Source organism: Fundulus heteroclitus, chromosome 9 (genome assembly GCF_011125445.2).
Source record: "Fundulus heteroclitus isolate FHET01 chromosome 9, MU-UCD_Fhet_4.1, whole genome shotgun sequence".
Lineage (NCBI taxonomy): Eukaryota > Metazoa > Chordata > Actinopteri > Cyprinodontiformes > Fundulidae > Fundulus > Fundulus heteroclitus.
In genome coordinates this window covers 39,349,784-39,421,872 of record NC_046369.1, presented here as the reverse complement: position 1 = coordinate 39,421,872, position 72,089 = coordinate 39,349,784, and positions in this window count along the sequence as shown.

Sequence of the window (72,089 nt, the reverse complement as noted above, 5' to 3'; positions counted from 1 at the left end):
TGAACAGCACCTCTGATGTCCAGAAATCATGCCGCTGTGTTGTTTGTGTACGAGAGTCAAGTACTGAAGCTGTGAACGTCCCTCTGCCTTTTAGATTAAATACGGTAACATATAGTTACGGTTTGAAAAGTCATTTATTACTACAGAAGTCTAAAATAGAAAGACCACATTATTAGACAGAAGAACCTGGGGTGACCGCAAATAGGTCAGCTATTCAACACAGCTTTTACCGACAGAAACATGGACGTGCCATGGGCTCCCCATTGTGGCCAATTTGTACATGGAGGAGGTGGAGAGCAGGACACTCACTGCTCACAAGGGAACACCAACAACTCACTGATTTAGGTACGTGGATGACACTTAGGTCAATAGCCAAACCAAAGAAGTTAAATCACGTTTACCAGAGAGGATGCCAAGAACAACATGTTGCCTTTTCTGGACTGTGTAGTACACATTGAGGAAGATGGGAGTCTCAAAACTGAGGTTTGCCAGTAGCCCCCATGCACAGACCTATATCTGTATTTCGATTCACATCCCCCACTGGAGCACAAACTCTGTTATCAGAACTCTGATTTACCGGGCTGAGAACATTCCCTCTTCCACAGAGGAGAAACAAAAAGATCACAAGCATGTCAGGAAATCCCTACAAGCTTGTGGTTACCCAACAATGGACCTTTGTCAAATCAACCGACAAATCTAGCAGAAAAAACAACACAGCATCGAACACAGAGAGATGCAAGAACATTGTCATTCCATATGTATCGGGAGTTTCTGAGAAACTCAGGAGAATCTTCTCCAAACACAACATACCAGTAAATTTCAAACCTAATAGTACTCTCAGACAATAACTGGCACTGCAAGAAAAGTGAGATTTTCGTCCCCGTAAACGACCGCAGATCTCCCTCATTTTCGGCAGTTGACGACAATTTGCAACCCGCGCTTGTCGCCGTTTGTCAGTGCCACAAATTGTCGGAACCGGACCATGACGTATGTGGAGAGCTTTCAGCTGTACTAACGGCCCTAATTAGCATATGAATGCAGCGAAACCGCGTGGCTGGCCAGGCCTGGCTTGAATAACCTTACTCAGTATTGGATGAAACCAATACTTTCAAACAAGTAAAATCACTCGTGATTGGCAGCAAAACCACACGTGGCCAGGCCAGGCTTGCATGTTCTTACTCAGTATTGGATGAAACCACTACTTTCAAACAAGTAAAATCACTCCTGATTGGTTGGCAGATCCCCAATAAATTTATATATATATATTAGTGCTGTCAGTTAAACGCGTTATTAACGGCGTTAACGCAAACCCATTTTAACGCCGACAATTTTTTTGTCGCCGTTAAACGTGCGTCGCGTCAAAACACACACACCGTTCCCTGTTTTTCACCCAGCCGCGCTCTCCGGACTGTGTTTCTTTTACCCTCGGCGCTTTCCGTAGTTTCAAGAGTGCTAGAAAACTGTAGCAAAACAGACCCGCGCTGTTTCTTTTACCCTCGGACACATGCGACTTTGGGCTTCTTTTTTCTAAAAGCGCTTCTAAATTTCATAAGTCACGGGTTGCATTTTTTTTGGGCAGGTTTCTGAAAGTGAAATCGCTTATTTGGGCTCTTAAATAAGTGACGAAATAGGGGTTATTAAGAGGCCTGCCTGCACTACATTTGAGTGTATCCAGCTGAAATATCCCTCCGCCATAGGAGCTGACGGTAGTAAAGGCAGACAGAGCAACTCTGCCCGTATTTTCTGCAGTTTACGGTGCAATAACCAGTGATAACTGCTGAAAGTTGATTACTTGGTGCAGATCACCATTTTAAGCAGAGATTGGTTCTGAAGATGAGCTTTTACACGTTGATAACATTGCAGAAACCCCAACCCATAAACCGTACTTTAATGCTTATTAATTTGTTGTCTCTGTATTTGACAACCCAGGGATGAATCACGTTGCCAAACGAAAGACCTGGAGTTACTAAACAGTTCCTAAACAGTCTCTTTCAATGGTATTAAGCTCCTGGCCCAGTTGCAAGCAAATTGTAAGACTGGAATGACCTGGAAATTTAAAACCTTTTTCCAGGCTTAAACTCTATGAATATGGATAGAAACAGCAAGCAAAAATATTCAAAGAAATTATTGTTGGTGTGAAAGCTCAGAATTAGATGTGTGTGTGTGTGTGTGTGTGTGTGTGTGTGTGTGTGTGTGTGTGTGTGTGTGTGTGTGTGTGAGAGAGAGAGAGAGAGAGGGAGAGAGAGAGGAAATGAACAAAACTTATGACTTTATTGAAATGTTCAATTTTTATTAATTTTTATGTTTATGCATAATACCATGTCTACCTTTTGTTTAAGAGGCAAAAAAATATATCGGCATGAAAACAGGTATTTATTTACACATTTGTTTATACATGGTGTAAACATCAGGGTATCATGATTAGTCATATAGCCATTATAGTCCAGAGTTTAACATTTGGCACCAGGATGTTTTCATTCCAATTCTGAAAAGTGCTTGAAAAATAACAAAAATATTTTTTGTACAAGCATGTATTTTATTAGTGTCATTTATTGCAAAATTGCGTGTTAAAATGCCCAAACAGGCTATTACACTTTCAGAAATAAAAGGATTAAATATGCGATTAATTTGCGATTAATCCCGAGTTAACTATCGACATTATGCGATTAATCGCGATTAAAATTTTTAATCGTTTGACAGCACTAATATATATATATATATATATATATATATATATATATATATATATATATATTATGCTGTATATTCATGTTATCCTATGTAGGCTACTACACTATTATTAGGCTACCATCAAGGACATTAATTAATTTATAGAGGAAATGAGCTTTTGCCAGGAAGTTGTTTATGCAAAGAAAGAGCTTTATTAAAACAAATACAACTATATACAACGCGAGGATCTGCTCACACATGGGTATCCAAAAACTACAACTCCGTGAACTGTCCGTTTGCCTCCTCGGGGTTGTAGATAACTGGCGGCGTTCTTTCCGAGGCAGGTCCGTTGTGCAGACGCCTACTGTGCGTGGATCTGTACTTCGGCGTCGCCTCTAACCGGGACTGCAGTTTCACACAGGGTTCAGAGAGATCCGGCCTACGAAATGACGACGGCCGTACAATAATTCCAGAGACCCCGCCAACAACAACAATCTTTTTTGTCAGACATGAGGTCTACGGTGGCGGACTTCCAGAGTTCCACCTCGTCATCCGCTAGCACACTGTCTCAATTCCAGCAGCTGTAAAAAAAAAAATGAATCAGTACTGTGCGATGGGATACACTGCGTATGGACACAACACATCTATCAATGCACCTGAAAAATAGTCACCAAATAAAGTCTTACCCTCTTTGTTCTCTCTCGACTCCGAGCTGAACTTTTCAGCTTCCGCCCGCAATGAGTTTTCTGGCTGGGTATATGCTCCTGCGTACCTTCTCATAATAGGTCTTAAAGGCGGCTGGAAAACAATTAAATGAGAGTGGTATGAATAAAAATCAAACGCAAGTCACAGTAACATTAAACAAGGAAGGAGAAACAGTAAAAACAAGTCACTTACACACAATGTCGTCTTTATTAACATAGTGTAAATCTGGACTTGCAGATATTGCTCCGAGCAAATAGGAGGTCACCGCCTTGCTCCGGTTCATAGCGCCTGCAATTTGTTTCCGAGTTGTGAAGACGGCGTACTGCTTCCTGTATGTAAATGACAAAAAAATACACTTTAATAAAGCTTGTTCTTTTGCAAGGCTACTAGGCTACTCTTAGCTCTGGCTTTAGGCTAGGCTACTTTTAGCTTAGCTAGCAGTCACCAAACATATTCTTACCGCAAGCTTGGGATTGTGTACCCATCTTCTCTTCTTGGAGTTAGTCTCTACCGCACAGTTGTTCGACTGCAGAGCCGCCAACTTGTCCTCTATGGACAGCAACCTGGAGTTTACCGAATTCTGCAGTTGAGTGAACTGCTCATTCATATCGGCAGTATGTTGAGCTGACGAGACAGTCCACTTCTTCTTGTTCTTCTTTTGGTTTTATGGCGGTTGGCAACTAACTTTAATGGTGCATTACCGCCACCAACTGGACTGGAGTGTGGTACTGGAGTCTAACCTTTCCTAATAGGTTGCAAACAAATAAAACAAACAAACAAACAAACAAACAGAAACAAACCAATCAAAACGAAACGAAACAAACCAATCAAAACAAAACGAAACAAACCAATCAAAACAAAACGAAACAAACCAATCAAAACAAAACAAACAAAAAGATCATACTAAATTATTTTAATTAGTCCTGTATTCCTCAGGAAGCCAATTACATAGTTTAAACTAATTTCCCCTGTGTTTCTTTGCAGAATTTCTTCTAAGTTTAGCCTCATCTGTTCTCCTTGTAATTGTAAGACTAGTCTTTGTCTTTCTTCCTGATATTTATTACAGTGTACAATAACATGCTCTATAGTCTCTGGACTACCACATAATTCAGTTGCCATCAGCATGCTTCTCCATTATTAACAAAGTTTTATTTAGACATGTGTGTCCATATCTCATTCTAGAAAATACATCCTCCTCCTACTTGCTTCTGTTTGTATTTCTGCTCTTTCCCATTTTTTTCTGAATATTGTAGAACTGTCTTCCAGTCTGGCCACCCTCCCATAATGTTTGCCATTTACCCTTGACTATGTTTTTGACCATACCTTTAATTTCTGCTTTGCTGTAGTTCACTTCAACATCTATATTAGAATGTCTAGCTGCTTGCTTAGCACTTTTATCTGCTAACTCATTTCCTATTACTCCTATATGAGCTGGTACCCATACCAGAGTTATATTAATTCCTGACTTTGTTAGATTATTTGTAGCTTGCATTGTGTATATCATACACAATGTCAATCAACTGGTTTCCTTATATAGGACATTTTTGACCAATCTGTATAATCTGACCCAATCTGTATAATATGATTGAACTTGACTTTGTAAAGTGCCTTGAGATGACATGTTTCATGATTTGGCGCTATATAAATAAAATTGAATTGAATTGCCTTGATTTTGACTGAAATGTTTTAATACTGATTAAAGCTGAGCTAGAATCTGAAGCATTTACTGCCTTCCTTGGCCTATTGACCTCCACCCAAAGCAAAGCTAGCCACACAGCAATCAATTCCGCTGTGTAAACTGCTAAATCATCACTGATTGTTTTTCCAACTTTAATGTTTAATTTTGGAATGACATAAGCAACACCCATTCTTTTATCAGTTAGTTTAGATGCATCTGTATATATAGTTAAATCCTCACTATACCTCTCCATTAAATAATTCTGCACCCTGTATTTGTCCATGTCATTATTTTGTTTTTCTTCTAATAATCCCAAATCAGTGGCCACCTCCCTAAAAACCCATGGTGGAGTATCTGGGAAAGGTACAGTGGGACTTATTTTTAGTTCATTAAACCCCATTTCATTTACTTGAATGAATGACCCAACCAAAACTTCTGACTTGAACATTTCCACGCTCTTGGCATTGCTTCAATAGGGCTTGGGATCCGCGTTGCATTGTGGGACGTGGCGGCCATGTTGATGGCAACGCAATGTTAAAATACCTCTGACATAACGTTGTTGAACGAAGAGACGTAGAAGTAGAGTTGAGAAAGAATAGATAGAAAAAATATGTTAAAATCCCTAAAAGGATCTGAAATTTACCGGGACACATTAAATAGAGAAGCCAGGGACCGGTATGTTGACAAAATCAGCATTATTATGGAGCGCCGACGACGACTTGCTGCCACTGTTTTGCATATCGGACGTGTTCGGCTACCTAGTTTGTGGTGTGAGCGCCTATACTTCAGAACAGTTCCAAAGCTACAAGTCCTTGGAGTCTCGTGTGCAGTTTACGAATGGATGGGTTCAGGAGCTGCAGATCATAAAGCCAGCAAACAGTGGGAACACAGTAACTCGTACAAAGGTAAGCTGTGCTCAGATGGGCTCTGGCACCTGCTAACCGTTAGTGCTAACAACCACTCACGCATGTAATGTACTTTTAACGAGCTGCTATGTGTTTCAAAGGTTTAGTTAGTAACGTTAACTGCCAGCCCTCCCTAAGCCCTCCGGGTTTCTCACGTATTTGAGCCTTTTCCCGCTGCCGTTTTAGTATTTATGTGCTTGTATGTGGTGTTGCGGCTGAAGGAAAGAAACAATGTAGGCTATAAAATAAAACATCTGCATCTTTAACTTACCATAATGAAAATGGAGGGAACACACTCTCATTGACATCGGGATACTGTGGAAAGTTATGATCGGTAGTCTTAAAGCCGCGATCCAAGCGAGCTGACGACTCTTTTTATCTCTGACACTTGTTCTCCGTGGTTCCGCCTCCAGGTAGGAAAGCGGTGGAAAGTTAACCCATTTTCTATGTTTTTCCCATGGCGATCATGTGTTGCGCTGTTACAGCCCACAACACAGCAACGGTTTACCATGGTTGAAATCAAGTTAAGGTAAAATTAATCAAATTAAAACACGGCTGAGAGAGGGAGTACAGTACGCGGTAGTCATAGGCAGTAGTCTGAGTAGCGGGGGCGGAGCCGCGGAGGCATTCAATATGGCGGCCACACAAAGTAATATGTCATGACGCCCAAGCCCTATACCGACTGACTCATATGAGACAGTCCACTGATAGCAATCAGCAGTTTCTTCTCGTCAGTCTGCGGACTGGCTGAAAGTTGTGGATCGCGTCTAAGAGTTGAAGGTGAGTTGAACGCGAGACGTGGGGTAAACTCCCCCTGCAACCTTGATTTGCATTTGTATAGCTCACAGCATTTTCATTTACATGTTAAAGCCTCCCCTAGAATTAGAAGGAGGGGGGTGAAGGGGGGACAACTGTGAAGCAAGGCCCATGTCAGTTTCTGACAATTCATAGCAGTTTTCGGTGTTGCCTGCAAAATACTGTGAACAGCCGTTAACCTGAACTTCCACGACAATCTACAGTGCCGCATAAGGATGAAAATCACACTTTTCATGCAGTGTGGTTCATCCCAAAGACAGAACACCCAAACCACAGCTGAGCGGGGTTGTGTATGTGATCCAAGGCCGCTCGGACTGCTCAGACTCCTATATTGGAGAATCTAAACAACAGCTACATAAATGCATGGCATAGCACAGAAGGGCCAGCAGCTCTGGGCCAGATTCAGTAGTCCAATTGCACCTCAAGAACAAAAGGCACTGTTTTGATAACAGAGATGTTCCGATTTTAGACAGGGAGAACAGATGGTTTGAAAGAGGGGTGAAAGAAGCCATCTTGGTCTAAAGAGAAAAGCCATCACTAAACAGGGGGAGGATTGTGCTTCCAACTCCCCAATGTTTACAGCTCGGTCCTCCAACACATTCCAAAGAGATTATATCAGCAGTCTCATCATCATTAAAGTGATCAAGTACTCCACTGACACCAAGCAATAGCTTCTAACGACCCAGGACAGTAGTGGGAGGGTCACTGATTTGCATCTCACTTAGAATGCACCTAGGAGGATGGCCCTCCATGTCCAAAACACAATGCATCAACTACAGGTTGGTTAAGTAAAGGTTTAATAGCAGCTACTTTAAAAGCCTGTGGTACATATCCATTTACTAAGGATATCTTAATCATGTCTAAAATCGGGGCATTAATCCAAGGGAATACTTCCTTAAATACCTTGGTTGGGATTTGTTCTTGAAGGTTAAACATTTTTGAGATTCCTCCAATTCTGCCTCACTTACGTAGGATGAGGTAATCATGTTTGGGAGGATGCCAATGATTTTATTTTTAATAGGATAAATTTTATTTATGAATAATCCCATAAAGTTGTTACTGCTGAGAGCTAAGAGAATGGATGTATCGACAGAGCTATGACTCTGGGTAGGTTTGGCAACTGTACTAAGAGAGAAACCTAGGATTATTTTTATTCTCCTCTATTAATGATAAGAAATATGCTGTTCTAACTCTGCAAAGGGTCTTTTTTATACAACAGTAGACTGTTTTTTTCCGGATTAGGCAGGATTCCTCTAGATGTGTGAAGCGTGTTATGAAAATATATATAATCACTTACACTCACCGTCCACTTTATTAGGTACACCTGTCCAACTGCTCATTAACACTTAATTTCTAAGCAGCCAATCACATGGCGGCAACTCAGTGCATTTAGGCATGTAGACATGGTCAAGAGAATCTCCTGCAGTTCAAACCGAGCATCAGTATGGGGAAGAAAGGTGATTTGAGTGACTTTAAACGTGGCATGATTGTTGGTGCCAGAAGGGCTGGTCTGAGTATTTCAGAAACTGCTAATCTACTGTGATTTTCACGCACAACCATCTCTAGGGTTTACAGAGAATGGTCCGAAAAAGAAAAAACATCCAGTGAGCAGCAGTTCTGTGGGCGGAAATGCCTTGTTGATGTCAGAGGAGAATGGCCAGACTGGTTCAAGCTGATAGAAGGGCAACAGTGACTCAAATAACCACCCGTTACAACCAAGGTGGGCAGAAGAGCATCTCTGAACGCACAGTACGTCGCACTTTGAGGCAGATGGGCTACAGCAGCAGAAGACCACATCGGGTGCCACTCCTTTCAGCTAAGAACAGGAAACTGAGGCTACAATTTGCACAAGCTCATCGAAATTGGACAATAGAAGATTGGAAAAACATTGCCTGGTCTGATGAGTCTCGATTTCTGCTGCGACAGTCGGATGGTAGGGTCAGAATTTGGCGTCTACAACATGAAAGCATGGATCCATCCTGCCTTGTATCAACGGTTCAGGCTGGTGGTGGTGGTGTCATGGTGTGGTGAATATTTTCTTGGCACTCTTTGGGCCCTTTGGTACCAATTGAGCATCGTTACAACGCCACAGCCTACCTGAGTATTGTTGCTGACCATGTCCATCCCTTTATGACCACAATGTACCCAACTTCTGATGGCTACTTTCAGCAGGATAATGCGCCATGTCATAAAGCTGGAATCATCTCAGACTGGTTTGTTGAACATGACAATGAGTTCGCTGCACTCAAATGGCCTCCACAGTCACCAGATCTCAATCCAATAGAGCATCTTTGGGACGGGAGATTCGCATCATGGATGTGCAGCCGACAAATCTGCGGCAACTGTGTGATGCCATCATGTCAATATGGACCAAACTCCCTGAGGAATGCTTCCAGCACCCTGTTGAATCTATGCCACGAAGAATTGAGGCAGTTCTGAAGGCAAAAGGGGGTCCAACCCGTTACTAGCATGGGGTACCTAATAAAGTGGCCGGTGAGTGTATATGACAATAGTGTATTTTAAAGTTATACATATATTAACCTTTAACACAGTAACATGGGATGGGAGTTGGTTGCAGAATACAATGGGTGCATTGAAACTTCAGTAAGAGTGCCAGCCACAGCTCAGAACGGGAAATTTATGAGAGCCTTGTGGAGCAGATAGTGTTTTCAATGTTATTTCAGGAAACTCCCAAGAACCAGGCTAGGGCAATAGATTACATTTAACGGTTGAGTGTCAGAAGGCACATGTTTGAGCCAAACTGAATGTCTCCGGAAAAGGGGGGGTTAGTCTGGTCCCCTATGGAGCCATCTCTGTGTTAAAAGGCTTGTTCCGAGGGTAAACGATGAGACACACTTTACAATGCAAGGAAGAAACTTCGGGGTAAGATTAGGCTATCCGCGTCATTGATAAAACGTGTAAGTTCTTGGCCTGGGACTAATTAATAAATCAGACTGAAAGATGGTTGCTATTGCTGTAGTTCTGGGAATGTGGAAATTTAAATAATTGGAGGAAGTTGACTGATTTATACCAACATAGTCCTCTTGCTGCCTGGTTTCTGTGAGACTAAATAAATCAATCTCATTATCAGAAATCAATTCATTAACGAACAGAGTCTTTGGAGGGAGAGACCTTATTTTTAATAATCCACATTTAATTGTTTTATTTTTTGGTTCAAATTGAGTCATTGATTTTTATGAGATTTTTAGGATTTGCTTCTTTTAGATCAGTTTTTAATCTGTTTAGTTTTTGGCAGTGGGAAAGACACATTCTTGTTGGGGTAATGGGTGGGTAACAGTACAGAAGCTGCAGAGAGGTGTGTTAAAGTATGGATCTGCTTCCTGGTCAGGACACTGGGTTGTCAGCATTTTGGAGAACTAAGGAATTCGGCCAGATTTCTAGAAAGAAGAGCTGCACCATCTAAAGTGGGATGGATGCCGTCTCTCCGGATCAGACCAGGTTTTCCCCATAAAGTTTGCCAGTTATCAATGTAGCCCACGTGGTTTTAGGACACCACCTAGACAACCAGCGACTGAATGATGACATGTGGCTAAACATGTCATCACTGGTCAGATCAGGCAGGGGACCAGAGAAACTTTGTTTTAGCAAATTTACACACCGAAGCAACACTAACTTCAGTGACCCAGGTGGCTATATGCAGGTTTTTCAACAGCACAGAGCTGGGTCTCCAGTTCTGACAGCCTTGCCTTTAAAGCTACAAAAACACTATATTTATTACACATACCATTATCACTAAAGGAAGCATAGTAATGTATAAACATCAGACACAGAGCAGGAGAGATGGAGAGAGACAGAGACGGAGAACCTGATGGAAGGATGGGGGAGAAAGCCATAGAAAAGATAAAGCTAGGCTAGGCTAGCGACTTCTTACCACGCCGAAAAAAGCAAACCGTGTGAAACACGAGGAGTTCCCAAACGTGAAGTGCAGCAGCAGGGAATATGTTTTAAATATGATTATGTGTTAGAAATAGAGAGATGTCAAAGCCAAACCACAATCAACACCGTAGCAACAGGAAACAGGAAGTGATGGAATAGGCCTTATCCTACAATCTCAGGAGATTTTTTAGTAATGTCTGGTACCAGCATAATTTATACTTAGTGATACCAATATGAGGCAATGAGGTGGTCGGATTATTTACACCATTAGTACACTGCGCGCGGGGAATAAACAGTGAAAACAAATGCATAAATGAAGGGATTTGGGCTGATGTTACAAGTCTCTTAAATTGCCCCATAACAGTAGGCATCTACATTACACGTAACTTAATTATGCACATCTGAATTCAAGTGCAAGGCGACACAGAAACCCACAGCACCACTGTTTCTGTCGTTAAACAAAATAGCATGAACACATTTACTAACTCTCCTATTGATTTTAATTAGGATTAGTGGTTCACGTTTTGAAGGCTGTCCGCTGATCAGAGCCCCTTGCTCTGAGGGAAGGGAGGGGAGCAGTAGGTAAGAGTGTTGAGGGACAGAAACACAGCACATGTCTAGAAACTATTCGGGAATGAATAAATATTAACTCATAAACAGACCAAATGGTGCGTTGGACTGTTTCTGGTTAGCAGATCTGTTTTCTGATCTAACGTGCGGGCATGACTGGATATGAATGAAGGCTTTATCTGGCAGCCGCTCTCCCCCTTGCCTCCTGTGTGCTGGCTTAATTTTCTTTTAGCAGTACACAGTACCGGACCGTACTGGCTTACTTTCACCACTGGTTAAGAACAAAATTACTTAGAACTCTGATCGCTTCTCCTGCTGCTCCGTTAACACTAACAGCAGCAAGAATTACTGATGGCCACAAGCTGTGTCATGTTTAGGAAAGAAATGTCCCGGTTTCTCTGAAACTCCAGCATCATAGGGGTGACTACTGTTCTGGGCCTGCAGCTGGTCTCTGGATCCAATTGTCCCCCTCTTACAATACTGTTTTTGCAATCAGGACTCATTCAGCATAACATTTACCATTGGACTAGACATAACTATATTGCTGATAGGGTGAACAGATTTCAAAAAAACAAATGTGGGACAACAAGGATACTAATGCTGGAGGTTACCAACACTATGATGGCGTCATATTATTTAATTTAATACAGATCGCACATTACATTAATCAATCTCTGCTTTGCTTGTTGTAAAACAATGAATTAGCATGAGTTTATAAAAAACATTATTTAACTTTTTTTGAAGTTTAACAAAACTGTTTGTAATGTTGTTCTAAGTTAATGCAAAACATTACAAAGCTTTTAAAGTTAATTTTCTTTTAAGTTTAAAGTTTTTAAAGCTTATTAGAAAAACTTTAATACATTAATCTGTCGGTCTCTTGCTTGTCTAGCAGGCAGATTTGGGTTTGAGTAAAGTTTGTCCATAGATTGGCAGGCCGTTTTTTCAGCTGTACCTTTTTTGTGTAGCTCACTGTTAGTGTTGCTTTACATCCTGCTCCTCTTTGTGTGAAACCAACTAAGTTAACTAAGTTAATCAAAAGCTCTCTGAGAAACACCTTTCACTGGCCTCACCTAGTTATAAACCATTCCACGGCCGTTGCTAGTGCTGGAATTTCCTTTCTTTAACATAGTTTCCTTAAGATTCTGTATACATTAAATACTTTTCTTGTTTTATTTTACAAGCATACTGGCACAAAGGTTTTTTGGCACTGCTGCATATTCTGATTGGCAGCCAACACAGCTCTGTGATGATGACTGCACCTCTGCTTTTTTACATATCAGAAAAGCACCTATCAAACATTTTTTTTAACATTTGACCCAGTGAAATACTGGACATTGTTTTAATTGGTGGGACATAAGGACATGAGCGAAAAGTATCGAACAGTCCTGCACCAATCGAGACATCTGGTGATCATATGGTATGTCCTTTCAAATTTACCCGACATCAAGTTGAGTCAAACTTGTGAGTGGCCAACCAGTAGGGGGCAAAGTATGCTGTCAATAACAAATATGTGAATATTGTTTGCTATCATGCTTTCAGTTACTTTTACAAAAGTTTTACAAACTTTTTTAGCCGCGCACCCCCTTCCATGTGCCAGCCGGGTTGACGCACACCCCCAAGATTTATATTTATATATATATATATATATATATATATATATATATATATATATATATATATATATATATATATATATATATATATATATATATATATATATATATATATATATATATATAAGTGTGCGATTTGCAAAAGAAAAAAAAACAGAGGGGGGGTCATTTCAAAAGTTTTATTAATGAATAAAAAGTTTGACTAATAATGGTTAGCTAGCAGCTGCTCTTTCAGGTAAATAGCTAGATCCAATAGGTTAGACTATTGTTTTTAAACTTGCGACATATACTGTCGGGACTCGGGAGTGGGTTTTAGTTTACTTTAACCGCTTTGAGCAGAAAACGTAATAATACTCTTTAAAAACAGACAACAAAAAATTAAATTAACAAATGTGGAGGACACAAGACATGTATTTATATTAGGGCTGTCAAACGATTAAAACGATTGAATTTGAATCGATTAATCACTTAATGTCGATAGTTAACTCTAGATTAATTGCAATTAATTAATTAATTAAAACGCATGTTTTATCCTTTTATTTCTGAAAGTGTAATAGCCTGTTTTGGCATTTTAATATGCAATTTTGCAATAAATGACACTAATAAAATACATGCTTGTACAAAAAATATTTTTATTTTGTTATTTTTCAAGCACTTTTGAGAATTGGAATGAAACCATCCTAGTGCCAAATGTTACTATAATGGCTAAATGACTAATCATGACGCCCTGATGTTTACACAATGTGTAAATAAATTGGTAAATAAATAGCTATTTTTATGCTGATATATTTTTTTGCCTCTTAAACAAAGATAGACATGGTATTAGGCATATACATATAAATTAATAAAAAATTTACATTTCAATAAAATCACAAGTTTTATTGTTTGTTTTTTCACTCTCTGAGCTTTCACACCAACAACATTATTTTTGCTTGCTGTTTATATCCATATTCATACAGTTTAAGCCTGGAAAAAGGTTTAAAATTTCCATGTCATTCCAGTCTTACACTTTGCTTGCAACAGGCCAGGAGCTTAGTACCGTGAATGAGACTGTTTAGCAACTGTTTAGTAGCTCCAGGTCCTTCGTTTGGCAATGTAATTCAGCCTTAGTTTGTTAAATACAGAGGAAACAAATTATTAAGCATTAAAGTACGGTTTATGGGTTGGGTTTCTGCAATGTTATCAGCTCGTTAAAAACTCATCTTCAGAACCAATGTCTGCTCAAAATGGTGATCTGCACCAAGTAATCTACTTTCAGCAGTTATCACCGGTTATTGCACCGTAAACTGCAGAAAATACGTGCAGAGTTGCTCTGTCTGCCTTTACTACCTCGGCTCCTATGTCGGAAGGATATTTCAGCTGGATACAAAGTGTCTAGTGAAGGCAGGTCTCCTAATAACCGCCCAAATAAGCGATTTCACAAACGTGCCCAAAAAACCACAACACGTGACTTATGAAATTTACAAACGCCTTTAGAAAAAAACAAGTCCAAAGTCGCACAAAATAAAAAGTCTGTGCAACAGTGAGCGCGGGTCTGTTTTGCTACAGTCTCTAGTGCTCTTGAAACAACGGAAAGCGCCGAGGGTAAAAGAAACACAGTCCGTAGAGCACGGCAGGGAAAAAACATTAGGGAACGGTGTGTGTATTTTGACACGCAATTAAGGGCGACAAAAAAAAATAAAAAATTCGGCGTTGTGGTCTAAGAAAGTTAACACGTTAAAACTGACAGCCCTAATTTATATACATTTTTAAAAATCCATAATATTACCTATTCAGACCAGAGGGGGGGAGGAATGTGTATTCCCCCCAGGGATAAAACATGAATGATCAGAGGGGGAACGTCACAAACAGAGAGGGGGGTAAATCCCCTCCATCCCCCCAGCAAATTGCACCCAGTATATGTCAGGATTTGTTTATTGATGAACTCAGAACACACACAGGACAAAAGTTTGAGAGGTTTATTGAAGGGTAGATGACTGATGGAAGATGTAACCAGAGGTGCAGGAATACAGCGGCTCAGGGGTGCAGGTGAAGGCAGGGGCTGACGGCCAGGAGAGAGAGAGTCCAACAACGCTGAGTGGGGTGGCACAGAGCAGAGCCTTCTCAGAGCGGCTAGTCAGGTTAGCAAATCACTGGGGACACCAGAACACAGAGCAGAACTTCCCAGGAACAACGGTGAGGCACAAAGTCTTTCAACGAGGCAAAAACTAACCTTAAATCTGAAAACAGAAATAGACCTTCCAAGGCAAGGACGAGGACTGGCATGGAGTGGATGATACAGAAGACGGACCAGCACTAAAGTGAGGCAGAGGGAGGTTTAAATAGGAAGACTAACAGGTGACATGCATCTGACTGAATAATTACTAACAGGTGTGACTGACTGCAAGGAGAGTGAAGTGAAGGCTGGGTGGAAGGGAAGGCTGAAGTGAGGGGAAGGAGAAACTAAAAACAATAAATAAAGTTAAACCCTAACTAAAACTAAAACAAGGTGGAAAAACCGAAAACCAATGGCAACAAAAGCCGAATCAAAACTAAACCATGACATTACCCCCCCCTCAAGGCCGGTCTCCGGACGGCCTAACAAACTAAACAACAACCAACCTAGGGTGGGTGGAGGGTGGTACGGATGGCGGGCTAGGGTCAAACCAAACAGATCAAAGCAGGGTGGGTGGAGGGTGGTACGGATGGTGGGCCAAAATCAAACAAAAGAAAACTACCCACTCAGGGCGATCTGAAACAAAAGGAAAAACAAAAGCGGACTAAAAGGGGTCTCCAACAACCCCTGGTAGGCAAAACAAGAACGTCTAGCAGATGCTGAAAAGCAAACATCGCCACAAGGAAGGTCAGGCGAACATTGCCACAAGGCAAAACGGGCAAGGCCAGACATACTAACGCCAGAGGGAAGAAGTAGGCGTGCTAACGCCAGAGGGAGAACAGGCGCGCGACAGCGCCAGAGGGAGGAACGGGCGCACGACAGCGCCAAAGGGGAGGAACGGGCGCACGACAGCGCCAAAGGGGAGGAACGGGCGCACGACAGCGCCAAAGGGAAGGAACGGGCGTACTTAACGCCAAAGGGAAGGAACGGGCGTACTTAACGCCAAAGGGAAGGAACGGGCGTACTTAACGCCAAAGGGAAGGAACGGGCGTACTTAACGCCAAAGGGAAGGAACGGGCGCACGACAGCGCCAAGGGGAAGGAACGGGCGCACGACAGCGCCAAGGGGAAGGAACGGGCGCACAACAGCGCCAAAGGGAAGGAACAGGCGTGTGACAGCGCCAAGGGGAAGGAACAGGCGCACAACAGCGCCAAGGGAAAAGAACAGGCGCACCACAGCGCCAAGGGAAAAGAACAGGCGCACCACAGCGCCAAGGGAAAAGAACAGGCGCACCACAGCGCCAAGGGAAAAGAACGGGCGCACCACAGCGCCAAAGGGAAAGGAACGGGCGCACCACAGCGCCAAAGGGAAAGGAACGGGCGCACCACAGCGCCAAAGGGAAAGGAACGGGCGCACCACAGCGCCAAAGGGAAAGGAACGGGCGCACCACAGCGCCAAAGGGAAAGGAATGGGCGTACGACAACGCCAGAGGGAAGAACGGGCGTACGACAACGCCAGAGGGAAGATCAGGCGTACGGCAAACACCAGGGCTCAAAACACACGCTGGAGCACGACTGGCATACAGAAACGCCAGGGGAACCTGCCGGGGCGTGCGGGAAACGCCGGGGCTTGGGGAAGAGAACGCCGGGACGTGAGGGAAGCAGGAACATCTAAAACACCAGGGAACAAGAACGGAGGGCGTACTAACACGCCGGGGAACCGAGGGCGTCCTAAGACGCCAGGGAACCACGAATCAGAGGGCATCCTAACATGCCAGGGAACCAAGAGTCAGAGGGCGTCCTAACACGCCAGGGAACCGAGAATCAGAGGGCGTACTAACACGCCGGGGAACCGAGAACAGAGGGCGTCCTAAGACGCCAGGGAACCACGAATCAGAGGGCATCCTAACATGCCAGGGAACCAAGAGTCAGAGGGCGTCCTAACACGCCAGGGAACCGAGAATCAGAGGGCGTCCTAACACGCCGGAAAACCGAGAACAGAGGGCGTCCTAACACGCCGGAAAACCGAGAACAGAGGGCGTCCTAACACGCCGGGGAACCGAGAACAGAGGGCGTCCCAACACGCCGGGGAACCGAGAACAGAGGGCGTCCCAACACGCCGGGGAACCGAGAACAGAGGGCGTCCCAACACGCCCGGGAACCGAGAACAGAGGGCGTCCCAACACACCAGGGGAGCCCTGAAATCTAAAAACCAGGATACAAAGATGTTCTAACACGCCGGGGAACCAAGAGGTCTAAATTCTAGAAGACCGAGGAACAAGAAGGCCAAAAACAAACTAAGGGAGCTCGAACTAGCCAAAGCTAAGGAGCGTGAAACAGCTCATAATCAGGGGTCAGAAGTCTAAACAAGCGCTAGGACCTAAGGAGTGCTGGAACCTAAGGAGCGCTGGGACCAAAATAAAGAATCAAACCAAGAACCAGAAAATAAAGGCAAGAGTAGAAAACTAGGTCAGGGATAACATCACAAAGAAAAACTACAGCAAAAAACTACTAAGTCAAAACAAAATACTAAAGCAGAATTATGAGACTAAAGCTAAACTAGAAATTAAGGCAAAACAAGAAAACTAGGACATGAACAAACACACTAACGTGAAGAGCAGAGAACTAAAGCTATAATGAGAAAGCAAAGCAAAGCTAGAAAACTAAGGCAAAATCTAGAACCCTAAAACAGAGCAGGAAAAAACAAAAGCAAAACAGAGACTAAGAACTCTAAGAAAACAAAGAACCCCCTAAATAATTCTAAACTGAGGAATTCTAAATCACTCAAAACTAAAGCTGAGCTTAAACAAAATAAAAACAGAAAGCACTGGCCTTAAGGGTGCAGGCATAGACGGCTGCTAAGCCGCAAGAGTTCTCGTGGAGGTCGTCCTGGACGAGGCAGGCGGCGGAGCAGCATCGCCCGACTAAACCCTCAAGGAGGGCGGCCCCGACGAGGCAAAGACGAGCGGCCCGGAGTCCGCAGTCCGCGGCTCCGGCCGGACAGAAAAGTCAAAAGCGGGCGCCGTGGTGGACGGCCCCGACGAGGGAAAGACGAGCGGCCCGGAGTCCACAGTCTGCGGCTCCGGCCGGACAGGAAAGTCAGAGGCGGGCGCCGTTGTGGACGGCCCCGACGAAGCAAAGTTGAGCGGCCCGGAGTCCGCAGTCTTTGGCTCCGGCCGAACAGGAAAGTCTGGTGCGGGCGTCGTGGAGGACGACCCCGGCACGACGAACTAGAAATAGGAGTAGCATCAACTAAGGCCTCATCCTGAGGCGAAACTACTCCCTTGGAGGCCTCGGCCTGAGGCGAAACTACTCCCTCGGAGGCCTCGGCCTGAGGCGAAACTACTCCCTCGGAGGCCTCGGCCTGAGGCAGGGCGGCTCCCTCGGAGGCCTCGGCCTGAGGCAGGGCGGCTCCCTCGGAGGCCTCGGCCTGAGGCAGGGCGGCTCCCTCGGAGGCCTCGGCCTGAGGCAGGGCGGCTCCCTCGGAGGCCTCGGCCTGAGGCAGGGCGGCTCCCTCGGAGGCCTCGGCCTGAGGCAGGGCGGCTCCCTCGGAGGCCTCGGCCTGAGGCAGGGCGGCTCCCTCGGAGGCCTCGGGCTGAGGCAGGGCGGCTTCCTCGGAGGCCTCGGGCTGATCTGCGTCGGCCGGCGGAGCGGAGCTTTCAGCGGCCGGCAGAGCGAAGCCTTCAGAGGCCGGCAGAGCGAAGCTTACGGTGGCCGGCAGAGCGGAGCTTACGGTGGCCGGCAGAGCGAAGCCTTCAGAGGCCGGCAGAGCGGAGCTTACGGTGGCCGGCGGAGCGGAGCTTTCAGCGGCCGGCAGAGTGAAGCCTTCAGAGGCCGGCAGAGCGGAGCCTACGGTGGCCGGCAGAGCGGAGCCTACGTCGGCCGGCGGAGCGGAGCTTTCAGCGGCCGGCAGAGCGAAGCCTTCAGAGGCCGGCAGAGCGGAGCTTACGGTGGCCGGCGGAGCGGAGCTTTCAGCGGCCGGCAGAGTGAAGCCTTCAGAGGCCGGCAGAGCGGAGCCTACGGTGGCCGGCAGAGCGGAGCCTACGTCGGCCGGCGGAGCGGAGCTTTCAGCGGCCGGCAGAGCGAAGTTTTCGGGTGGAGGCGGAACCATCTCTTCGGCTACCTCGGACGCTGCCGGGCTACAGGCTTCAGAGGGCGGGTCCTCCTGAACCCCCTCACGGGACCTGAGCGGAAGCGAGTCTTCGGAGGCCTTAAAGCGTCGGAGTGCCCGGCGTCCTAGCCGGGAGGAGCCAGACGGGGGTACAGAGGCTGTCAGAGGGGTGGCTGCAGGCCCACAGGGAAGAAGGTCGTCCCGGTCACCGTAATAGAAGCTCCACAGCTGGTCCTCCTCGACATGTGGGGCTCTGATAGATGGAACATTGAGCTTTACTCGGGGAGCCAGCTGCGAGTCATAGAGGTGGTGACATAGGCGATGAAGGGATCTGCGGCTTCTCTTCTCGTGCCCTGGGGTAGCGGCAACAACGCCCACGTAGAACACCTGGGGAGTGGAGTCGGCCTTGATCGGCGGCGCAGGGTCCTGGGCAGAAGCCATCCTGGCGTACCTCTCTCTCCTCAGGCGTTCGCACATGTCCAGGTATGCGCGGATCTCCGGGGTGTCAGCCCCTGCAGGTAAGTTCCATGTGGTGTCTGAGTTCATCCTTTTTGGCTGGTCCGTACTGTCAGGATTTGTTTATTGATGAACTCAGAACACACACAGGACAAAAGTTTGAGAGGTTTATTGAAGGGTAGATGACTGATGGAAGATGTAACCAGAGGTGCAGGAATACAGCGGCTCAGGGGTGCAGGTGAAGGCAGGGGCTGACGGCCAGGAGAGAGAGAGTCCAACAACGCTGAGTGGGGTGGCACAGAGCAGAGCCTTCTCAGAGCGGCTAGTCAGGTTAGCAAATCACTGGGGACACCAGAACACAGAGCAGAACTTCCCAGGAACAACGGTGAGGCACAAAGTCTTTCAACGAGGCAAAAACTAACCTTAAATCTGAAAACAGAAATAGACCTTCCAAGGCAAGGACGAGGACTGGCATGGAGTGGATGATACAGAAGACGGACCAGCACTAAAGTGAGGCAGAGGGAGGTTTAAATAGGAAGACTAACAGGTGACATGCATCTGACTGAATAATTACTAACAGGTGTGACTGACTGCAAGGAGAGTGAAGTGAAGGCTGGGTGGAAGGGAAGGCTGAAGTGAGGGGAAGGAGAAACTAAAAACAATAAATAAAGTTAAACCCTAACTAAAACTAAAACAAGGTGGAAAAACCGAAAACCAATGGCAACAAAAGCCGAATCAAAACTAAACCATGACAGTATATATATAAAAAACGGTTTCAGTTACAACTCAAATGTCGTAACAAAGCTGTTAAATCTGAGTCTGACGCACAATTTACGCCGCAAAATACAAGAAGCAGTTTGATTTTTGTCCGGTGACGAGCGAGTAAGCGAGCGAGAGAACTGGTAAAGCAGCACAGAGTAACAATAACTCTAGCGCTTGTTATGGAAATATAATCATATATATATATATATATATATATATATATAATAGTGTCGCTTAAAGTAATACAGATGTTAACTTTAACCCAGTAACCTAAAGAAATGGATGTGTGTGAAAACAAAGGGTGCATGCAAACTTCAGATAGATACCAGGAGCAGGAAGCACCAAGGCCATATGACAGTCTTGTAAGTGATAACACTGTTAAAATGTTTGCATGATGGTGTATGTTGTTGCAGTCAAACTCCCAGGAACCAAGCTAGGAGATAGATTATATTCAAAAGTCAAAGGTTAAGAAACAGATGTGTGCAGCAGACTGAATGTCTCATGTAGGTCCAGCCCCGCTTGGACTTTCTGTGTTAAAGGGGGGGGGGGGGATAACGTGTATGTGTTGAGACAGGCTTCAGACACAGGCAGAGAACTTAAGGTATTCGATGCTGTGATAAACGTGTAAGTGTCTCCCACTTTGGAATTCCAAATTGTAATAAATATATGTTTAACTGTTGTTTTTGCCTCTGAATTCACTGCCTTTTTTCTCTCTGTGCCAAATCTCCGACCGGGTGAGACGAGAAGGGGTGAGGGGCCGTTAGCTAAACGGGCCTCACAGGTGCTTGTCTCGTTAACTGGAGCCGTGACCCGGGTTTGGCTGTGAGTAAAAAGTCTGTTTGAATATTGGACACGAAGGAGGACCTTGCCATAAGCATCACGGGTCGACCCAAAACAGGTAAGGAGATTTTCTCTCCATTGGCAAACCTTAGTTGTGTAGGCAAAATTGAGTGATGCTTTTGGTTTTAGGGAATCTCTTCTCAAAATATCAGAGGCTGAACAGTACAAATAGGTTTAAATAGAATTTATGTTGAAACCGAGAAATGAGAGAATGAGAGTTATCTGTATGTCCACGTCGGAAAAACCGTAAAATAAGAGAAATAAAAAATATACAGTTAAAACTTAAATGTTGAAGCTGTAAAAGAAAAGACAATAAAAAATATAAAATACAACGATAAAACAAAGTCTCGAAAGTTGGTTGCTCCCTCTCCAGGACTGACGAGTCTGGTGAATTTTAAGACTGAGGTGGAACGTTACCTCGGAGAAAGGGGACTCTCCACAGAAACGTAGCGATAGGAACGGCCAAGAATACAAAACCATCTAAAAGTTGAGGCTAAGACAGCAAGACCTTTAAAGTGAGCTGTAAAAGAAGATAAACGATTAAAAAAAGGGCCCCAAGGGAACATTTACATTGTTCTCTAGCATCAGAACGGGGATTCTGATTGCACGACGATTAGACCGAGGTGGTATTAAAATGAATAGTTGGTTTCGTCGAGTGGAAGGGTATTAAAAGGAGACCCTCTGCGCGCGCAAGGCTGTCTGTCTTAAACGTTGTCTGTCCTGGTCGGTTTAACAATTTTATTTTGGTTTAAATGGGATCCATGGTTTGAATGATTAGAAGCTCCGGTCTGAGTCTGTCTCTGTGTGTGCGCAGCTTCGAAGTCTCTTGTGTGTGTGTGTGTGTGAACGGGTGGTTACGCATGCGTATGTGTGGCTGTGAATAGCTTTGCACGTGTTCTTTTTGCGGTGGAAAAGTACTAAGTCAGGAAGCTGTGTATAGCCGGTTACAATAGCCCGGATAATGGCGGGAGCTTTTGATCAGGAGTTTCAGGACGACGCATGGGGATCTGCCCCTTGGAAGTCCTTGGGTGAACAAGTTGAGGCGCTGATGGGTTTTGTTGAAACGCATGAAAAGTTAGATAAAAAGACCCAGTCGGCGTGGAGACAGAAAGTGCTTGGAGCCGTTACGGCAGAAGAAAAACGGCTGGAACACAGCGAACCCCTGGGCAAGTATTTGGTGAAACAATATGCTAAAAGTAAGAAACACCTTAATGATTGCATTCAAAGACAAAAATCTGTTGGTTTGTTGCATTTTGGGAAGTGTGATCAGGAAAAGGCAGATAGAGAAGTTAAATCATGGGAAAAACTGTTGGTAATTTGGCAGGGAATTAAACATTTGTTTGAAACAAAAGAAGAAACAGTACAATCTCCTCCGCCATACAATATAAACACTACTTCTTCCGGATTGTATCCAGTTCTGGGTGTTAGAGGCGGAGAATTAGTAATAGAAACGCTCCCGGCATATACTCCAAGGGGCGATATATGTTCAGATAATGCTCAACACCCGCATACGTCATTTAATGCACCACCCATATCCCTCACTCCTTTTAAGTCTTGTGAGCCTTTTCTCGCTCGAGCTGCTCGCGAGAACTCGTCTCAGTCTGTTAACAGGCCTTCTTCCCCGCCTACAGCTTGTCAGATGACGAAAGCAGGCCCTGAGGAGCATGCGTTGCACGCCCAGGACCCTGGAGTAAGACCGCCCTCTAGGGGCTGTTCTTCTGTATCTTCAGAAGACACACAACCAGCAACAGGTTTAATTGATTTTAATAAAACAGGAACTAGATCACCAGCAGTATCGACTAATGTCAAGTTTAATAACCCATGTTCATTGGAGCTTGAGGTTAATGTAAAAATGTCACTAAAAGGGATTTGGCAGGAGGACAACGCCACTGATTTGTTAAATGTGCCACTGTTGGATTTCTCCTTACAGGGAGAAACGCATGCTGAAGAAGACATGGTTGATAATAATGGGTTATATCATTCTACTGAAGAAGCAGAATTTGCCAGGAGACAGAGAACACCACGCGCTCGTGGTGTGGGAAGAAATTTAAAGGATAGCTTTCACAGCATGCATTCAATGACAACTCGTTCTCAAGGTCCCACTAGAGTGCAGATGCCTATATTACAAAATAATGTGGGCACAGAAAACTATGTCCCTTATTCATTTGGAGATGTACAAGCCCTGGTGGACAAATTGCCTAGTATTGCAGCTGGTGGCAGATTGTGGCTTGCCGAACTTGATAATCTAACTAAAGGAACTAAACTGGCTTTGGGTGATTTTAGAGCTGTTCTAGGCCGTTGTGTTCCTGCTTCAACTGCAGATGACATTGAATATGAAGCTCGAACATCCAATATTGGAGATGAAACTTTATTCTCTTCAGTTATCACTCGTTTGGGGAACGCAATTAAAGAACATTTCCCATTATCAACTCCTGCAGCGGTTCCCAAGTTTGACTGGGATCCCTTACAGCATCCAAAGGATTTCATTACTCAAGCTGAAGAGTTGAATTAAACACACAGGTGTAAATCCGAAAGGGGACAGTTCTAACTTGGGTGAATTATTCAGGGAAGCAGTCCTGAAAGGTGTGCCTCCTTTGGTGTCACAGCTGATGAAACAGAATCCTGAGATGCCTGGTTGTGAGTATGCCCGCTGGGAAAAACATCTTGTACACCATTTGCATGTTGCTCAGGATGTAGAGAAGAAGAAAAAACAAGAGAAAGAGGATATTCATGATCAATTAATCAAATTGCAATTATTAGATTCTAAACGGCAGGTGAATCAACGTAAACATCAAAAAACTGAACTTGTTATGGTTTCAGCAGTTGCATCACCTGGGGCTCCATCCCCGATGGTGGCACCTCACTTTAATCCAATGCAAGGGGGAGGGATCCCCCCCTCCTGTTTTCTATCCTCCATGTAATTACAGATCTGCGGGTTCTGCGCGTGGATTCGGATGGCGATTTGGTGGACGGCGTGGACGGTCAGGTTGGAACCGTGGTCTGAGAGGACGAGGTGGATATGGCGGACCTGGGAGAGCACCTGTCGACATTTGCTTTAACTGTGGACAAATTGGACACTGGGCAAGGGATTGTCAATCCCCACCAGGAGGTGAGATTGTGCCACCAAACCCTAATATGGCCCCGCCTCCGCAAGGTCAGTACCCCCAGGTCGGAGAAAACTTTTATGGACAATTTTGACACATCCCTGAGAATAACTCCAGCAGCGTGAGTTCCGCAGACCCCATGCTGCCAGCGAAGGTTGGAGAAGAACACATGAACTTTTTAGTCGACACTGGAGCTACGTATTCCACTATAATCAATCTGCCTCTGTGCTGTTGACTAAGACTGTGTCACTAATGGGTTTCTCAGGGAAGGAACAGTGTCTGCCGATGACTTTACCACTTCCGGTGAAAGTTGGAAACCAGAAACTGCATCATTCATTCGTATGGTTTCCATCTACACCTGTCAATTTGATGGGAAGAGACTTGTTGGTTAAACTGGGAGCCGCAGTGCTTTGTGGACCTCAAGGTTTGACTGTTACCTTTCCAGACGGTTCTTCTCTAGCATGTGGTCACACTTTCCAGGATGGACAATATCTGGTTCGGCCCATGGGGGAAGAGTTTGCTGACATCTACTGGGGACTCTTAACAGAACCTGCTGAAGCTGGTGTTCTCTCGGTGTTCCAGCTGTGGAAGCCTTGGATTCAAAGCCTAAGTTCCTACCTGGCTCCACCTGATCCGCCACACGTCACTCTGTTCTACGACAGAAATCACGCAGATTGGTATGAGGAATCATTTGCTGCAGACCTTGAGGGTAACACATGGACAGTCACATCTAAGAACATATATGTGGCCCCTGAGGGGGTGGCAGCCGCAGTGATGTTAACTCCTGAACAGCAGCAATGGTATATGATGTCAGATGAAGCATTTCCTCATATTTCTCTTTCTCTCCATTCTGAGCGACAGGCCAGTGAATTAGGAGGGATGGTTAAGCGTTCCCTCCAGACTACTGATTGGGCACCGACCAGCGTCCCAGGTTTGCTGTTTTCAAATTCCACTGACTCATATCAGATTGTTTGTGATGTAACTGACAAAGTTCTTTTGAAACATGAGCTTTTGACTCGACACCATGGCAGGGAACGTACCGACCATCATAAAGCAGCAGAGATGTTGGATGCTCTCCCATCACAACTCTGGGCAACCAGTCCCACGGATGTGGGATTAGTTTCATGTGCTCCAGTTTCATTTCAGGTTGCAACTGACTCTCCTATTTGGGTGAATCAGTATCCACATAAACCTCAAGCGGAGGAAGGCATTGCTGATACCATCGCGGGCCTTTTGACAGCTGGAGTTTTAGAACCCTCTGTATCAGCCTGGAACACACCCATTTTGCCGGTGGAAAAGAAACAAACTGGTAAATATCGCATGGCACATGATCTTAGAGCTGTAAATTCTGTTTTGAAGACACCTACAATCCCTGTACCTAACCCATAGGTGGCCATTTCCAGTTTGGAGCCCTCTCAGCAGTGGTACACATGTATCGACTTGGCGAACGCATTTTTCTGTCTTCCTTTGGCTGAAGAATGCAGAGATGTTTTTTCATTCACTTATAAAGGTCGCCAACTGCGTTACACCAGACTGCCACAGGGATTTGCCCTATCACCAGGTATCTTTAATCAGGTTTTGAAAGATGTTTTGCAGACATGTCCTCTGCCGAGAAACACCACCCTTATTCAGTACGTGGACGATCTGCTGTTGGCTTCACCAACTGCTGAGATCTGCCTTCAGGCTGCAGAACTGGTTCTGAGACACCTCCATGAACATGGGTTTAAGGTCAGTAAGGATAAACTGCAAATTGCCAGAAAACAGGTTTCTTTCCTGGGCCGTGTCATCTCCGCAGGAACAACCAGCATGTCCTCCAGTCATAAACAGAGCATTTTGTCACATCCTAAACCGCTGCGCGTGAAAGACATGCTGTCTTTTCTGGGATTGACTGGTTACAGCCGTAACTATATTCCCGGCTATGCAGACCTGACGCAGCCTTTGAGGGACCTCGTGAAGGCGCAAGGTATGAGAAAACTAAATAATGTTTTGATTTGGACTCAGGAAGCGGAAGAAGCATTTGTTCTGCTTAAACAACGACTTGCATCTGCTGCTGAATTGACTCTTCCAGACTACTCTATCCCATTTTTTCTTGATGTTTCTGCAACCAGATTTGCTTTAAATGGCATCTTGTTTCAGAGAACAACAGGTGAGAGAAAAATTTTGATGTATATATCGGTCATGTTGGATAACGTGGAAAAACGTCACCCCCAATGTACACAATATGCAGCAGCAATAGCCAGAATGATTCAAAAGGCTGCACATTTAGTCATGGGACACAGTCTAACCATTTTGACAACTCACAGTGTTGTGGCTTATGTGAATTCACAAAGCTTCACTATGACTGCACTCAGACAACACAGGCTGTCCAAAATTTTGGAAGCACCCAACATCACATTTACACATGAAGGTGTGAACATGGCAGATGGCATGACGGATGGCGAACCTCATCAATGTGAAGAATTGGTTTCCAGGATGGAGAAGGTGAGACCAGATCTAGAGGCTAGTCCTATTGAAGGCCCACAGGTGAGACAGTTGTTCACAGATGGCTGTTGTTTCAGACATGAAAGTGAAGGACTCAGGGCAGCCTATTCTGTTGTTGAACGAATAGGCTCAGGATTTGTAACAAGGAAGGCAGAAAGGTTACAAGGACCTCAGTAAGCGCAGAGAGCAGAGCTAACAGCAGTGATTCAGGCATTAAAGTTGGCAGAACATCAGGAGGTAAATGTATATTCAGATTCAGCATATGCCACAGGTGCAGTTCATGTGGAGTTATGTCAGTGGTTGAGAGCAGGATTTTTGACAGCGGGGGGTAAACCTATAAAACACGAGATAGAAATGAGAGAGCTGGCCGATGCTTTGTTATTACCGGCCAGAATTGCCGTGATAAAGTGCAAAGGTCATGATAACAGTAATTCAGACATTGCATTAGGGAATCAGGCTGCAGACCAGGCTGCCAAAGCAGCCGCTGGATATGCACCTCAGATGATGATGGTGACGGTGGAAGATGAGCTGAGAGAAGAGTTGTGCATGGGTAACATTAAACTGTTGCAGAGCAGAGCAGCTCCGGAGGAGAAGAATATGTGGAGGCTCAGAGGAGCCTCAGAGCAGGAAGGTTGCTGGAGAGGGCCAGATGGCAGACTGGTTTTTCCTCCAGGTTTGAAACAGAAGCTTTTTTCTGAGGCACATGGTGTTGGACATGTGGGTGTCAGACAGATGTTGGACAACCTGAACCATTGGTGGCATCCATTTATGTCAGATATGGTCAAACATTTTGTAAAAAGTTGTTCACTGCGTGGGCAATTTAACTCAAAGAAGACTTTGAAACCTTTGCAGGGCAGATTTCCTTTGATCACAGTTCCTGGGAAGGAAGTGATTCTTGATTATACGGACATGGTGACCCCTGCTGGAGGCTTTAAGTATTTGTTGGTGTGTGTGGACACTTTTACAGGATGGCCAGAGGCCTGGCCTGCTAGAAGAGAGGACAGCAAAACTGTGATAAAATGCCTCATTAACCATTACATTCCCAGGCACGGGTTCCCTGAAAAGATCAGGACTGACAATGGAACCCACTTCAAGAACCAGGACCTGCAACGAGTGGAGTCCAGTTTAGGGCTCACACACAGGTTTGGCACTGTGTATCACCCCCAGTCGCAGGGCAAAGTGGAGAGAATGAACCTGAACTTGAAAAATAAGTTGGCTAAAATCTGTGCGCAAACGAAACTATCATGGGTTGATGCCTTGCCTCTCGCTCTGATGTCAATCAGGTCTTCGGTTAATTCAACCACAGGATTTACTCCTTACGAGCTGGAGATGGGAAGAAGCTTTCCTGGGCCCCAACGTCGACCACCGGGAACTGCAGACGACCTGCAGAGTCTGACAAGTAAGGAGTACTTCTCACAGTTGCAGGCTGTGCTGGAGGCGTACACCAAGATCCGTGGTCATCCCGAGGAAGGAGAAAGTGGAACACCACCTCCGGACGTCGACTGGGTTTGGCTCAAGGTCATCAAAAGAAAGTGGTCAGAGCCGAGGTTCACGGGACCCTTCAAGGTGATCGAGAGAACCTCACATGCGGTGAGGTTGGGAGGAAAAGGTAATACGTGGTTTCATTGGAGCCAGTGTGCACCAGCAGCAGAACCTCAGAGGTCGTTGACGGAGGTTCAGGAGGTTTAAAGGAGCGGATCAGCTGATTGGGCTCAGTCAGCTGTGAATAGAACCAGACTCAGGGTCACAATAACACCCCCTGGTTCTTAACACCACAGGCAGTCTACCTGTGTGTTGAAGATCCTGCCTGCAGATTCATCACGTTGTATTGAGTGGCTGTGGGACGCCACCCTTCTTCTACGAACGTCTGAAAGAAAGAAGTTGATGTCATTGTGAAAAAAAAAACGAAAACCTTGTAATCATTTATGTGCTTTTATATGCTTTTTATCTTTCTAGCTTTAAATATAACAGATGTTTTGATCTACTTTTTACAATATTTTTTTATTTTATATTTCTATAATATTTGACTTGTTTGGACTGGTACACAGTCATTAGGTTACATTTGCCGGCGAAGGACCTTTGTGGTAAGCTGGTAATAGTTTTAGGATTTGTTTGATCTTACAAGAGGGTTGTTTTTGTTTCATTTTTTGTCATAACCTTCTTTTTCAGGTGTGGGGGCCAGTGTACCCTTGGTCTATAGATTCTATTTTTTTTAATATATATTTTTTAGGATATTCCGGTTTTTGTATGAAGTTAAACATGGGGCAGAAATTGGGTACTGGATTGGTTCAGCGGCAGCTGACGTTGGGTTTATGGGTTTTACTTCTTATGTTGTGCATGCTTGTTTTCAGCATTGTTATTCGAGGAGCAGGTGCTGCTGATCCTATTAGGCGTCAGGAGCGGGCCATTCAGGATACAGATGATTGTCTGACTCAACATCGTGGTATTGAACTGCATTACACTTTGGGTACAAGGGTTGTATTTGAATTCGATTTATGCTCAGTGGTAGATTGTGGTAGTGACCCATCAATCCGGCAGGAATCTGATGTTTATGCTTGTGTATTGCCGAAGGGGGTTCCCGACTCCCCCGTACCTTGGTGCTACCGCTGGATTTATATGAGGTGGCACACCGGAAATGAGGCTGTTCCGGTGCGCCATGGGGGATTTGATAAATTATTACAACAAGCATTGTCCCTTACCAAAGGCCATCATCAGGTAGTACAAGGTGTTAATCCCATTATCCTGACTATTTCAGGGTTGAACATTAATCCTTATTTTGGGGCATACACTGGGGTTTATTCTGCATATAGTAGTGGAGTTACTAAGCCCAAACCTTGTAGTATTAGTCCGTCAGGCTTTTATCTTGTCCTTGGAACAGGGGCATGGGATAACGGTCCCGTTGGTTTGATTAAACTTTCTCTACATAATGCGACTACTTCTGGAGTACAGATTCTTTCACCACAAGTGGGGAAAGCCTTGTCCTCTTCAGGAGGACTTCATGTAGATTATAATAAATTGACCCCTGGTAACATTCTTAAGAGTTCTACAGGGGATAGGAGACGTAATTTGTGGGTTTCTTGGATGGCTCAGACTGCCAGACAATATACGGCTGAGAGCTGTGTAGCATGTGCCGCAGCTAGGCCAATTTTAACAACAGAACCAGCACCTTTGTTTCATTTTGACGATCCTACAGGATGTGATTGCATTTTAGAGTTGACAAAAGGCCGCTCGGTGGGGTGTGAGTTCTATCATGATCTTTTCCCACCTATAAACAACGACACTATCCCTGGGCCGTTTACTCCGGGTAATCACATTAAGCAGTATGTGTGCTTTAATTTCACAGGGGAAGGGACAGAGGCTTTATCAACGTTAGGTGTGATTCCATCGGAGTGGTGTAAATTTTATTTTCATTTTCAAGGCATAGGTTCATGGGCGAGAGCTGGTTTGTATTATTATTGTGGCGGAAAACAGTTGTTTGTCCGGATCCCTTTTGACTCTGTGGGTGTGTGTGCCATGGTAAGGTTGGTGGCACCACTGTTGTTAATGGGACCGGGTTTAAATCAGGAACACTTGTTACATAGAATTAAGCGTAGTTCTGATTTTGATTTGGCACGTAATTCTCCTACATACATAGATTCGATCGGGGTCCCCAGGGGGGTTCCCGACAGGTATAAGTTGGTAGACCAGGTTGCAGCAGGTTTTGAATCCATATTCCTTTGGATTACTCCTAATAAGAATGTTGATAGAATTAATTACATACATTAAAATGTGTTACGTTTGTCTAATCTGACTAGAGATGCAGTTGAGGGGCTAGCTAAACAATTAGCTCCTACCTCTCTTATGGCTGTTCAGAATAGGATGGCACTGGATATGCTTTTGGCGGAAAAAAGGGGTGTTTGCGCCATGTTTGGAGATATGTGTTGTACGTTTATTCCTAATAATACAGCACCGGATGGGTTGGTGACTAAAGCTTTAGAAGGTTTGAGGACTCTGAGTAAAACGATGCATGAACAATCAGGAATAGATAATCCTTTGGATAAATGGCTGACACAGGCTCTGGGTAAATGGAAGAACTTAATTATTTCTATTATGCTTTCTCTGTCAGTGTTTTTGGCAATTTTGGTTACGTGCGGCTGCTGCTGTGTCCCCTGTTTGAGAACTCTCGCTGTTCGCTTTATTGTCACTACTCTTGAAAAGGGCACAGTTTCTTCGTCTTCTCCCAATAATCAGATGTTACAGGTGGGGACAGAACCTTCTCTACAGGATGTAAGATTGGAGTTGGTTCAGTATCATGGGGTGATATAATGAGATTTTTCCGGTATTATCCTGTTTGATTTTCTGTTGTTCTATGCAGATATATTGTTTTGCATGTGTTTGATTTTGTGATACTGCCTTATTAGTTACTGCAGTATGGTTTGGTAGTACTTTTACATTTATATGCTGATTATGACTTACTCATTTACTTTTTTCTGATTTAGTTCACTGTGTTGATTTTGATGTGTTTGACTTGCTAAGGTTAATTTTTGCATGCTTTGTTTCTGATGTTTGCTCCAGTATGTTTATCAGATTCACAGGGGTGTTTTTTCTGTGTCTCATATTCTTAGTTTATGCTTTTATATTTAGTACCTGCATTTTTGTGTGGACTCTCTTTGTGAGAGTCCAAAAGGGGGATTGTTATGGAAATATAATCATATATATATATATAATAGTGTAGCTTAAAGTAATACAGATGTTAACTTTAACCCAGTAACCTAAAGAAATGGATGTGTGTGAAAACAAAGGGTGCATGCAAACTTCAGATAGATACCAGGAGCAGGAAGCACCAAGGCCATATGACAGTCTTGTAAGTGATAACACTGTTAAAATGTTTGCATGAGGGTGTATGTTGTTGCAGTCAAACTCCCAGGAACCAAGCTAGGAGATAGATTATATTCAAAAGTCAAAGGTTAAGAAACAGATGTGTGCAGCAGACTGAATGTCTCATGTAGGTCCAGCCCCGCTTGGACTTTCTGTGTTAAAACGGGGGGGGGATAATGTGTATGTGTTGAGACAGGCTTCAGACACAGGCAGAGACCTTAAGGTATTCGATGCTGTTATAAACGTGTAAGTGTCTCCCACTTTGGAATTCCAAATTGTAATAAATATATGTTTAACTGTTGTTTTTGCCTCTGAATTCACTGCCTTTTTTCTCTCTGTGCCAAATCTCCGACCGGGTGAGACGAGAAGGGGTGAGGGGCCGTTAGCTAAACGGGCCTCACAGGTGCCTGTCTCGTTACGCTCCATAAAGATGTTATTAATCAGAGAAATCTTTCTGATTGTTTCACAGCGGTTACCTTCAGCAGGTAAACACGCCCACGGCAACACACTTCGGCTCCCCACAGCCCTTTTCTGTCTGAATATGCGCTAAAACTGCCTCTTTAAAATGAACTGCACGGTGCAGTCTGCGCCTGTCTGAATCGCAATGAGAAGTATTACAGATCTGTGCGTGAGCATAGTCAAGAAATCCCCCCCAGGAGCAGCGGTAACAACAGCGGTCTGCGTGTCCTGCACGTCAGAGCTTGTCACCGGCTCAAAGTCGCGGCACCATGAGTAGTAGCGCTGTTTGTAGGCGTTGTGCGATCCACAGAGACTGAGTCACTCAATTTAATCTCGTAAATAAAACTTTCGCCGCAAATTACATGTTTTCTCTGCTGACGTAAACGACGTAAAGTCAGGAGATAGAGAGATTTTCTGATTCTCGCTCGTTTACTTCTCCCGGATCCGTTGCGATTCTCTCCTCTGTTGCCTCCAATTCCTCTCTGACTCTCTTCCTCTCCTCTTTAATGATTAACTTTCCCCTTAGATGTCTCACCTGTTCCCCTGATTTCAGCCTATTGAGACCACAAGCCATATACGCATATACAGCAGAATGCAGATTTTTCATTTTAAAATGAAGCGTAGGAGAAGATTTCTTCTAAATAAAAACATTTTTGTGTTAATAACGTATCGTTCCATCATGACACCCAAGCACCAGACCGAGGTTTTGCTGCTCACACTTTATTTTAGGACGAACAGGACAGAAAACTTTCATTCCCCCGGTCCCCCGAATCACAACTCCTCTCCCTGGAAGCCACACGTTTCTTCCGCTATGACCCCAAAGAGATCTGATTTAAAGGAACAGTAAGTGTGCAACAGAATTTAGCAATAAAGTCTAATAAGGATCATTACAATACATTTTTATTTATTGATTAAATTAACAGTTTTTTAAGCTTTACAAAAGAAATGCTTATTTACACATCTTTATTGTGTGTGGGGAAAAAACACGGTCAGACGCCATTACAGTTTTTGCCTCGCGCACCCCCTATTGGCAGCTCTCGCACCCCAGGGGTGCGCTCACCACACTTTGGGAAACCCTGTCTATTGGTAAAGTTTCACAGAAATCTCAAAGGAATTCAAAGGAGCCTCAAGGTGATCTTGAGGCTTATTCTTCAAATTTAACCATAAAAGTGTCCTTAAACAGTTAGCTGTATTGAATGGCTTTCATGGGAATGCAAAAAGAAAATGCTGAATGACTTAAACATGGTAACTTTTTCTGTAGTGCAGCATACAGGTCAGATAGTGTTTGAAACATACTGCTCAAAACTGCTTGTTTACCTGCAGATGCATGAATCTATACTACAAAGTCACCAAGACATTTATTTTTTTAATTTGATGTTATATTAATCCAGTGTTCACTATGTGTGGCTTAATTTTTCTTCCATTAAATATAAACTATTGCCTGAAATATGTAACTGCCAAGTAGCGCACATATACTCGGTAACCCTTTCCAAGACAACATCTCATAAATGAATATTGCATTGCAAGATTTAGAGCCGTTGATGAGCACATTGTGTCCCTCTGCTGTTAAGAGCATGCACACAGACTTTTAGAAGCACATTGCTGATCTCCTTGAATGTGTTTCATTTTTATCTACCAGGAAATAGGATAAAGGGTAATGTAACAAGCCAAGCATTGACTACAAAAAAAGAAAAAAACTCAATACTACTTACCCCTGCCAACTGTCTGCGAGGAAATGCATTGCTTTGTGCCTGAGAACAATTTTCATCAGATAATCTGATCAATAGTATGTTAGAGGGATTAAAATCCAATTTAGGCTTTTTTATTGCCTTGAAAGTGTGATTTACACCAACAAATTGGGAAGGAAGCTTCCCGTCAAACAAGATTCAGAGGTGTTTCTTCAGATGTATCTGATCTTGCCCATATTTATGGCAAAATCAGATACATCTGACACTGACACTAATTGCAGAGAGGAACAAATAACAGGAATTTGCAGTCAAAGATAAAACATAAAGGCTATCATGAAGAACAAATGTGAGAGGTTATAGTTTTAACTGTAAAAATCATAAATCAATTTGTATTAGATGTATTTGTATTAGATAGTTTTCTAATAAATAGACATTGTTCTTTATCAGACTTTTTCTCTTTTTCTGATGTGGTGTTGAACATTCTGTAATTGTTTTGCTTTGCTTTTCCTAAAACTCAGAAATAAAGTCGCTGATGTCAGAATCCAGGTGGAGGCAATGTTCCGATCTGTGGTTCCATTGCTCCATTTGGATCCAGAAGGCCACAGCCAAAAGAGTAATGGCATCACAACAGGCAGTCTCTTGACTGCAGCAGGAGGCTTTAGGCCCCATTCCTACAGCAGGCAAATGTGACGCAAATTCAAAAATAAATTTTTTGGGGGGTCAAGTGACCTGGCTAGACTTTTTAGAACCAGTGGGAACGCTCAGATATGGTGGGAGGGTTAGGGGGATTACCCCCCCCCCCTCGAGCCCCCAAGAAAATCACATCATTGTGATTTACAAATGGTAAAAGGGTCGCCGAGGCAAAAACTCGGGCGTGGGAAGAGTTCGGAGAGGCCATGGAGAAAGACTTCCGCACGGCTTCGAAGCGATTCTGGTCCACTATCCGGCATCTCAGGAGGGGGAAGCAGTGCAGTACCAACACTATTTACAGTGGGGGTGGTGTGCTGCTGACCTCGACTCGGGATGTTGTTTCGGTGGGCGGAATACTTCGAAGACCTCCTTAATCCCACCAACACGTCTTCTGTTGCGGAAGCAGAGCCTGAGGACTCTGGGTCGGGTTCTCCCATCTCTGGTGCTGAGGTTGCCGAGGTTGTTAAAAAGCTCCTCGGTGGCAAGGCCCCGGGGGTGGATGAGATTCGCCCGGAGTACCTCAAGGCTCTGGATGTTGTGGGGCTGTGTTGGTTAACGCGGCTCTGCAACATTGCGTGGACATCGGGGGCAGTTCCCCTGGATTGGCAGACTGGGGTGGTGGTCCCCCTATTTAAAAAGGGGGACCGGAGAGTGTGTTCCAACTACAGGGGAATCACACTCTTAAGCCTCCCTGGTAAGGTCTATTCAGGGGTTCTGGAAAGGAGGGTCCGTCGGATAGTCGAATCTCGGATTCAGGAACAGCAGTGTGGTTTTCGTCCTGGCCGTGGAACACTGGACCAGCTCTATACCCTCAGCAGGATTCTGGAGGGGGCATGGGAGTTTGCCCAACCAGTCTACATGTGCTTTGTGGATCTGGAGAAGGCATTCGACCGTGTCCCCCGAGGGATCCAGTGGGGGGTACTCCGGGAGTATGGAGTACCGGGCCCTTTAATAAGGGCTGTCAGGTCTCTGTACGACCGGTGTCAGAGTCTGGTCCGCATTGCCGGCAGTAAGTCGGACTCGTTTCCGGTGAGAGTTGGACTCCGCCAAGGTTGCCCTTTGTCACCGATTCTGTTCATAACTTTTATGGACAGAATTTCTAGGCGCAGCCAAGGTGTTGAGGGGATCCGTTTTGGTGGCCTTAGGATTGCGTCTCTGCTATTCGCGGACGACGTGGTCCTATTGGCTTCATCAGGACGTGATCTACAGCTCTCACTGGAGCGGTTCGCAGCCGAGTGCGAAGCGGCCTGGATGAAATTCAGTGCCTCCAAATCCGAGACCATGGTCTTGAACCGGAAAAGGGTAGAGTGCCTTCTCCGGGTTGGGGAGGATGTGCTGCCCCTAGTGGAGGAGTTTAAGTGTCTTGGGGTCTTGTTTACGAATGAGGGGAGGATGGAGCGGGAGATCGACAGGCGGATTGGTGCAGCGTCTGCTGTGAAGCGGGCGCTGTACCGATCCGTTGTGGTGAAGAGAGAGCTGAGCCAAAAGGCGAAGCTCTCGATTTACCGGTCGATCTACGTTCCTACCCTCATCTATGGTCACGAGCTTTGGGTCGTGACCGAAAGAACGAGATCCCGGATACAAGCGGCTGAAATGAGTTTTCTCCGTACTATGTCTGGGCTCTCCCTTAGAGATAGGGTGAGGAGCTCAGTCATCCGGGGAGGACTCAGAGTAGAGCCGCTGCTCCTCCACGTCGAGAGGAGCCAGTTGAGGTGGCTCGGGCATCTGGTCAGGATGCCTCCTGGACGCCTCCCTGGTGAGGTGTTCCGGGCACGTCCCACCGGGAGGAGGTCCAGGGGAAGACCCAGGACACGCTGGAGGGACTATGTCTCCCGGCTGGCCTGGGAACGCCTTGGGATTCCTCCTGAGGAGCTGGCCCAAATGGCCGGGGAGAGGGACGTCTGGGCCTCCCTACTGAAGCTGCTACCCCCGCGACCCGACCCCGGATAAGCGGTAGAAGACGGACGGACGAAATGGTAAAATGGTAAATGGCTTGTACTTGTATAGCGCTTTAACTAGTCTTGACGACCTCTAAAGCGCTTTACACTACAGTTCAGTCATTCACCCATTCACACACACATTCACACCCTGACGGTGGTGAGCTATGTTAGTAGCTACAGCTGCCCTGGGGCAGACTGACAGAGGCGAGGCTGCCATGCACCGGCGCCACTGGGCCCTCTCACCACCGCCAGCAGGCAATGCGGGTGAAGTGTCTTGCCCAAGGACACAACGATAGAGACAGTCAGTGTGGGCAGTGTTGCCAACTCCTCAGTAAGGAAAGTAGCTATTGGCTGTGCTAAAAGTCACTAGAAGTCGCTGAATGACGTCATCGCCTAATTTGCATAATCTGCCACATGATGTGATGTGCATAATATTGACGCTGTGGGAGAAATAACGTCGTTAGAGACAAAAAGTTAGTGAAAACACTCAGAATATATATAGAGCTACTTTTTTCTGTCCATTAATGTTTATTTATTATTATTATTTTTTATTTATTTTATTTAAATTTTTTATTAATGTTTATTTTATTACAATACTAACCCTCCTCCTTTACCCGGCTTTGAGACCGGCAAAATGAACCATAAAGAGACACTATGGGGGAGGCGACCCACGGCAGCACCTGCTGCTGGAGGACAAGAGTAGGAACGATACGTGCTTTCACGTCAGAGTCTCCAAAAGTCGCTAGATTTGTCGCTAGTCGCTTTTTTGAAAAAGAGTCACTGGATGGGTCTGAAAAGTCGCTAAATATAGCGACAAAGACGCTGAATTAGCAACACTGAGTGCGGGGGATCGAACCGGCAACCCGCCAATTGCAAGACGAAAATATTTTAATAAATGCTCTTCACAACCACTATTGAGCATTTTTCTTATGGATAAACCTTGCATTCACAAGTGCACTCTCGCAAACATCTACAGGTGCTTTGGGTCCAGGTGCTTACAGATCCAATTCTGTAAGCAACTCTTTCTGCATCAAAACTCTAATACCGGGCTCTCTATAAGAGAAAGTCTCCGCACAGTTGGTTCACAGTTGGAACCAAACTTTTGCATCCTGGATAGATTTGGTCTTTTCCCACTAATCATTTGATAGGGGGTTTGTCCTGTACATCTGTTAAAACACCTATCTGTTATTGTAGCCACTGTCTGAACTGTGTACACTCACGTTGTTTTAGATAAGTTGCTCTGTATTAGCATACATCTTGCCATGTTGAAAAGTGTGCGCCAGTTTCGCTCAGCAGTGCCATTTTAGTGTGACGAATACGGCGCTGATGTCTCGTGTCTGGTGCCATTCTTACTCAGTAGTGTTTGATATCACTTTTCAGTAAATTCTGTGCAATTATAGATCGTATACATTTGACCTTGCTTTAGGGCGCTGTGTCTGCAATACATTTTTCTGTTGCCTGCACAGTGTCTCTCTTATGTCTGAAAAAAATACACAGAAACTGCACTAGAAAAGTCATCAATAAACAACAACACAAATCTGTAGCCCTCGCTAGACTCTGGGTCGATTGGTCCAGGTAGATCTGTTTTAACCAGTTCTAACACAAGTTTAGCTCACTTATCTGGTTCCCTATTTCTTGATTGGGCAAATTTCCCTTGAACACACATTTCACATTGCTTCATTTGATTTTCATTTTTACCCATTATGTTCAACCCCCTTAACAACACCCTGTAAATATTGTATGTCATCATAATTAGAATGCCCCAGGATTTCATGCTATGTTTACATGTCAGAAGAACCTTTGCACTGATCATCCCATTCATTACTCAGAGCTGTGAGGTTGCTTCGGTGTCCACCATCAAACCTTTGGCTTTGGTTCCACCGCTCCTCTCGATCTCCCGGTCTGTATTCTTAGCCATCCTTCAGCAACCTTCCGCGCCTCATCCTGCCCTTGTTTTCTCCTACAGACTTCCTCTCGGTACGTGGAGCTTTTGCAGAAGTTGCACCAATTTCCTGCGGTGGCACACTTTAGCTTTGTGTCCCATTTGTCCACATCTGAAGCACATCAGGTCGGCAACGTCTGCTCTCTGGTCACCCATCCACGCCAGTGCAAACTTTGTAGGCACGTGCTTTCAGGATGTTGTCCTCCACCGCAGCTGCATTTTTTTGTTCTTTACTCCTTAATTTGCATTTAAAGTCAGTAAAAACCTTTTTGTTTATGCTTTGTGTGACATGAATGACGAGTGGTTTGAATGACTGAGTTATGGTCTGCTCATCGCTATGACTACCAGTGTTTCTTAATGTCATAATGGCATCCTCTGCTCTTAAAACTCTCTGTCATACTTTCACTGCTAACTTTTTGTAGTGAGGTCAGTTCTGTGTATAAGCTGACAACATGGGGCTTACCTTTTTACTCTAAAAGTCTCTCAAAATCCTCAGAGGCTATCATCAGCAGCTTCATGGATTACTAGCAATAAACTCGTATCATCCAGGAATTGGATATGAATTCTCTGCATATGCCTCTGCATTTTTCATATCGTCTCAATCTCCTTCTTCTCCAGCTCCCTCTTCAGTCTTTAAAATAATGTCTTTTAAGCCTTGTAGCCAAAGGTGGCCTCTTCTGCTCATGGTATTAGCTTTAGCAAGCTGATTCTATGAGGTAAGATCATTATAAAAAACCATGTACATAAAAACAGTTGTGTGCATATTAGTCAGAAGTTGAGCATAAACATTTGTAAACTCATAATAATTGAAATCTCATTCAAAGCATACCACAGACAGTTTAAATAGTTACAACTTCAATACCTAATAAATACAAGTTTCAAGTTTCATTTGGGCTTTATTCTTCATGAACACAAACAGCAGCGGCTATCTGAGAATACAGATTTTTTCATTGAGAATACGTCACAACAGTGGTCTGACGTCACGGTTTTCAAGGCTAGTTAATGGAGCACAGAGTTGCGAAGATAGGAGCCGCGCATGCGTACTATATGTTCTTTCAACTTAGTAGCGCCAAGATGATGGACCAGGAAGCTACGGAGCAAAGCCAGGTAATATTTAATATTTGTAACTTATATCTTTATTTCTGCAGTTGATATTCAGGCATCTAACTTTACTGACCTTTCCATTAGGTACAGTTAGCGGATATCCTAAACACGGCACACAGCCTTGTGTCATTGTTAAACCGAAGGTTATGCTCTTCAGGGACTGTGAAGCCAGTTACACAAGAAAGTGAAAGACAGTCTGTTGAGGGACAGTCAAGCCAAACAGTGATCTCCCCTTTGGGTTACGGAATAGAAAATGTATAACAAATAATTAGGCGCCTGCCATAGCATTTGCAATGAGGAGGCAGTGCTGTGCGAAGCAAAGCACTGCCTCCCATGTAAATGCATGGAGGCACCTATTACTATGCACCTCTAAAGGCATAGGCAGTACAGGATTTCAACAAAACTAACAGAGTAACATCACCCGGTGATACTGAACACAACCATGCTAGCGGCTAACCGTTAGCATGTTGCTAACCAGAAGTAGCTTTAGGAAGGTCCTATCAACTTCTGCTTAGCAAGGGTTCTTCTGCCTTTACAGACAGAGAGAGGGCTGCAGCTGTCAGTGAGTCTCCATGACAACGCTGCTAGCAAGAGGCTCCTAGGAGGTCCATTGACTTAACATGGCACCTTTCGACGGCCGCTGCGGGGGCTGTGAAGGCCGTAGGAAGCTGAAATTCGCAGTGTTGCTTCCTGTTGCTATTTCTGACGGTACGGTATGCACCAAGTGGCAGGCGCCTTGCTAAATTTCTTCAGAAATTTTCTAGTTTTATTTATTATATGTATGATATTGATTAGTAACTGAAATTTCTTTTGTACAAGCTGACAGATTTGTTGCTCAATACATTTCCAAGGCTTGGAAGCATCAATGGTGGCCAACTTGGTAATAGTTTGTTTTTATAATAACCCAGTAATTCACAGCACATTCAAGTCGTGCAAGACTATGAAAATTTTCCAAGAGTATGAAATGCACCTATAACATTAATTTAAAGGTTTAACCAAAACTGTTAATTTAAAAAACAAAATCTGACTTAAAAAGCAGCTGTAATATGCTACTCTCAAAGTTAGGCTTTTAATCTTTTCCTTAACATCTAACTTCTTTCCAAGAACAAGATGGTCAAAATGAGGATCCACAGCAGCTGACCATTGGCAAAATCATGCAGTGGATGACAGGACAGGTACACAAGCCAGTGCTGCCCAGTGAGAAAAAGGACTTCTTCATTTCTGTGAAATTTTGCCATGATGGTGACTCAAGTCATACTATTTGTTTTCCTATTGTTAGTACATGTAGCCACACAATCACATTTCCAGTGGCACACCTTATAACCCTGAATGAATTCAAAGAAAATATGATAGCAGCCATCACTTACCGACAATCATTTAGCCTCATCTGAGTCATTTAGCTTTTTGTTAGGTAAATGTGCTGTACTGTTAGAGCTTACAGGCCAAACCACAGTGGCCAATGTTTGTTGATTTTGTTTTTAGAGGGTTTTTAGTAAAGAAAATAAAGTGAAATCCTTAAGGTTCTGTCAGTTGTATAAGTACACCCTTTCCAAGACTTTGTTATTTACCAGAGCTTTTTAAAAATCTATGCGTAAGTTATACTCAACTGTTTGAGTTACAAAAAATTCAGGTCAAGGAATGAAAGTTTTCAAACTTTTTTTGAAGTTTTTTCTAAACAAATAAAAACTGAAAATTGTTGATGCGTATCTTCTGATTTATGCATTCAAATACAATAATTAAAGTTTTTCATCAAGAACCATAACGACATACAGCTCCATGAACTGTACTGTCATAAATTATAATCTGTACAGAAATTAGTAAAAAGAATACAATCAAATACAGATGAATAATTGTGCAGAGAAATTACATTCTATATATGGTAAGTAGCCAAAAATGGTGACGTCAATGTAGATTTTTTTTATTAAATTTGCAAAGGTAGGATACAGCATATCATATTTTCACAACACGTGTTTTACGTAAATGTTGTCGCTTGTTGCCCAGTGATCTTCAACATACTGAATCATTGACACAAAAATGTCCTGTCCATATGATTGAGAAGGTGCAAGTTGATTGATCAAGGTCGTCACAGCTTCCACTGCATTTGGAGACAGAGGACAGTCAACCTTTGGGACTTGAACTCCAGAGGGTTCTTCACTGACACCATCAAACGTTTCCCAGTCAGTTTCAAAGAGCTCTAGGTTCTATGAGCAAAAAATTTAAGGAAGCATGCACTTCCATAAACTAACCACAGGCATTAAAAACTTAAGTTTTTATTAGAATAGCATTGCTAAAAATGTGACTTCTATTGATTACTCATCTCCTTTTTTAAGAAATGGGTATTGTATATTGGGCGCTTTATTCATTGATACTTGGTCACAGACATATACATGTTACCCAACATGATAGGCAATATATTTAGAGATGTTATCACACATACACACCATCTCCCTCTTAATTCAAAATATAAAAGCATAATTTAAGACTACAAAGTATTTGGATTTCCAAGTGCAGTTATTTTATACAGCCAGAGTAAATCTCTCATGTGCACGCGCACACACACACACACACACACACACACACACACACACACACACACACACACACACACACACACACACACGTTTATATATATAAAAAAACTGGGTCTCCGCAATGCATTTGCTGAAGCATTTTCTCATTTTATTTAACTTACCACTGTGTGTAATATCCTACCCTGCTAATCCCAGACACTGATTTACCTGAGAAGAAATATGATGCCATATGGACTGGATTAAGCGCAGCAATCAGTCAAAATGACATTGCTGGGTTATGATAAAATGCGACGAGTCAGTGTGTAGTTTATCAGTCTGGTTCTCATTCAGTCTTTCATTTGGTGGAAGAGATTGAATCAGAATGTGGTTGATAGACAATAAATTTTGTCCAACATAGACACAGACATATTGTATGTTAGAAAGAATGTTAATTTTCGAAAGAAAAAAACATGCAAAATAAAATAAAAAATGTGCATGTTTTTTTATGTTAAGTTTGATGGTTGTTTTCTTTTCTTTCAGCTGAATAATGTCCAAGCTGAAAGCAGGATGTACAGTGGCTCCTACTGGCCAAATAGAAACATTTAAGCTGGATGCATTAATGGATTTGTGAAAGTAAAAGCTGGTCTCTCAATTCAATTCAATGATATATATTTATGTGGCACTAATTTACAGCAAATGTTTCAAAACTCTTTACAAAAAAAGTCAATTCAATCCAATTTTACAGATGAAAAGTCAATACAATCAAGTTCAGTTTATTATTCAAATTGGTTAAAAATTAATTTATCTAAGGAAATCAAAGAAACCTTAGTGTGGTGGAATAATTTCAACCTTCTGGTATTTATTGTGAATAACAGGTTTAAAACTTAACAGGATTTTCAGAACTGATTGTAGAAAATGTATTCGCTGGATCAATGGATTTTAAACAAAAATAGCACTTATGCAAGTGTTGCATAGCACTTTGCACATTGAGCCTATTTTTTCACAGACAGAGGGATATTTTCTTTGACCTATGAAAAATAGAGTTGAGAGCTTTGTTCCTTAGAGGTGTGGCCACTTGAAATTCAGATTTTTTTTAATTTATTTATACATCAGTCGCTCACTCTGGTTGCATACAAAGTTGTTATGAAAAAATTATCATATCCTGCTGGCGTATAAGTTGTTATTTTGGTGTTTTATGTTTTGTTTTTGCTCAGTTTGTTAGTAAATAAAGGCTTTTGTGTTTATTTACGATATTAGAAGTACGCACTGCGCATACACAGCATGGGTTAAAACAAGGAAGCAGCTAATGGTTATTAGCATCTTCCATCAAAACAATGAAGAATGTTCCAAGATCCAGTGAAAAAAGCACAAAAAAAGTATTCCATGAGGGAAAAGACTGGAATATAGAATGACCATGGATGCTCACTGAACCGGACTGTACTGGTTCAGACCTCTTATTCGTGCTGACCAGGACACTTTGTCAGTCTTGTCATTTCATCTGTCAGTTTAATGTTTTGCTAATCAATTACTTCAGGTGTTGTGATATTATACATGTTAAAGTATTTAAATGTTCTGGTTTGTAGGTATTGTCTGATGAATGTCAGCTGGGAGCTGACGTCGGGATGGCTGTGGGGGATGATTTGAGTATTGCCGATCTTTTAACAGCAATTGCTAATGTATTTTAGGGATTGACAATTTCTTTTTCACGTTCAAGAATTTATTTTAAGATTAACATCCGGAGAGCATCACTGTGGGTGCTGTTGTCTGGTTGATAGTGTTGTGCAATTATACACTGTTTAAAGTTTATTTAATGTTTTATAAATAACTCTGTCTGTTGGGTGTTGTCTGGTGATGATCGGATATTGGGCTGATAGAGACAATGGTTAAGGGGGATGAGTTTGAGCACTGGCAGTCTTTTGACAGTAGAACCTGCACACGTGGGGTAAAGGAGTGACAGCTTCTTTTTGGGTTCAAGAATTTAGTAACAGGTAAAATGAACATCCGGAGAGCATCACATGTGATGCCGTTTGCCTGAATTAGCACAATGTTCGATTGGTGAATCCTCTCTGCTAGGCTGGTGAGACTTGACTGGGCTACTGGGCAAAATGAAGATAGAAAGAGGCTAAGCTAAGGAACTATTTGCAAACAAAACAAAGAAAGGACAAACAAGGGTGGTTGATCATGATCAGGATAACTCGGTGAATCCTTGTTCACTGAGGGGCTGATTCCAAGAACATGGAATGGAGTTGAGACATTTGCATGTATTTCAATCCATTCACAATGCGGGGCCCAAGTTAAACAGAACATTATTTGTTGAAATAATGGCTCTGCTGCCATGTGGTTGGGTCGGAGGCTTGGTGTGAGCACGTTCTCTGAACCGGTTGCGGTCCGATTTGAGCAGGGTTTTTCCTCAGAATTCCACAGCTTTCCACTCCATCTGGGTTCGCTCCTCGGTACAGGCTGAGACGAAATACACAGAGCTGTTTCGCATGCAGGATCTTAGCAGGATCTTTGCTCCTGCTACCGGTTGTGAGGTTAGGACAGCAACTTAGCTCTGTATTTGCCCGGACATGTTCCCCAGGCGATAAGAGCCTCTCCAGATGCTGAATCAGGCAGTCGAGTCTAGCAGACCCTGGATCAAGCGTGGCTGGCCAGGCACCTTCCCTCAGCTGCTGGCTTGTGTGTTGGTCAGGGCCGACCAGGCCTCATGGTTTGGCCTTCTTTGTCTGCTCTGAGAGAGCTGCTAAAGAAGTCTGCAGGAGTGAGCTGAAGAAAAAAGAGGTCTTTGTCTGTGGGGGAAGGTTTTTATTTGTAAGGAGGGTTCTCAGCAGGACCCCTGGTGGGAAGAAAGTCCGTCCAAGCCTTGATGGTCTCATGTTGCAGCAGGACAGAATTCCTGTTACCCTTCCCATACCACAGTTCAGAATTCAATCCGAGATCAATTATTTATCATGGCGTTATTGCATAACATTAATTTTCAAATACAGATCCTGTCTGCAGACTGGTGAGGCTAATAAGTAATGAAGATCATCAGTTTTATCAGAATGTAGTGAAGAATCCAAAGTATTTTCATTTCAAACATCATGGAATGAGCTAAATAGCTTAATTCGTTCATGACAGCATTTAGTATACGTTCAGCAATTTATGCATTCATGAGTTAAGCAAACATTATTTGATAAATTATGTCTTAAGACATGTTACCCATCTTCATCCTCTGCATTCATTCATCTTGTGGTCACTTCCTCTCATAGATCTTCCTTTCACTATTCTCATAGATCGTCCTTTCGTCCTTTCTCAAATTAAACCCGTCAGCCTGCAAATTGAGTTCTAGGTATTGATCTCAACTTGGTTCTAGCATGACTTCCTGCCTGCAGTTCAGCTCTCGAATTCACAAGATATCAGTCTCATTCCATATCAGTTATTTCCAACCGTCAGCTGCCCTCCTCGCTCGGTCACCTCAATCTCACAAATGCATCATTGCCAGAGTCACGCTCTATTTCCAGGCAGCTCGAGTTCACTAAATTTGTTCTTTCCTTCTTGAACAGGATACTCTGGTTGAGAGCTGCCGTTCTGACCGTCTGGTCTGCTTCCGCCTGGATCAAAATATATTTCTATAATGCCTTTCTGTCGTAGATGTGTTTAAAAATTTACGCATGCTGACATCCGTAGGTTTTGGGGGGGGGGGGTTCTTTATAATTGTTTCGCATATTCCTGATCACTCAAGCAATGGGCCATGGTCATCATCATCATGCCTCACACATCGTTCTGAGCATCCATTCATTTTAGCTGCTCAATGCCCTTTCAGCTTAAAGGTAATCTAACTGCAAATACTGGTGGTGGACTTGAAACTATTCACATGTCTCGCCAGACCCTTCATGTTTCACTCTTTCGAGTTTATCATTAATAATCATCACACTCCTGTAACTCTCCTTTCATATAGTTGATCTTTCATGCTTCTTTCATATCATCATTCATCACATGTAAACTTTCATTCATATCGCAACTCATATTTTCAGTTTATCCTGTCACACATCCTGTCACTGATTCTGTTATGTATCCTTTCATGCATCTGTCATGCATTCTTTCATGCGTCTTGTCGCATCTGGTCCTGCGTCTTGTCATGTGTTCTCTCATGCGTCCCGTCACCTGTGTTGCATCTTGTCATGATCACTCATTTCTCTATGTGCATCATCTGCAAGAAAGCATACGCAAGACAACTTCCGCAAGAAAGCATACGCAAGACAACTTCCGCAAGAAAGCATACGCAAGACAACTTCCGCAAGAAGGCATACGCAAGACGGCATATGCAAGACAACTTCCGCAAGACGGCATACGCAAGACAACTTCCGCAAGAAAGCCTACGCAAGACAACTTACGCAAGAAAGCATACGCAAGACAACTTACGCAAGAAAGCATCTCTGCTCACTTCTCCTTTTTTCATTTCTTTCATTTCATTCACCTAATCATCATCTCTCATTCATCTCACTATCCCGTCACACTGCTTATGAGCATACAGATGCTCTGACCTCGGCATTTTTGGGGGGAACATCCCTATTCTCATACAGCTACTTATGCATATTAAAGTATAATTCAGCATTAATGTTCCTGCCGAGGTCTGAGCGCCAAAGACTTAAATTGTGTCAATAAAATCCTTCTAATTGCCATTTCTTTGTGAGTTTTTTAGATTGAATTGATTTATAAATTAATCAAACCAGCATTACGATAGTCACCATGTGAGTTTATATTTTTTAATTGCGCCCTTTTTTAATACAGCTCTGTGTCAGACTATAGGACGAACCCTTTCAGGACACAGTCACATTCAAATAACATTACTAAGGCATATTAATGCTGATTGATGTTAGTTAGTTCACATTGTTGTTAGTTGCAGTAAACTGGATGTTTTTCATTTCAAAGACCTCCGCTGTGCTCCAAACTCATTAAGTTTCGTTTCATATTTTAAGTTATCTATCATAATCTATCATTTCCCGAAAAATAATTACATACTGTTAGGAATCAAACATCCAAATGGTTATTGATTGACCTCTTGGATTTGCATCATGAATGGATGAATTAGATAAAGCTAATTTGGCCTCATTCCAAATTCTTTAAGACAAACTTTGGTTCTGTCATGTTTTTTTAGCGCTTTAGCCCACATGCAGAAAGTATTAGGGAGACCAGCACTCAGTTTAAGAGTTTTTAAAGTAGTCTCTCGCACCGGCTTGATCTGAGACACATGGAACGTTGGATGAACTCTGGAGTGTGGCGGAAGACGAAGGCGTACTGTCGAAGGGTTGATGATCCTATCAATCTCATATGGTCCAGAGAAACGAGGAGCCAGCTTTTTAGCAGACGGGTCCGAGAGAACATCACCGGAGGAAAGCCAAACCTTCTGACCGGGGCGGTAAGAGGGAGCAGGTCGACGACGATGGTCGGCGAATCTCTTACTCTGTGGTGCGTGTGAGAGCAGTGATGATGGCTTTCCAGGTCTCTTGGCATAATGCAATGTATTGGTTAACGGAGGTAAAAGGGATGGAGAGTTTGTCGGTGGAAAGTAGTGGAGGTTGATATCCCAATGCTATTTCAAAAGGTGAAAAACCAGTAGATGCAGACTTATGGGAGTTAAGGACGTATTCTACCCAAGGCAAAAACTTGTTCCAGTCTGTGGGCGAAGATTAAGTCAGGCAACGGAGAGTCTAATTGCTGGTTCATGCGTTCAGTCTGGCCGTTAGTCTGCGGGTGATAACCTGAAGTGAGAGTATAACAGGCACCGAGAGCAGAGCAGAAATGTCGCCAAACCTGGGAGATGAACTGAGGGCCCCGGTCAGAGAGGATCTCCGCCGGAATTCCATGCAGCCTGAACACATGCCTGATGAGGAGGTGGGCGGTCTGATGAGAGTTGGGTAGCTTACGGACAGGAATGAGATGGCAGGCTTTCGGGAAATGGTCTACTACGGTTAGTACGGTGGTCATACCTTGAGAGGTAGGTAACCCTGTAACGAAGTCCACAGCAATGTGAGACCAGGGTCTCTTGGGAATAGGTAGAGGCTGAAGTAGTCCAGAGGGTGGTTGATGGGACGCCTTACTCCGCGCACAGACGGGACAAGCTAATACATAGTCTCTAACGTCTTTAGTCCATGAAGGCCATCAAAAATGCCTGGATACTTGGGACTGGGTGTGAAAAATACCTGGATGTGCAGACAGTTTAGAGTCATGGCACCATTGTAACACCTCTGGATGAAAAGACCTGGGCACATATCTCAACCCTGTAGGACCGTTTCCGGGATCAGGGTCCAGGAGCAGGGCTTGACGAATCCTGTCCTCCAAATCCCATTGCAGACCCCCAATGGAACAGGTGGCGGGAAGGATCCTCTTGGGAACACTGTCTTCTTCTTGGGCAGAGAACTGACGAGAGAGAGCATCCAGCTTGATATTTCGGGATCCCGGTCTGAAAGTAATGGTAAGGTTGAATCGAGAGAAAAATAGTCACCAGCGGGCCTGACGTTCCCGTCAGGCCCGCAGCGAGCGGACTGCAGGTAAGTGAGATTCTTGTAGTCAGTCCAAACTATGATGGGTTGCTCGGATCCCTCAAGCCAGTGCCGCCACTCCTCTAGCGCTAACTTAATAGCTAGGAGCTCTTTATCCCCTACATCAAAGTTACGTTCTGCAGGAGAAAGGCGTCTAGAGAAGAACGCACAGGGATGCAACTTATTATCAGCAGTGGCCGATTGGGAGAGGACAGCTCCTACACCTGTATTAGAGGCATCTATCTCAAGAATAAATTGTTTGTGAGGGTCAGGGTGTATGAGAATGGGAGCCTGGGAGAACTGGGACTTGAGTCTGTTAAACGCTTCCTCAGCCTCTGGCCCCCATTTAACCGGAATCTTAGTGGATGTGAGAGCGTGCAGGGGTGTAGCTATTTGACTATAGCCTCTAATGAAACGTTGTAGAAGTTAGCGAAACCTAAGAATCTCTGGAGCTGCTTGCGGTTCTCAGGAGTCAGCCACTCCACAACAGCCCTAACTTTCTCAGGGTCGGACTTAACTTGTCCTTCTAATATAAGCCCTAGGAAAGAGACGGAGGACTGATGAAATTCGCACTTCTCGGCTTTAACAAAGAGGCGATTCTCTAGCAATCTTTGGAGAACCAAGCGTACATGCTTCTTGTGTTCTTTCAGCGTACTGGAATAAATCTAGATGTCATCTAGATACACGAATACAAAGATGTTCAAAAAATCTCTTAACACGTCATTAACTAGTGCTTGAAAAACTGCAGGGGCGTTACATAATCAAAAAGGCATGACTAGGTACTCAAAATGGCCGAGAGGTGTCTTGAAAGCAGTCTTCCATTCGTCTCCCTGACGCACCCGAACTAAGTGGTAAGCGTTGCGTAAGTCGAGTTTTGAAAATATGGATGCATTTTGGACTGGTTCGAGTGCAGAAGACGGGAGGGGAAGGGGATACTTGTTTTTAACAGTAATTTGATTGAGTCCCCTATAATCAATGCATGGCCTGAGTGAACCGTCCTTCTTGCCTACGAAGAAGAAACCAGCACCAAGCGGGGAGGAAGAAGGTGGAATCAACCCCGCCGACAGCGACTCGCTGATGTACTCCTCGAGCGCTTGACGTTCAGACCTTGAGATGTTATAGAGGCGACTGGTCGGCAGGGGAGCACCCGGTAACAACTCGATGGCACAGTCATAGGGGCGATGGGGTGGCAAAGAGCTAGCCCGACTCTTACTAAAAACCTGACATAAATCGTGATAGTCCTTGGGAACCCGTGAGATATCAATCTGATCCTCAGACTGGGGTCTAGAAACGGATGAATGTGAAACCGGACGGGCTGAGTGTAAACAACGGGTGTGGCAAGCCGGTGACCAAGCTTCTATTCTGGATTCAGTCCAATCAATGTGAGGGTTGTGAACAACTAACCATGCTAGTCCTAATACAAACAGGGGAACGTCTAACTGGGCAAACGTAAAAAGATAACTTCTCACGATGGTTACCGGAAATGATTACCTCGAGGAGACTGGTACGGTGTGTGATCTTGGTCAGCCCCTGACCGTCTAAGGCTGAAACTTCTAGGGGATCAGGCAATCTTTCTGTGGGGATATGAAGTTGGTTAACTAATCTTTGATCAATCAGGTTAAAATCAGAACCCGAATCCACCAAAGCTAACATCTCCAAACTGTCCCTGCCCGTCCTCACGGACAGTGGTAAACAAAGCCGTGACCTAACCTGATCGCTTTCTCCCTTATGGGGAACTGAAATCTTATCGTCCGCCGCTTTCCCCATTACAACCGGCGGACTCGCTCTTTTGGCCGTGCGGGACATTCTTTAACGAAGTGACCCTTAGCTCCACAATATAGACACAGCTCCCCGGCTACCCGCTGTTGCCTCTCTTCTGCGGATAACCAAACTTGGCCCAGCTGCATGGGTTCAGGAGAGGCCGAGGCGGATTGTCGTTGCGCCGCCTGATGGTCAAGGGAAGATCCAGCCAGTCTGCCTGGTCTGTCTGGAACCCTTCTCCCTCGAATCCTTAGCTCTGTATCCAGGCGGACAGCTAGGGCTACCAATTCTTCAAATGATTTGGGCTCGTCGATCCGAGCCAGTTCGTCTCTCAGCTCCTCGTCGAGAGATGTAAAAAACACTGTCTTTAAGGGATTATCGGGCCACTCGGCGGCAGCGGCTAGTGTGCGAAATTCCACAGAGAAGTCGGATACTCTGCGACCCCTCTGCCTCAAGGCTAACAAATCACGAGACTGCTGAGCAGAATTAGACTCAGCCGAAAACACGGTTCTAAATTCAGACACAAACTGGGAAAATGAGCAATTGAAAGCGTTGCATTCAGGGAATCGAGCCTCGGCCCATCTAAGAGCTCTACCTGACAATAACCGGAGAACATAGGAGATCTTAATTTGGTCCGAAGGGAATTGACTAGGAGAACGAGCAAAAACCAACTTATACTGGAACAGGAATCCACCGCAGCCTCCGCTTTCGCCGGGAAACCTTTCGGGATTCGGGGATAATCCTTCAACAGGTGGCAATTAAGCCACTACTTCCGGGTTAACGTCGGAGGAGCTGTGGCAGCTTGACGGACAGGTTGAGACAACACGGAAGTTAGGGAGTTAGTGAGATGGGTAAGCTGAGCAGCTACCTGTTGTAGCTGCTCATGAGTAGAGCTAACGGCTAACCCGAGTGATTGCATCTGCTCGTGTTGAGCGGCTAGTTGTCTCCCGAATACCTCCGCTGGGCTTGTCTGGCCGGAGCCTTCTTCTGTCATGTTTTTTAGCGCTTTAGCCCACATGCAGAAAGTATTAGGGAGACCAGCACTCAGTTTAAGAGTTTTTATTAAAGGAACAGAGCAAATACACAGAGCTATGACAGGACGCCGGGATCGAGGCCTGAACGTGTGGGCGGGGTTGACTGTAAAGGAAGGAGACCAAATGAGAAAATGACGAGAACAGCGAATTGTGGATAATGCGCGGCTTACCCTTAGTCGGTGAGTGTCGGACTGGGGAGGTTATGGTCAAGGTACTACTGTCTACTCTGATGTGTGGGTGGTGATTGGAGGGCGGCAGATGGAGTCTGGCAAGGAACCCGAGACAACTACCGCAGGCTGAAGAAACAGATGGAGTGACCAGAGGGCTGAGCAGGCGAGCGTCCGTGGGTATCCGGGAAGGGGGTCTCACCCCGGCTGGGTATTTGCCAACTAGTTTAAGGAGAGCCAGCGCGAAAAACTGAGCAAAGGAATCCACGGATCACTCTTCACAAAAATCTCCGGAACAGGTATGTGCATCCAAGCACGCAAAACTGTAGCAAAAACAGGAAAAAACAGAAGTAAATCCAATATAGCGAGAAAACCAGAACAGACTCACAAATAGGCATCCAGGACTTGGTCGGCCTTGTCGTACCACGACTGGTTAAGGCTCCGGCGTCCTACATCTGTCACAGCTCTGCTTAAGAAGGCCGCAGATTCTGCTCCCGATGAGCCGCAGGTGTGGGGCACGCCCCCACAATCACCAACACCACTTGTGAGAACGACTCAGAACCAGAGCAGTCAGACAGCACCCTGACAGGTTCGCAACAATAAAGATCTACACTAAACATTAAAATCATTAAATTGTTTCATGATAATGCTTTTCAACTATTTTCATTTGTCTTTTTAATCTTTTGTATGTAGTTCATTAGTTTCCTTTAATCTTAATTTTTCTTAGTAGTTTCAGTTATATTTCACTATTCTGGTTAAAGAGTTGTTGATTGAAATATGTTTGACTTAAAGTTTAATTATTTCTGTTAATAAATTCTTATATTTGAAAAGAAGTTGTCACAAATCTATTCCATATGTATGCAGAGTTTGCTGTTAGAGAACGATAGAGCTTGATTAACTCTTTCATCTACTGTCCTAGGATCATTGCCAAATTGAGCTGGTATTCACAGGGCAATACTTGTCAGACCGAGGGTTATTTGATTAAATATTAAATAACCTAAATGCATGTACACTGCCTGGCAAAAAAAAAAGTTGCCACCTGGGTTTAACTAAGAAAATATGTGCGAGCCTCCCATGGGATGATTACTGCATGGGTGATTATGTTTCAGCTGGCAACAGGTTATTTAACCCTAACTGGTGCAATAAGTTTCTTCTCATTTCTTAAACAACCATGTCGAATGACACATCCCGTGATTGTGGAACAGATGTCAGTCTGTTTCAGAAGGGTCAAATCACTGGCATGCATCAAGCAGAGAAAACATCTAAGGAGATTACAGAAACTTCCAAAGTTGGGTTAAGAACTGTCCAATTCATTATTAAAAACTGGAAGATAGTGGGGACCCATTGTCTTTGAGAAAAAATATGTCCGGAAAACAATGCTTAATGATCATGATCACTTAAATATTTGTTGAAATCAAATCTAAGAAAAACAACAGTCTATGTTTAATAGTGAATGTAAGAGCATTTACACACACACACACACACACACACACACACACACACACACACACACACACACACACACACACACACACACACACACACACACACACACACAATGTGAACGGAACTCAAGGGATTGGGACTGAACAGTTGTATAGCCATAAGAAAACCACTAATCAGTGAGGCTAACTGGAAGAAAAGGGTTCAATTGTCTACAGAGCATAAAGATTGGACTCTGAAGCAATGGAAGAAGGTCATATGGTCTGATGAGTCCAGATTTACCTTGTTCCAGATTGATGGGTGAATCAGGGTACGAAGAGAGGCAGGTGAAGTGATGCTCCCATCATGCCTAGTGCCTACTGTACACTTGTGGGGGCATCTGGGGTTGCTGCAGTTGGCCAGGTCTAGGTTCAGCAACATTATGGTGCTCAAAGAATGAGGCCCGCTGACTACCTGAATATACTGAATGACCAGGTTATTCCATCAATGGATTTTTTCTTCCTGGATGGCATGGGCATATTCCACAATGACAATGCCAGGATTCATCGGGATCAAATTGTCAAAGAGTGGTTCACGGAGCATGAGACATAATTTTCACATATGGATTGGCCACCACAGACCAGACCTTAACCCCATTGAGAATCTTTGGTGTGCTGAAGAAGGCTTTGCGCAGCGGGCAGACTCTACCATCATCAATGCAAGATCTTGGTTAAAAACACTGGGTAGAAATACATCTGGTGACATTGTTGAAGCTTATCAAAACAACACAACAATGAATGCATGCTGTAATAAAAGCTAAAGGTGATCCATTAAAATATTAGTGTGTGACCTTTTTTCTGGTGGCAACATTTTTTGTTTTGCCCAGGCAATGTATGTGCACAACACAAGTTCTTCTATGGCCTTACAAGTCCATTTGCTTCTGGACACTGCTGGTAACCTTTACAATCACAATTTACACATGACATTAGAATGGAAATACATTTATTGTCCCAAAATGGAGAATTTCAAGTGTGGCAGTAGGAAAAACAAGTAGACAGAAGACACCAGACTTACACACAAGAATAATTAATATGTACAATGTTAAATTTAAAGTTATCTTGTACAGCAGAAGAGAAAGACTTATCAGACAGGGAAAATAGTGTGCAATTATTAATAGATTATTAGGCATATTCAGGTAAATAGGATATGTCCAAGTTGAAAAAAGAAAAACAGCAGGTCTGTGGCGTTGCCCTGCCTGGGCATTCCAGGCTCAAGCCTCAAATGTTTCTCATCAAGCCCAGGATCTTTTTTTTTTTACCAGAGAAAGACAACATTACCAATAAATATAATATTACAGAAGAAGGGAGTTTTGTAATGTTCCAGCTTTCGTGAATGCAACACAGGCAAGGCACAATGACCAATCAGAGAGGGATAAAGGAGATCCTTTGTGAAAATCCCCTGCATCAAAAATAAATCAACCAACAAGCTCTTAAATATTTCCAACATAAATGCAGAGTGGATGCCAGGCTTAAAATAATTTCAAACAAATTTGTCCAGATTCGAGCAGTGGCAGAATAAGTTTGTTTTGTTTTTTGGTACCTGAGTTAAATCAGGAAAACAGTAAATGAAAGAGGGAAAGAGGCAGAACAGAGAAGTAAAACATTAAATGTAAGAAGAAAAGAGGAAATGTGTTACATTATAGAAAGAAATATATGTTTCATCCACCATGTTTTTAATCAAATCATTCAAAGCAGGAAAAGGTACATATTTCTATTTTCCTAGCTGTGTTATGTCACTTAACGGTTCTGTTTTTGATTGAGACTTTAACAGTTTTACACTAAATATCTGAGAATCAACTTAGATGTTAGGCACAGATTTTTCTACACCCCCCCCCCCCTCCCCAAAGAAAAGACAGAGCGGAAAAAGAGAGACAGAACACATCAAAAGAAAGAAGTAAAGAGGCAAGAAAGAGAAGGAAAACAAATGATGAAGCTTGTAGAAAAAGAGGGAAGACAAATCAGATGATAGGGGTACAGTAAATGCTACAGGATGATGTTATATCTGCAAATGACTGAAAACAGTTCCTCTTTACCTTTTTAGCAAAAGATGTACAATAGAGAGCAAGTTGTGGAGAGAAACAGCATCAGTATGGAAAAGTGAAAGGTACAGCACCATAATGAATGACATTTGTGTGAAAACTTCCTGAATGAAAGAATGAAAACCTAAAAATGATTGAAAAATATTGTATTGAATTCTTTCTATAGTCATTAAGTACAAATGTAATTGTTTTTCTGAAGGTGGAAGGAGTGAGTAGATGATGGGGAGAAATGACAGCAGCAGACACAGAGGTCCAACCAGATGCAACCTGACACAGAACTAACCTTTGTGCCTGACAGAGAAAGAAAAATGAAAATAACTGTTATTGACTAATGTTATCATTATGCCTTAATATTAATACTGATTTTAGAGATCCTGTGTAAATTGTCAAGATTAATTTTAAAAATAAACACAGTATTGCATTATTTGGCTTCAAACAAGGTGCCATAATGCTCAAGAAAACTTAAATGAAAAGCCTTTTTTCCTGGTTAGGTTCCACCACATTCCCCTCCAAGGATGTGGGCTCAGTCCCCAGTGTTCCCAAGCCCAGGAAACACCCCTACAGGAGATGATTCCAGAAAACTGCAGTATGCACCATTGTAAAAACACTCCCTAACAAGCTAAAAAAGTGTGCAAATAGACAGTAGCATGTGAGAGACAGTGTTATAATTCTTAATCAGAGCAAGAACCTGTAGAACCACCACCATGTAAACACAGTTTGTTGAGAGCAAAGGAGATCATAAAGTCTAGGTTATTAACTCCAACTTGATATTCCAGTTCATTATTACGCCATAATTTTTATACATTGTAAGGAATGTGTGACAAATAATTTTCTTGTCTGTTGCTAACATGAAACCCAAATAGCTTGAATATAAAACCTTAAATCCACAAAATATGTGCTTACCTTTTATCTAGACTACTGTATTGCCTTGTAGCCAAGAGATGGAATGTACATTGGCTGAAGTATGAAATATGGATGACACACTAGTGGAGCCCTGTGTTTTCCGACTGTAGATTAACCCTTTTCGTAACAGCCCATGAAGGAACATCGCAGCTGGCGATGCCAACAGAACCTTCAATGGAAATCATTCTCTTGTCACCCACAGGCCAGCAATGGGGCACCACACACATGAGAATCCACTTGCTGGCTGATGTTATGCCATAATAACGCCATGATGAATAATTGATCTCAGATTGAATTCTGAACAGTAGTATGGAGAAGGTAACAAAATTATTTTATCCTGCTGCAAACAGAGGAGAGAGAGGCACAAAGGGCGGCCCCTCCTCTCTCAGCAGGGTGCTCTTGCCCACCCCATATTCAGACCCTCTCCTGCAGCTCCCACATTCTCTTCTGACCAGACTCTTCTACAGCTCCCACACTCCTGACCAGCTGCTCAGACCACCTTCTCCTGGGGCTCCCAAGGAAAGGGGGGGAGGGTCTCCTTCCTCAGCAGCCATGTAATTCAAGTGTGAAAGCCCACAGACCAACCGTTCTGTGGAACTCATCTGCTGCTTCAATGGAATGACCAAGAGGGAGCGGAGGACCTGACTGAATCCGGATAAAGAACACACTGACCGGAGCTAAGTTGAACTCTGACTGCCGCCGCAAAGTACAGATTGCCAAAACAGCTTTGTTGTATTTCTCCTCAGCCTTTACAGGGAAGCAAAACCCAGCTGGAGCTGAAAAGCCAGCAGAATGACCTGCTGTAGAATTCTGAGGAAAACCTGCTCTAATCGTGACTGCAACTGGGTCAGAGGCTGTCTGGAGGACCTACCAGCCTCCATTCCCTCCACACGCTGTTGGTTAGCTCATAGCTGCAGAGCTAAACGCTAGCCTGCCAAGAACAAATCGACACCTGCTTCCCCTTCCCTGCCTTCTCGGATGACCAAATTGGACTGGACTCACAGGTTTGGGCAGAGAGCTGAGAGAGAAGTTAAAAGGGTTTATTGGGAAATGTTTTGTACACCGTTGTGCACATGGTGCCTTTAGAACAAAGGGCTAACGGACGTAGCTCACGCTAGCCTTCGTTTCATGTTATTGCTAATACCATTTGAGTGTGTTTTTATGGTTATAACAAAAGGTTATCTCCACAAGGGTTTCATACATTAATGGGACATCAACATTTACGTTATCCAGCCCACTCATTATGACTAAAATTAAAGCTAAAGCTTTTATTTGTTAGCCCCGAATGCCCGCTAGCCAAAATACTATTAGCTCCTGCTAACATCCGGTTCCAGACATTTCAAATAGAGCTTGTTTTAAAGCATAAAGTACAACCATTCTGCTTGGCCATCCTTCGATGGTGCTATGAGCCTTATTCTGGCATTAATATTGAATATTAATGTCGGTTTTAAAGGCAATTTTGATAACTTTAGACTTTAACCAGATTAGCGACCGATCGCTACAGTGACCCCTAGCGCCTGGAGTTAAAATTGCATAAACAAAAGCAAGCGATCCCAAGGTAATCATTTTACTGAGCAAATAAGTCTTTAGAATATAATTTACTCAAAATAATGTTCTGGTTAACTTGGGCTTTGCATTGTGAATGGATTGAAACACATGCCAAATGTTTTTAACTCCATTCCATGCTTTTTGGAATCAGATCTGCAGTGAACAAGGATTCATTGATTTATTCTGATTATGATCAACCACTTTTGTTTTGTCTTTTTGTTTGTTTTTGCATATAAATAGTTCCTTAGCTTAGCTTCTTTATTACCATTTTGCTTAGTAGTTTAGTTAAGTTTCACTAGCCTAGTAGAGAGGATTTGTTAATCGAAATATTGTGTTAATTCAGATAAACAGCATTACATAGTGATGTTCTCTGGATGTTCATTTTATTTCTGTTATTAAATTGTTGAACTTGTAAAGAAGCTGTCACTCCTTTATTCTATGTGTGTGCAGGTTTTGCTGTTAAACGATCGCTAGTGCTCGAATTCATCCCTTTCAATCATTGTCTTGATATCAGCTTAAGATCTGATAATCACCAGACAATAATTGACAAAGGGTTATTTAATAAACATTAAATAACTTTAAACAGTGTATAATTGCACAACACTGGTGGTCAATTTCCTTCAAACTTGGATCCAAAAGTTTGGTACAACCTGTTTCTCCAATATCAATGATTGAAGCAGACAGCCACACCAGCAGCAAGCTGTCTGTGAGACTCGGCATAAGAGGCATCGTCAAACCTAGTACAGGTTTCCACGGAGCGCCTGGAGTTTAAGCGAGCACCACACGCTCAACAACACAACCAGATGGCCCAACAGAAACTAGTGCTAACAGGTTATACAGCAATGCTTATGGCCTTTTGAGCCAGATGTTTTTTAAATGAACGTTCCCTCCACCATTTTAATAGTTCAGGACACCATATATTATTCCCTGAGGAATAATTACGTAACAGTAAGAATCAATCTAAAGGTTACTGATCTCTTACCTTGCAAATCATCCTATATGTTTATCTCCCTCTTTGATTTGCATTGTGATTGGTTTTGAAAAGATACCAGTTGTTTCTAAATTAGTTAAAGCTAATTTGGCCTAATTCTCAAATTTCTCAACATAAACTTTGGTTCTCAAACAGAAACATCCACACTGAACTGCAATGATATCACTGCATCATCTCACTGGTAATGGTTTTCAACCATTATATTTGTCCCTTGGTCCTTTCTATTTGTACATCGTTCATTGTATTTATTTTAAGTGTTATGATTCTGGTCGGCTGTCTGTTCCCTCACTCTCTGCCTGTAATCAAGATCAGCTTCACCTGTGTTCGGACACTTTTAGCCGCCCAATTTAGCTGATTCAGTTTATCTGGTTCCCTGCCTTTATATGCTGGGCTTTCACAGACAGCCTTTGCCAGAATATTGAAAACATTAATGAGCAATTGTCCAGCGTTCATCCTTACCTGGCTGCCAACTTTTCTGACTATTTGTTGACCTGGGGCCTCATGTACAAACGAGTGTATAGCTCTCATACTCAACATTGGTGGTAGGGAAAAATCTTTTAACATGCGGTGCAAAAAAACAATGTAAAAACCATGCGTAGAACATGGACATTATAAAAAATAGACCCTGCATTGACTGTGCCTATGCGCACTGAAGAGATTTTTGTTCAAGCAAAACTCGCCGAATACTTAATGGATTTTCACTGTTTACTTTTTTGCGAACCTTAAACATACAGCATATCTACATGTATTATAAAGATACTGTACATTGTTCACTGTATTTAAATATTTTAAGTGAAGTTAGCTGTAATATTATATTCTAATGTATAACTAATATTCTATTGTATAACTAGTTTTCAAACCTGCCCCTCATTCATTTTCATATATATATATATATATATATATATATATATATATATATATATATATATATATATATATATATATATATATATATATATATATATACTGGGTGCGATTTGCCGGGGGGGATGGGGGGGATTTACCCCCCCTCTGCTTGTGACGTCCCCCCCTCTGGTCATTCATGTTTTATCCCTGGGGGGGATACATTCCCCCCCCCCCTCTGGTCTGAATTTAAAAATGTATATAAATTAGGGCTGTCAGTTTTAACGCGTAAGACCAGAACGCCGACATTTTTTATTTTATTTTTTTGGTCGCCGTTAATCGCGCGTCAAAACACACACCGTTCCCTAATGTTTTTCCCCACCGCGCTCCCGGACTTTGTTTCTTTTACCCTCGGCGCTTTCCGTAGTTTCAAAAGAGCTAGAGGCTGTAGCACAGTAGACCCGCGCTCACTGTTGCACAGACTGTTCATTTCATGCGACTTTGGGCTTCTTTTATTCTAAAGGCGCTTGTAAATTTTATAAGTCACGGGTTGCGGGTTTTTTTGGACACGTTTCTGAAAGTTAAATCGCTTATTTGGGTTCTAAAATAAGTGACGAAACAGCAGTTATGCCTTCACTAGACACTGAGTGTCTCCAGCTGAAATATCCCTCCGCCATAGGAGCCGACGGTAGTAAAGGCAGACAGAGCAACTCTGCCCGTATTTTCTGCAGTTTACGGTGCAATAACCGGTGATAACTGCTGAAAGTAGATTACATGGTGCAGATCACCATTTTGAGCAGACATTGGTTCTGAAGATGAGCTTTTAACATGCTGATAACATTGCAGAATCCCAACCCATAAACCGCACTTTAATGCGTATTAATTTGTTTTCTCTGTATTTGACAAACTAAGGCTGAAAAACGTTGCCAAACGAAGGACCTGGAGTTACTAAACAGTTGCTAAACAGTCTCATTCAGGGTATTAAGCTCCTGCCCAGTAAGACTGGAATGACCTGGAAATTTAAAACCTTTTTCCAGGCTTAAACTGTATGAATATGGATATAAACAGCAAGCAAAAATATTCAAAGAAATTATTGTTGGTGTGAAAGCTCAGAATATGATGTGTGTGAGAGAGAGTGAAAAAACGAACAATAAAACTTATGACTTTAATAAAACTTATGAATTTTTTATTAATGCCTAATACCATGTCTATCTTTGTTTAAGAGGCAAATATATCGGCATGGTATTTATTTACAAATTTATTTACACAATGTGTAAACATCAGGGCGTCATGATTAGTCATTTGGCCATTATAGTCCAGAGTTTAACATTTGTCACTAGGATGTTTTCATTCCAATTCTCAAAAGTGCTTGAAAAATAACAAAATAAAAATATTTTTTGTACAAGCATGTATTTTATTAGTCATTTATTGCAAAATTGCATATTAAAATGCCCAAACAGGCTATTACACTTTCAGAAATAAAAGGATAAAACATCCAATTAATTTGCAAATAATCTAGAGTTACCTATCGACATTATGTGATTAATCGAGGAAATGATCCCCCCCTCTGGTTTTTTTGCAAATCGCACACTGTATATATATATATTAGGGCTGGGCAAGTTAACGCGTTAATTTCGCGTTAATTCATTAGACTATTAACGGCGATATTTATTTTATCGTGCATTAACGCATGTTGCTCACATGCTTTCAGTCAGTGTCAGTCAGCAGGCGCGCTGACCAGGGGCGGATCCAGGATTTTTCAAAGGGGGGTGCGCACGTAAGGGTCATGTCAAGACAATGTGAGGCTAAATGACCATAGAATGCCATCTTTACTCTTCCACACTACCCTAATTATTCATCTATGGGTTTTTGAATTGATAATCATTTTAATGGATGAACATAAGTGGAATTAGCATGATTATATTATTTTAATTGAAAAAGAATTTTTAAGACAAAATTTCTTGGTTTTTACAGCATGCACAAGGTTAAAAAGTAGTTTGAAGAAAGAATTATCCTTAAAAAAATATTCTTATCAACAATTAATCAAACAAAGATTTTCTTTATTTCAATAAATTATATTTATTTAGTAAAATGGACGTAGCTGTACCTCGTAACAGGTATAACTGACAGAAGGTGAAGAATCATAGAAATGTTTGGGTAGCACTTCATATTTGTTATCCTTAGAATTTCAGGGAGAGAGCTGAGTTTTTCCACTGATGATGACCACTTTGTGTGCCACAACTTCATTTCCTGCCTGAATGTTGATCCTGATGGTAGATCATCTTTATATGATGTAAAGATCTATTTCTCACTCTCATCGTTCATCATATGCAAGTTGCTTTGAAATAGTTTTAGTCGCATTGTAATAACGCGAGACCTGAGCTGTGAGCAATTCAAATTCATGCTCGGACAGACCTGGCTGCAGAAACAAATTACAGGAGGGCATTACACTTTTCAGGGGGGCACACCTTAAAAAAAAAAAAAAAAAAAGCATTTTACATGCTTTAGGCTGAACAGTGGCTCTGTGACATCTCCTACAGTGTTAAGAAACAAACTCTCAATAAAATCCCAAAATCTAAAAAAAAAAAATCAAACAAAAAGATATAGTTTATTCAGTGTTACCAAATTAGGCAGCTTTCCACCCAATTAGGCTTCTTTTGAACACAATGAGCTAAAATAGGTTATGGGCTGGTTGTAAAAATTTGGGAAGCTTTTTACATTTGTTGGGCTTTTAGAAAGAATTACTAACAAAATATATATCACAATGGTTGTCCATGTCTGGAAAAAAACTAAAACCATTTTAATAAAATGCCATCTCATTGAACTCATTTTACTGGTCAATTTATTTTTTAAATGAGTCGAATCTGACATCATCAATGAATAATAGATATTATGAATAATATTGATTGTTATAATAAAACAAGAAAATAATAATGGTTAATCAAGTGTCACTATGAAATTGTATTGGTCTCTGTAAATCCCCCTAGAGGGGTTGAGTTCTACTAAAAGAAAAATGTTTTATTGAGCTCTATAAGACAAATTAAGTTTATATTAAGGTAAGGTTTTTTTCCCGGTTGATATATCATGGTTGTTAAAGTGATTTTGTGTGTTATTTGGTTGACTGATTGTACATTTTGTATACATAGTGGCATATTCTCATGTGTTTCATACTTCTGCGCTTTTAACATAAGAGAGCTTGAGATTTGGGCTTGTTTTTTTCTTTTTAGTTGGGCAGGTTTTATGCTGGTTTGAGATGGAAACTAACAGTGAGATACAGAAACCTGTAGAGCTGTCTTGACTCAAAAGTCAAGCATTAGCATACATAAACATGAGCAATGGTGTCAGGCTGAACACTGACTTAAATAAAAATTCATACTAGAAGAGGTTCTGTAATTACAGCAGCTAGGAGCACAAGAATAAGAACAAAGCAGAGTTCCCTTCTACCTGAAGTAACCCAAGTTTCTTCAGTTTGGCAGTTTTACTCCTTGTGCTGCTAGCTGTCTAGCTAACCCTCCTAGCTGTCTAGCTAACCCTCCTAGCATCAATGTTTACTCCAGTGTTGACTTCAAACAGACGTTTCAAACAGAAATTAATAGCGCTGCTTCCAGCTCGTTCTCGGTTACTTCTTTGTCTCTTCTTCTAATTGTTTGGTAATCAAACCGAATATCCATCCCGCTCTACCAACACCGACGGTGACCACAGCCGAGCCACGCCGCTGGCTTCGCTCTGAAAGCTATTTGTATGACCAAGTGACCCGCCCCTCTCCAGCTGTAATTGGCTAGTATGTTATCTTCAGTCGTTGATTTGATTGGTTGAATTGTTTGATTGACACATCAAAGATAGTACGACCAGAGCGATGGCCACTCTGAGGTAAAAAAAAAAAAAGTACAGCTTCCGCCCAATGCCCGTCCGCTCTAAAAAAATCATTTTCGTCTCCAAAAGGGGGTGCGCGCGCCACCCGCGCCCCTGCCTGAATCCGCCATTGCTGACTGCAGCGCGCTGTCACGGCAGCACTCTCCCGCTCCCCCTCCCCTCTCGTACATGGCTCAGCGGCGCCAGCCAATCAGCACGCAGGCTCAGCCTGGCCCGCCCACTCAGCTCTCACACAAACTTAGCAAAGAAACAGCTGAGAGAGACCGCAGCAGCGAAAAAACATGAACAGGAGGGGAAGTAGCACCGTTTGGCTTTATTTTAATACCGTAAATGAAATCAAGCTGTATGTTTTGTAAAAAGCCGGTTAATTTCAGTGGAAACACAACAAATTTATCTAAGCACGTGAAAAAACATGAAAACGTCGAGCCCCAGAAACGGAGAGAGGAGACGAAACTTCTCTCACTGCCCCGACAGACCCACAGACTTCTCTGACTGAGGCGTTTCAGTCCTCCAGGGAACATCCAGGTAGATCAGTGGATGGATGGATGGATGGATGGATGTTACTGGAGCCCACACATAACATGTAATTAAGACCTTGAAAGAACCCAGTACATATATTAAAAAAAGAGTTATTTAAGATAAGATGACATTAGCTAATCCTTTTTTTATCCCACGACGGGGAAATTTATAGGATTAAAGCAACAGGCAGGTGCACACAACACAGACAAAATTACATAAGGATTGAAATATATAAGAGGTGGATTAGCGAAAAAACACTGAACATAACATTATTATTATTATTATTATTATTATTATTATTATTATTATTATTATTATTTAATTGTAATAATAAAATAAAAACCACAAAAGCCAAAAGGTCAACAGTTTCATGATACATCAAGCTTATGGACTGGCTAATATACAGCAGGTCAAAAAAGGCCATATTTTGGCTGCAGTGCTTGCTGTTCTCTTATGAAGAAAAGATCAACTAGTGCACTAAATTCAATAGATGGGTTGAAAATATCCAGTATAAAATAAGTGCTACAAATGTTACAACACTTTTGTTCATATGGCAGCAGAACATTAAAATAAAAGTGCTCTTTACACTACTTTTGAATTCATTCTTGGAGTTTGTAAATACAATGCGATTAATCGCGATTAATCAGGGCGATTAAATATTTTAATCGTTGCCCAGCCCTAATATATATATATATATATATATATATATATATATATATATATATATATATATATATATATATATATATATATATATATATATATATATATATATATATATATATATAACATGGACACTCAGCATCTCTGTCTCCATATTAATATCTCTCTATATCCTTCTTTCTATATTTTTATATCTCCATATCTGATATTGCTGAAGGACCCCTGTCACAAAAAAAGGAAATTAACAGCCTTTGGCTTGACATCAGTAGGGGAAATTAAAAGTTAAAGATTGGTGGAGGTTTTGTGAACTTTGTCTTTGTTGTTTAAAGATTTGTTTTGTATAAAATGGACTAACTAATGATTGTACTGGAGAACCTGAAAATCAGCTGAACACAGAAAAGAGTTTAGAAAAGTTTTACTGTGAGGATGAGATGTGGCAGGTGAGGCAGGCAAGCAGAACCAGACTTGACAGAGGAATAATGGCTGATGATGCAGGCAGGCAGGGATGAGCAGGGCACCAGAAGGTGCAGGTAGTGAGATAGGTAGACAGAGTGATGAAGGCAGGAGCTGATCAGGTGCAATGACCCACTGGAACAGCCAGAGCAAGCAGCTGGAACTCAGAACAGGGCAGAACTGAGAAGCACGCAGGTGCTGGAAACTTGCGTCAGTGAGGGCTGAACTCTAGAAGAAATTCAAAGTCCAAAAGGCTGAGCACACAGAAACTGGCCATGTCAAGACAGCAGTGCACATAAGATGAGACATTCTGGCAGTAAGTGGATGACTGAGGCAGGTATAAGTAGGCATGTGAACAGGTGAGCAGAGTTGACTCTAATTAGTGTAGCAGGTGGATTTGATTAAGAGCAGAGTGTAGGCTGGAAGGAGACTGAGCTGATTGGATAAAGCAGAAATGTTAGGTCAGACTTTTATTAGAGTACATGGATCAGAAAATTTGAGTGAAGAAGGGAGAAGAAGAAGAGGGGAGACAATAGCAGAGAATGTAGAGATATTAAGTCAAGATGATGAGAAGAATAAATTAATCAATGTACCATTTACCAAAGCAGAACTAAATCGGGGGTTAAGGAAAACAAAGAGGACAGCTCCAGGAAAAGACCAAATATGTTAAATCATGATAAGTCAACTTAGTAAACCATCAAAGGAGATTTTGTTGGAATTATATAATAGAGTTTGGGAGGAGGGAAAGCTGCCAAAGGTTTGGAAAGAAGCTGTGATCATACCAATACGTAAACCAGGAAAAGAAACCCCAGAAATTATAGACCTATAGCTTTAACTTCAAATATTTGCAAAACAATGGAGAAAATGATTAATGACAGGCTGGTATATTATTTAGACAGGATTAAATATATATATAGATGGCAAAGTGGTTTCAGAAAAGGAAGGAATACCATGGATCCATCTTTGTGCTTAGAACATGAAATTAGAAAAGCACAAATACATAGAGAAAGTGTAGTGGCTGTGTTCTTTGATATTGAGAAAGCATATGATATGATGTGGAGGGAAGGATTGATGATCTAGTGAAGATGGATATTAAAGGTAGAATATATAGATGGTTAAAAGATTTTTAAGTGAAAGAAAAATACAGGTTAGGATAGGAAGGAGTTATTCCTTAAAATATTTTATTGAAAATGCAACACCTCAAGGAAGCATAATTAGTCCGTTACTTTTTTCTATAATGATTAATAATGTGTTTAAAGATATAGAAAATGGGTTTGGATGTTCTCTTTTTGCAGATGATGGGGCAATTTGGGTGAGAGGTCAAAATACTAATTATATTGTGAAGAAATTACAAAAAGCTATTAATAGGATAGAAGATTGGTCATATAAATGGGGATTCAAACTTTCTGTGGAAAAATCGAAAACTGTGTTTTTTTACTCGGAAAAAAATCGATAGTATGGTGAAGGTTAAATTATATAATCAAGAGATAGAAAGGGTTAAAAAAATTTGATTTCTTGGTTTATGGTTTGATCATAGAATTATATGGGCAGTTCATATTCAGAAAATTATTGATAAGTGCAAAAACGTTTTGAATCTTATGAGATGTTTAGTTGGTCATGAGTGGGGAGCAGACAAAACTGCTTTAAAGGCTATATATATAGGGTTAATAGGATCAGCAATAGACAATGGTAGTGTGGTTTATTACGGTGGCCCAGAGGTGTCAACACTAATACAAAAGCCGCAACATAAATTCAAAAGGCACAACACAAATACAAAAGCCACAACACAAATACAAAAGCCGCAAAAAAATACAAAAGCCGCAACACAAATACAAAAGCCGCAAAACAAATACAAAAGCCACAACACAAATACAAAAGCTGCAACACAAATACAAAAGCCACAACACAAATACAGAAGCCGCAACACAAATACAAAACGCACAACGGAAATAGCCGCAATGGAAATATAAAACCACAACGACAGAAGAAGAGGCAGACCTGCCAAAACAATCTATGAAGAAGGCGCTTCGCTTGTGCACTCACAAGCAAATATTGCCCATTTGTTTGTAAAGAACAACTCAACGAGTCTATGGAGACGATTTAAACAATTTAACCAAAGTATACAATACAGTTGGAGTTACAACTTCGAATTCGGGAGTTTCTGAGCGATACATTCTCCGTGTTATGCACCATACTGTCACTAAGCAATGAAAGTTACACGAAATTGTCTGACTGGTTTCCATGGTAACCACTGACTCGCAAACCTGAAATGCTATGTTTCTCTCTTCACAGGATTAACAAACTTGCAGTTGTCAGTAAACACACTTGGTGGCATAGCGGTACACCTGTACCATATATAACAAAAGAAAAATGGCAATATTTGCTTGTGAGTCCGCAAGCAAAGCTCCCTCTTCAAAGATTTCTTTGGCGGGTCTGCCTCTTCTTCTGTCATGTATAATGACAAACTTTTGCGTGACTTCCATTGTGGCTTTTGTGTTGTGGCTTTTAGATTTATGTTGCAGCTTTTGTATTTGTGTTGTGGTTTTGTATTTGTGTTGTGGCTTTTGTATTTGTGTTGTGGCTTTTGTATTTGTGTTGTGGCTTCTAGATTTATGTTGCAGCTTTTGTATCAGTGTTGACACCTCTGGGCCACCGTAGTTTATGGTTCAGCAGCAAATACATCACTTAAAAAGTCAGAGGGTATACAAACACAAGCCTTAAGATTAATTACAGGAGCATTTAAAACAACATCTATTGTAGCATTGCAGGTTGAAACTGGAGAAATGCCAATGGTAATCAGGAGAACACAACTGTTGCTAAATTACTGGATTAGTTTGCAGGGGCATGGTCAAGACCATCCTACAAAAGAAACATTGCAGCCGTGTTGGGAAAGGGAGAGGAGACAAACAGGAAGTTTTGGATGGATAGTGGGAAAAAAAACTAAAAGAACTTGGATTAGATCAAATTAAATGTAGTCCAACTGTACCGTTACCGGTAATCCCTCCCTGGATCATACCTGAAACTAGAGTAGATTTGACATGGTTGGAAAAGAAAAAAGAAGGCAATATTAAACATAAACTGATACAGGAATATGTTAATAGTTATTATGGTTATATTCAAATATATACAGATGCATCTAAAAATGTGAATGATAGTTTAGGTATTGCATTTTATGTTCCAGATTTCAATATCAAAGTAAATAGGAGAATAAATAATGATCAGTATATACAGGAGAATTCTTAGCAATATTATTAGCATTACAATGGATAGAGGTGCTACCCCCGCGACCCGACCCCGGATAAGCGGAAGAAAACGGACGGACGGACGGATGGATAGAGGTAGTAAGACCATTAAGATCAATTATATGTTCAAATTTAAGTTCAGCTATAATTAGTACGCAAAATAATTTTTCAGAAAGTAGATTAGACATATTAATTGAAATACAGCAAATTCTATATCAAGTTCAAATGATGGGTATTAGTGTTACATTTATTTGGGTACCAGCACATATAGGGATTAATGGAAATGAAATCGCAGATTCAATTCAATTCAATTTTATTTATATAGCGCCAATTCATGAAACAAATATCTTCTCGAGGCACTTTACAAAGTCAGAATCAGTCAGATTATACAGATTGGTCAAAAATGTCCTATTTAAGGGAACCAGTCAATTGCTTCAAAGTCCAGACAAGCAGCATTTACTCCTGAAGAAGCGTAGAGCTACAGGGTGAGTCGTCCGCATTGTCCATGTCTTTGCAGCAATCCCTCATACTGAGCAAGCATGAAGCGACAGTGGAAAGAAAAACCACCCATTAGCGGGAAGAAAAAACCTCCAGCAGAACCGGGCTTAGTATGAACGGTCATCAGCCTCGACCGACTGGGGGTTACACAAGACAGAGCAGAGACACAACAAGACATACAAAAAAGCACAGAAGCAAACATTGATCCAGTAATCTGTTCTACATTAGATAAGATTGCTAAGGAAGCATCAAAAAATAGAACTATTGATATGATGATTAACTTAAGTAAGACATAACTTAAAAGTATCATTAAACAAAGAATGAAGAAAAGGTGGCAAAAACAATGGGAAGAAGAAAGAAGAGGAAGATGGCTGTATAGGATTCAACGGAAAGTCAGAGAAATGAGGATAGCAGAAGGAAATAGAAGAGAGGAAACTGTTATTTCAAGACTTAGATTTGGACACACAGGATTAAATAAAATAGTATTCAAAATAGGGAAACATATGTCGGGCAAATGTGAATATTGTGGACAAGATGAAACAGTAGAACATGTAGTGATGTATTGTAAGAAATATGAAGAAGAAAGAAGGAATTTGGTTAGAGATCTTAATAAGGAGAAAGTTAAATTTGATATAATACATATTCTGCAGAAAAAGTCAGAAAATAAATGTTATCAATATTTATTTAAATATTTAATAATAACAGGAATAATTAGGAGGATTTAGTATTTCTAAATATAGAAATAGATATATAGATACATAAATCTAAGTATCTTTGGGAAAATGGCCATTTTGACCCACACTCCTTACCAGTTGGTGGCGGTAATGCACACCGGAAAGCTGACTGATATCTGTCAGGTTAAAGTGAACATGACTTACAGCAAAAACTTGGATTCTCTTTGCAATTAAAAAAACAACATGAAACTATGTAAAAACACCACAAGACCAAGTTTACTTTATTTTATCCGTTTGTTTAAGTAAAGGATTCAAAATAAAGCAACAACATGACATGATAGTGTGTTGTTTTACCGACAAGTTAATGAGATTTCCTGAGAAGACTGTGGAATTCACCTATAATATCCTTGTGCTCTGAGGTCGACCACCCCAAGAGTGCGGCCGTAATTTAATTACTCTTTATATATGTCTATGGCGTAGACCAGGGATTCCCAAACTGTGGTGTCACTAGGGGGTGCGCGAGCTGAAATCTGTAATGGCGGTTTGACAGTGTTTTTTCCCCACACCATAAAGATGTGTAAATAAACATTTCCTTTGTGGAAACTAAGATCAAAACAGCAAGTTTAATAAATAAATAAATTGTATTGACATGAAAATCTGTTTATTTTAAAAAGTCTTCTTCTACGCTTCATTTTAAGATGAATTTATCTTCTTCTAAGCATTGTGCTTCAATGCGTAGAAGAAGCAGCTTGTGCCCTCTACTTCATTCATTCTCGCAAACATGCTCAATAGGCTGAAACCAGGGAATCGGAGGCAACAGATGAGTGAATTGCAAACAAATGACAAATGTCAATGTCATTGATAAATGTCTCTCCAACTCCTTCTTCGCTTCACGTCGTGTACGTCAGTAGAGGGACAATTGAATTCGGGCCAATAGTTTTTACAAGCTTAAACTGAGCGACACAGTCTCTTTGATCGCGCAGCGCGTACAAACAGCGCTGCTCATGTTATGGTGACTCTGAACTTTTATAAGCACTGACGCGCATGAATTGCCCACCCCCCGCTGCAGCCTTTGCGATTTATTGACTATGGTTACGCACAGAGCTGCAATACGTTTGATTGAGATTCAGACAGGCGCAGTTCATTTTAAAGATGCGGTTTTAGCGCATATTCAGACAGGGACAAACCGGCGGTGGGGCTGAGGGGAGCTGAGGTGTGTTGTCATGGGCGTGTTTACCTGCTGAATGTAACTGCTGTAAAAGTTTTTATTTCTCCCATTAATAACATATTTATGGAGCGCTCTGTTATTGTTACCCTGGTCCTCTCTCTCTCTCTCTCTCTCTCTCTCTCTCTCTCTCATCGGACACAAATCAAAGTTCTTCGTGGTTAAAAAGAACATCAGAGAACGGCTCTGAAGGCTTTTGTTGGTGGAAACGGTGTTTTAGCCCTTCTCCCGACCGGATTTGGCAAGTTTTGTTTTCCAGGGTTTCCGCGCCCCAGAGCGGTTAGCGGGAACCATATTAGGAGGTCTTTAGTCCTCAACGCGGTCGGCCCGGGATTGACTCCGACCCGCGGCGCTTTGCCGCCTGTCTTTCCCCCTCTTCCTGTCAGCTCACTGTCAATAAAACGCGTGTCCTTAGAGCCGCAAACACAAGTGGCTTATCCAATCATATGCAAGAATTTTTGATAAGGCCCAGCCTTCAATAAAGGCAATTCCTATGGCAGTGTCCCAGATGTATGTGAGTGGAGCTAGACGGAGCGACATGCGTCTGGCTTGTGTCAGGTTAGATCTGAGCGTCTCTTTCTCTCGCTCCAGGCCGAGCCACTGATGCACCTGAAAAATCCTCAGGATGCTGTTGTGGATGTTGCAACCTTATTGCAGTTTAATTCAAATTATGTTCTAATTTTATTCCCACAACTTTTGTTAAGATGGTTGAATTGATGTAACTGCAGCAGAATTTTTTCTTTTAAAAATACCTGGAAGTCACCTGCCACACATCCAAATAGCCATGGTAACAGAGCTGTCAGCCAGTCACAGAGGGGCATCTCAAGGGATATTTGTATTTTCAGTACTGTAGGCTACATGCAATTTGTGTTTATATTACAGTATATGTATGCTGTATATTTTACTCTACTGTACAGTACTGTAATATATGGAAGTTTCGTTGGAAGTATGAGTGTAATGTGTGATGTGAAACCTTTGAGGCTGCTCTTACGGAAAATATTTTTCAGTTTTATGCAGAATTGTATCCCACTAGGTAGTGTGATGAAACCTGGGGCCCGTTCCTACTTCATGTTACCACGGCCCGTCTCACCCATCCGGTTCGATGATTTGGCAGCAAGAGAGGAGACAAATAATCAGAGGCAAAAACAGTTAAAACATATATTTATTACAATTTGGAATTCCAAATGAGAGACAACTTACAAGTTTTATCAATGACGCGGATAGCCTAATCTTATCCCGAAGTATCTTCCATGAATTGTAAGTTGTGTCTCTCCGTTTACCCTTGGAACATGTCTTTTATCACACACGGCTCCAAAAGGGGGCTGGACTAACCCCCCTTTCTGGAGGCCAGGCCCCGCAAAGAGGCCGCCGGGAGTGGGCCGGCGCACGCCCGGGAACCCGCCCCAAACCCGAAGCCAACCAATGCGCCAGGGGGCCAAGGCGCCCGCCAACAAAGTGGAGGAGGGCAGGACGTGGGGGGATGGGCTCCGCACCTATCGGAGACTTGAGATGTTCTTGGGAGAGGGAGCGGACCACACCCATACCTGGAAAAAAAAAAAAAAAAACAAAATAAAAAACTCATTCACCCCATCCCTCCCTTGTGCCCCACTCACCACACACAGAGAAAAAAAAAAAAAAAAAAAAAAAATAGACGCTGTACACACATTCCCACATAACACTCACATCCAACACTGACCAAAGGGGGGGGGGGGGTCACCCCACCCCACCCCAAATCGACTATACGACTGCTTGTGCCCGA